This window comes from Hyaena hyaena, unplaced genomic scaffold (genome assembly GCF_003009895.1).
Source record: "Hyaena hyaena isolate Hyena2069 unplaced genomic scaffold, ASM300989v1 scaffold_1970, whole genome shotgun sequence".
NCBI classification, from domain to species: Eukaryota; Metazoa; Chordata; class Mammalia; order Carnivora; family Hyaenidae; genus Hyaena; species Hyaena hyaena.
The window spans coordinates 32179-104267 of NW_024082604.1; the positions used below are offsets into that span (position 1 = coordinate 32179).

Sequence of the window (72089 nt, forward strand, 5' to 3'; positions counted from 1 at the left end):
AATCTTCCTGTTTGTCAAGGAGCAACAGTAACAATAATATTTTCTTGGTTAAAAAAATGGGAGAAAAGAAGTCGTATTTCTTTATGATTAGTTTATGCCTTATTTAGATCCCCATCCAAGGATATAAAAGCTCCAAAGTCTCAAGCAGGTTTTTAATAAGACAATCTTATTTTTAAGGCATTCCATAGTACATAGAGGACAGAGTTAGCATAAAACATCCATCTAAGGGAATTGAGACTTTTGGAAAAAGTTATCAGAACTGAATTTGCCCACATGGTAATATGGCACCTGCCATGGAGGACATTGACAATAAATACTGTGCCGTGTTGAATTACTAAGTTTGGCTCTGATTCTGTCTACCCTTCCTTCATACCTTCCTCTCCATCTCTTCACATCTTGCCTGTCCTTCAATGGACTGCTAATGTCTCCTCTGAGCACTTCAGTGACTAAACCCTTTGAACAGGGTCATTTGTTCATGTAGGAAATATTTGTTCAGGGCTTAGTATTAAACTCTGTCTTTTACAAATCCAGACGCATTCCATCCTAGAGTGTAGGTGTTTTCTCATTGTTTCTTGCATGTCGCCACGGTATACTTTCTCCATGGAGAGAGGGCATGTTTATCTGGAACTCTGAAACTTCACAGTAGGGTTCATTATCCCAGCTTATAGTTTTAATCCTGTCCCAGATCCCAGGGCCACTTGTGCTCTGGGAAAAACTAGAAAGAGGCAAATTCCCACTGGCTTCCAAGGAATCAACAGTGTTCGGATTTCAGTATCTTTTCCATTCACTGACTCACTGAGTCTCTACCGTGTTCCAGACAGAAGAATAGGGCTGGACATACAGAAAGTGAAGACAGATAGACACATTTCTCAACTAGAAATGTTTAACTAGGTAGACAGAGAAGTAAAGACATGATTTAATATAATGTGGGAGGCGCTGGGATAGCAAAGGGGTAGTGTCTAATCTCCATGGTACTATGAGATTCAGAAATTGAGTCTGCTTAGAAAGTATTCATTGTTTTACTTCTGAACCCTAACATAGCTGGGTCTTCATGCTGTCAGATACCATTGAATCTCCCTGACAGTCAAGATCCATACCAACTCTGTCTCTTGTTCCTCTCTTTTCTGCTTCTTCCACCTTCAACTTGTTTTATCAGTTTGGATCAAAAACTTGGTTTTCTATTAGCTAATGCTTCCTGTGCTCAATTTAAATTTTCCCAAGTAGAATGATCTTGTGACTCACGCTCATGTTCCAATGTGCCTGTCAATTTCATGGCCCATGTCTGCTGGGTCTTTAATTTTTTAAAATCCATCAAGTTTCCAGGGATCATCCTATTGCTGCATGAGCCTGTAGTATGCCTTTGGCACTGGTGTGTATTAAATACAATATTTTTTGATATCTATTATTTTACAAACTGGAAAGATGACCAGAATTTGAATCCTATGCTGCCTATCTCCTTTTGCAATCCATCTTATATTGGATAAGATGTATAAAAAAGAACACTTAAGGCAATCATATATTATTACTAGCTGGGATATTGGCCTCCAAACTCAAGTCAAACTTTTATCCTTTTGCACCAAGTAGGCCCTCGAGGACATCATTTGCTTCTTAACTAAACTAAATGTAGGCCTAGGGGTTTACTGAATGCTCTAGTCCAAAGGAACCCCCATTCCTTGTTTCCATTTGATGTCAAAAAGGTGAGAGTAACCTAATGTAGGAGATACCACTGGATTCACTGTAGCTCACTGATGTCATGATGAAGAAGAAAACTGTAGGAAAAAACCCATAATGCACAAAGAATCCAATGAAAGGAAAATGTGCTCCTCTCTGAATCTGTTCATATCTTCACATTAAAATGTTTACTTGAATATAGTTGTTTGGGACACTTAAAGATTAATTTGTTAATGTATAAGAGATTCTTTCTCCTGTACAAGAAGGCTGTGTGAGTAGGTGAGGAGGGAGGGATCAGTAGATGGAGGGGTAGGGAAGAGAGAGTAAAGAAACACTGTGTGCTAGCCAAATACACATAACATTTCCCTCAAAGTTCACACTTTGTACTGGCAGGACCATTGATGTTTTCTGTACATAATGTGACACCTCAGTTTCTAATATAAAACCAAGAACAGGGCAACAGTCAGGACAACCTTTAATAACCAACACATGGTAAATACCTAAAATCTACCCTCAGAAGGTATCTTCAATATTAATTTAAATAATTTCTCCCAAAGTCAGAAAATACTACCTTTTATCCATCATTCCATTGTTTTACTTTGGGAAGGCTGTGAAATATATTAGAAAGCTTCAAACCAAAATAGTGCAAAATATTTTGATACTGAAAAGAGCAAATCTTAGTTATCTGAACAACATTCATGACTGGAGTTTTGAAAAAATATTGGTTTAAAATTTTAAAAGATTGTACTGTATACATGTTGCCTTGTTTAATTCTATTATCATAGCAATAAATATCTTTCAGAGCATGCATGGATCCCTAATTTCTTAGCCCCTGGCTCATGGGGAAGAATGCAGCTGAAGCCAATACTACGCAGGTCAGGAGATGAGGCACAAATTGGCATGGCCTAGGCATTGAGAGCTTGTACTTGGGCCCAAAACCTGGCTCACTACATTTTTGGGTAAATTACCTTAGCCTGCTTGGTCAGATTTCCTTGTGTGTAAAAACATAGTAATGATTATAGTATATAATTCATGGGGTATTATAAAATTAAGTGGAATAATATACCCAAAGTATTTAGAGCAGTGCTTGGCACATTGGTAGTACTTAATAAATATTAGCATTTTTATTGGATTAGCTCCTGACGAGCCAGCAGCATCCATTGCAGTGCTCCAAGATGTGTCATTATTTCAGGCTTGATTTAGGCCAATATCCATATCTGAGGGTGTCCAGGCCTGCCTGCTGGGGCACATAGCAGGAGGTTACAGGCAGAGGCCATAATGACAATCAGGTGGATGGCAGCACTGTGGTTCCAGATGGTCCTTTGGCAGAGGGTCACATCCATGGCTGGAAATAGAGGTGATGGGGTCCAAACCCCAGGGGATGGTAATGAAATTCTGAATAGGAATCCAAGTGAATACAATGGTATTTAGGTGAATATTGAGGCTTGGTAAACAAACAGATGTCCCAGGTTCACTCCCCAAACACCAAGTACAGGGCCATTGGCAATTGAGGACAATCACACTCCCCATTGTGACTTCATGATGATAATATAACAATCTCAATTTGGGGGGCCAAGATTGGCCCCAAAAATGGATTGGACTAGAACTGCAGTTTAAAGTATCTGCAGGTGAGTGATTTGGGGAAAAGCCATTTTAGAACATACAGTGGTATTTCAAATATTGTCTTACGTCTTTCTTGGTTTAAAAATGCCAAGGTTGATATTCAGGATACTGCCCTCAAAGCATGAAATTTATAAGTAATGGAGCCATGCAAGAATCTTCCTCTGCTACTTCAGGATGGTAAACGCTTCTCCTTTTAGTAGTGGTTTCCCCACAACTATGGTTTTCCGTATATTGAATATTCTAGTTGAAATGTAAAGTGGATGATGTATAGGGCTACTTGTACCTAGCCAAGATTGCCGCACAATAGTGCTCCATCAATGATTATTGATTAATTTATAGATTACTTTAGTATAGTCTAATTACCTCATATAACTGTGTCCACTTGTGCATGTAATAATTATTGCTTGAAGAGAACCGTGATATTTAAAATTTTTAATGTAAAGATTAGGTTGTAGTTGTAGGGTAATAGAAGCAAAGTATACTTGTAATGAAAACATTATCCAATCCCTTTCTTTAAATTCTTTGATTTAGTCCATATTTTATGGATTTAAATGTGTAAATTATTCTGTATGTCTCATTAAATTTTGATGGCATTATAGAGAAAAAACAGTCATATATTTACCTTTCTAGTAGGGAACATAATGTATTAAATCCCAAAGTAGGTAAAACAGGCACGTGTTTAAGATTGTTTCTGATAAATTAATGTGCAATAGATCCATCGCAGATGGTTATAATGGACAAGGTTCTTGTTGCAGACAACACAATTCACTCTAGTTTAGGTAGAAAGAAATAGACTCTAAACTGACCTCCCAAAATCACACTTGAAGCACTCTACCTCTGTCAAGAGCAGGTAGTTTCTGAATCAGAAGCTAGAGTCAATGCCACCCCTTCCCCATCAACTCTGCTTTGATGCACCCCAGCAAAATAGATTCTCTGTACACTTCTACTTCCCTCACATAATTTAATTAAAAATCAGGTTTATAAAGAAGCACCTGATTGGTACAAAACCTAAAAATATTTCACTCCAGCTTCATCAAATCCAGAAAATACAGCCTTATGTATTTTTTACTATAATTGTGTACTGGAAAGTAAGAATTTGCACTACATGGAAACAAACTATTGAGTGGTATTTTGAATATTCTCAAATGTTGAATAGCTACTTTAGATGTCAAGGAAATACATAAACATTAGGAATGTTTTATCATTATGTTTTATTTTATGCTTAACAGAACAGCCTCTAAAAGTCCATTTCCGTCCTTATCATGCATTGGACTACATAGAATGTATGTATCTAAAACCTGTATGGGAATTTTTGATGAAAGAAAACAAACTATCACAATGTTCTGTTATCAAATGTCTCCAACAGTGCCTTGAAAGAATCAGAAATCTGTGCCCTGAGAGAATCAGAAATCTGGATGAGACTCATCTACTTCTGAAACCATGTGGGGTCTGATTATGTAACCATTACATAATTCACAAACTCAACATCAGAATCTTGGTTTGGAGTATAGACAAGAGAGTGTGGTAAACTGAAAAGAACATATATATGCCAAGTCTTTTCTTATCGTTAGTGTTGAAAATATTTCCATATGTAGATACAAAGCCATGTGGAAACTCTTTGGTAATTTTATTAATCTATCATTTGCAAATTATTCACACAATGTGATACAATATAACTGCAATGCAATAAAGAAAATGGGGCTTAAACATTTTTTTTTATGTTTATTCATTTTTGAGAGACAGAGAGAGAGCACGTGCAAGCAGGGGTGGGGCAGAGAGAGAGAGACAGACAGACAGAATGTGAAGCAGGCTCCAGGCTCTGAGCTGTCAGCACAGAGCCCAACATGGGGCTTGAACTCACAGACTGTGAGCCCAAGTTAGATGCTTAACTGACTGAGTCACCCAGTTGCCCAAGAAAATGGAGCTTTAAAACATGATGTTAATAAAAATTTAATATCTGTAGCTTGACTAGTCAATTCTTACTTATTGCAGCCACACCTCAAATACTATGTTTAGATTGGTGCCCATATTTTAGACAAAATTATTGAAATCAGTGTTTCTCAGATAAGATGTCCAGGATGTGGAGGCAGACTGGGGGATTGTGACATGATAATAATAATAATGCGATAAAAGTAAAACAAGAGTGAGGTCAAGGAAATGTAAGTAGTGAAGCTAAAATGTGGGTTATGTGATGACAACAATATGTAGTAAATAGGAGCAAATCTGGTTTTCTGTATTATATCAATCAATGTGAAATGAAGAATAAAACCATGTTACTTAGAAAATTCATGATGTTAGATGCAGTAGAGCTGATGGAAGTCTACCATCAAAGAGGCTTGGCAGCATCATAGTGGTTGATCAGGAAAGATCTAATATTAAAGGATGAGGTCTCCACACTATTAGCCAAATATGGGATTTCCAAGACTCCAGATGTGGTAGCCATCTGTGTGACTTCTTCATTGGCAGCAAGTAGAAAAGTCCTCAGGCCTCTGGGAGGGTGGATATGAATTAGGATAAAATGTAGAAGGGGGTCCTTCCTAAAGGCTGGATCTGTCTGGAATGGAAGAAGGGGGGTAAACAGCAACGAGAGACACAGAGATCATTACTACTCCTCTGCATGCTACCCGCCCTCTCTTTTCTTTCTTTATATTCTTTCTAACACAAATCCAAAGATTCTAAAACAAAGACTATAGGAACACTCTAAGAAAATGCCACATCTATCTGGACAATATCTCTCACTTACCTGCCTTCATAGAGAAAGGGCTATAAGGAAGAGGAATCCTGATTCAAGCTCTCTAAATGAATACCCTACCTTTTCCCTTTATATATCCTACCCCATTTCTTTTGGCAAACATAGGGAGCTGTTATTTTCTCTTTGCTCACAGATTCGTGTCTTTTCCACTTATCCAAATCCCACCCAGCCTTCTTGACTCAGCTCACCTTTCAGCAATTCTACTCTTTTTTTTTTTTTTTATCTAGTTCACATGCTTGAGCTCTACCTCTCTGACAAATTCTTAGAGCATTTAAAGTCTGTAGCTTACAATTCAGTACTTAATATATCATCTATTCTTTGTTGTTGTTTCTTATATCTTAATCCTCTTACTCTGCTTAACAAAATTGCAAATGATACAAAGCTGTTTGAGATAGCTAATCACAGAAAATACAATTTACAAAAGGCAGAAGTAATGGGTGCAAGACACCAAGCTAAAATTTGATAGAAACAAATGAAAAGTCTGACCTTGGCCAATGACAATAGTATGTCATGAACTGCAAAGCATGATTAATTCCATTCTGTGCATTTTAGGTCCATTAAAAAATAATAAAGTGATAAAATTCTGTACATAGGAGTGAAAATGGATTTGCATGTATAGAACAGTAGTAACATATTACAAATTGTTTCTATATCGGAACTAGGTCTTTCATTTATTTGTTTATTTCTACACATTCATTAAGCATGTATGATGACCTGAGATGTGCCACACATTAAGCGCAGGGGAGGGGGGGAGAAAAATGAGCTGCCTTTCTTCTCAAGGATCTCACACATTGCTATGCAAACTGAAGACTGGTCTTCACTATGGGGAGCAAAAACTAAAGTCATGTTCAAAATTGCGGGAAAAGCAAAAGCTCAATATTAGTGATCAATAGGCAAATTATAGTGGATAAGGGGTCCGTGGAAACTGAAACAGTCTCTAGGAAGCACAATGTCTGGAAAGAACAAAGAAGAAGGTGATCCCATGGTCCTCATGCAGGTTGACCAGAAGAGGGATGCTGTTAGCTTCTCAATAACACATATCATGAAAAGAATTAGGGGATTACGGTGTACTGTGAAGGCAGCCACATAAAATTTAAAGATATGGGAAATGAGTCTTGTAATTACAAATGACAAAAGAACAAAGAAATAAAGAAGAGATAAAGATGATTATATTTAGATATTTGAAGGACCCGTGTAGGGCAAAGGGTTAGACTTGCTCTGAAAACACATATAGGGCAAAATGGGATGAATGACAGAGTGATAGAGAGGCAGATTTTGGCTAAATAACAAAGAGAGTGTTCTAACGGTAAACGCTGTCAAAAGTGAAAACATGCCGCCTTGGGAAGGAGAGTCCTCAAGTAAATGATCCACTGTCCAGTTGAAATTTTTATTGCATCATGCTTAACGTTCTTTCCATATCTAATAATGATGAAGATTTTGATTATATTTACAATGAAATATTTACTTCCATACTACTTATTGAGAATCTATTATCTTCTAGGCATCATATTAGGTATCATATATTTAGCTAGGGTATTTCCTGATTGCTGAAACAAGACACTTGCATAACTGATGGAAAGATAGCAAAAGGCCAAGTTAAAGGATATGGGGAAGGCAACTTAAAGTAGGCACATACTCCCAGAGGAGTTATGGGCTTTCTAGAAACCCTGAAGTTCCCTATCAGGACACCAAGCTGCTGTTGCTCCCACTGCAGTAAGTGAGAAATCAATCAGACATAAGAAAGTTCTCTTATTCTAGAAGGTTTTTTAAGTTCTATCCTCTACTCCTTGGCTGTTGTAGAAACTCTATAAGGGTAAACCGGGCCATCAAGTGCAATGGAGTGGGGCGAAACAATCCTACAGTTTGCTACGTGAGAGTGTGTATCAAAGGATGATTGCCCTAGAACGGGCTGCTCTAAGCCAACCTTGGCTTTGGGATTAGCAATGTCACAGGGAAAGTGGACTGGAGGTCCTGATGGAATGGACAGTCTGCGACTAGATTCCAGCTCCTGCAAAATCTCAAATTCTCAGAGGGCTTTTTAAAATCTTTCAAGTATAGATACTTATGAAAACAGACCAAATACCAAAAATGGCTAATTTTCCAAATCTGTTGGGAATCAGATTCTGTATTTACATACACAGAAAAATTATCATAATTACATATACCTACGTTTTATTTAATGAAAACGTGTTGATTTGTAACTATTTCTTACATTCCTCCCTACATGGGCTACATGGCATGGAAGGTGGTGCCCCTTTCTTATCCATTTTTGCAATGGACAGCATTGGTACCCAGAGCATTGCAGACTGCTGCTGTGTTCCTATCATACTGTGCAAAAGGTTCAGTATAATGGAATTGCAAAGTGGCAAAGGAGAAGTGCTACTTTCAGGGGCCCAGGAATCCCAGAAATAGTAAGAGAATGTTGGCCCCTGTATGAATACTATGAAACAGAAAAGTAACAAGATGACCAATCTTCATTACTGCTACAACATACCAGGATGCAGGAACCTGGAGCTACCAATGTAAGACCTGATTTCAAACTGATTCTGGATTATCTGTGATAGAATTAAACTTACACCAATAGCCAAAGTGTCTGTAGCTACAATAGTTACAGGAGATAATGCAATTGTATCGTCAAAGAGCTGAAGTTTACCCCAAAAATGCCATAGACAAATCCTAAAGTAAGCTAACAGAATGGGGAAAAAAAGTAATTGAAAAACAAATAAACAGCAGAATAATATCTGTTGGGTAGAAGTTTACTAAATACACGTTGTGGCTGAAAAAAAAAATTTGGCCAGCTTTGAATGCAAGTATCATAGAATCAATTTCTTAGGTATAACATTAAGTCTGAGTTCCTGGTGAAAGTAAATGAGTGTGACAATTTACTTACTGAGAATGTGAATGGTCAACTTTAAAAGTTTGACATTATGGAACCAGAACAATCATTTCTCGTCCTACTGGCTACTAACAGCTTCTCCAGTCACACTTACACACAAAAAGTGAAGTTTACTTACAGCAGACATGTGATAACATCACTAAAATATTTACACATACCAGAAAGTAATTCAGGGGCAAAAAATCAGTAACATTTCTTGAAGGACTTTTTCTTTGAAGCTTGGGCATGTCTCAAAAATCTTTCAACTTCAGATATTGAAAATCCTCTCTAAAAATCATTTCAGAGATGCTTAAAATTCTGGCCTCCATAGTCTCAAAGGGGGATAAGGAATAATCTTGTGAAAGTGTACCTTTAAAGAATGCTATTTTGAAGTTGGATGAGGGAGAAAAACATTCGTTTGAGCTATTTTGTTCCCCTTCCACTCTTTCTTCTAGTCTTTATACTCTATATTCTCCACCATGTCGAGATCAGGAATGACTTATCATGGATATTGTTGCACATGATTTTGCAGTTTTTCCTGCTCATGACATTTAGAGGTGACAAAGTTGAAAATCTGCTTTTAATTCATCCTTACAGGATATCAAGTCTTCTCAAATAGGACTTTTTTTCTTTAAAGATTCTTGGCCTAAGCTGAATTAAATAACTAAAAATTAAATATAGCTCTTTATGCTTCTAAAGATTAGCATTGTGATATAATCTAATTTCTATTATCCTGCTTTTTATTAGCATTTAAATTTTTATAAACATTTGCTGGCTCAAAACGGATATTATGTTCTTGTTAATGTTATCTATCTAATGCACTCTCTTATTCATAATAACTACTAATATTGTTTAACTATTTGAAAGTTCTTAATAATTTTTGTACTCCAAATTAACAGCTTTCAAAATCAACATTAATTATTTTAATAATTTTATTATTGTAATAAATAAATATGCTTATACTTCAACTGCCTAAAGAAGCCTAGCTCATGGAGGTTTCATTCCAAGTTGTATCAAGAAATCTTGCCTAGATCTGAAAATGGATCTTAATGAATATTCAGATGTTAACAATTGATTCAAGGACCACACCTTGTTCATATCTGTGATACCATTGAGCTGATTAGAGATGATGGAAATGTGTGTGATGGCACTGCCATTGAGCAGGCAGGTGACCAAGGTGCTAGAAAGAGTTATTTTGTTACTTTGTCTTTCAAAGTCTGAGGCTTAGGCTGAAACTAAGCATCATATTGTCTCTGAATACTGAAGGCAAAGTTAAACTTTAGGGTATCCCTGTTTAAAAAAACAATTCCTAGATAAATTTATGAAGAAGAAAAAAATAGAAAAATGATCTAAGTCTGTAAATAATCCCTAACGTGGAAGCTTGAATCATCCGTAAACCTGTAACAAGTTGTTTAACCCTGTCAGTAATTGGGTGATGAAGATTTAGGCAGCAATGAGCTGCCATTTCACATTCATCAGGCTGGGGGGAAAATAACAGTGAATATCAAACATTGGTGAGAATACATATAAATGAACAGCCACAAACAATTTGCTAATACATGGTAAATGTAAAGTTTCATATACCTCACAATGAGCAAGCTCGTTTTTCGTGTATATCATAGAGAAACATTTGCACATGTACCCCAGAGATACCTATGAGAGCTGTGTTGTATCCAATAAGGAAATGCTATACAGTAACTTAAAAGAATCAGTGGGATCTACTTCTATCAAATATAAAAAGAAAATAAAAGCAAGCTAGAGAATGGCAATTGAAACAATACAATACTTAGGTCATATTTTAAAATATGCCACACATGTCTTTTGTGGCTATAGTCACATAAACATATAAAAAAAATTCTTGTGCAGGTGACATAACAATTTGAAGATGGTGATTACCTCAGAGAAGAGAGCCAAATATAGTTATTCTAGTTTATTACTCATAAAATAGGTCTGAAAAATAAAATCTCTGGAAAGCAAATAATAGTATTGTCCATTTTTTTTACAGATGGGAAAAACTAAGGGGCAGAGAAACAAAGTAGCAGCCCCAAGATTGCACAAGTAATTAGGGGTATAGCAGAGAGCTGAATGAAAGCTACCTGGCTCCAGTGTCTAGGCTGTTAATTAATACATTGCGCTGTGCTGAATTGTCAAATGTTTCAGTAGAAACTGAATCTCCCCGCCACCCCCCATACTTTCATTACTTGGCAAGGAGGCTATATGAACCCACTTCTAGCTGATTCAAAACACCTCAACTAATAGTATCTTCATGGTCCCAGAAATTTAACGGAGGAGAGATATCCAAATATTTAGCTCAAATGAAGGAAGATACTCTTGCAAAGGACTTAACAATTTATTGTCTGCCAGAGAGTCTAAGGATCTTCCATACAACCCAGTCAACCCCTGAGATTTGGTTGCTCTGGTGATCAGTGTTTCTGTGGAGGGATCCCAGCCTGGCACTTCTCAGAACATCCAGCTGACTTGTATTCTGAGAAAAATCAGTTAAGAGGTTGGGAAAATGGGAAAAAAGTATTATAATTTTGTGATTTAAAATTTAACAATCAGCATTAAGGCCTTACTAATATTATCTAAGGAATCTGCTAATGTCAATTCGTAACCGGAACCAGAACCAGAGATACACACTAGCAGGATAATGTGGTCATCTCTGAGAGTCAGGACAGGAGCACACAGGAGAGCAGTGGTCACAACAGAATCAATCTTCTTTCTTGTAGCTAGCACTGTTTTACAGGTATGAGTTTGTGGCCCTCTCTGCTATAAACAATGAGTCATTCTTGCAAATAAAATATATATGAATAAATTTACATGTATCCTATGTATTATAGAACTACTATAACTGATATTCCAAGATATAAATTTGAGAAGCAAAGTAAATCCTTAAATTGACAATGTTAACAGGTGAGTTTGTATGCATCCTTAATGATGCTAGGACATCCATATGTTATGTTATTAAATGCCCAATGATGTGAGCTACTATTTGAATATTTGCTATAAGCTACAGTTCTCTGTAAAACGTACCCAATGCATTTATCATTGAAAAAGGAAATGAGCTTGGGGTACATAGCACAATGGCCCCCAAAGACGCTTGCATCCTAAGTGCAGAACGTGTGAATATGTTACCTTCTGTGACAAACTGGATCTAGCATGTGATTAAGTTACAGATCTTGAGAAGGGAGGATTAACCTGAATTATACAAATGGGCTAAATTTAATAGGAGTCTTTAAATGTTGGAAGAGTGAGGCAGAAGGTCAGAGAGGAAGAGATCTGAAAATGCTGCCTGTGCTGCTCACCTTGAAGATGATAAAAAGGACCACTAACCAAAGAATGCAGGTGGCCTCTAGAAGCTAAGAAAGGCTAAGGAAAACATGGTCCCCCTAGAGCTTCCAGAGAGAATGCAGCCCTACTGACACCTTAACTTTAGCCTGGTGACACTTTTGACCTACAAACTGTAAGATAATAAACTTGTGTTGCCTTAAGCCAGTCATTTTGTGGGAAACCAATATAGAGTTTATATGAAACAATCTGAAGATGTTTTTGAATTCACTTTTAATAGTTCAACCATAGTGTCAATAATAAAAGGGAAAATTTCTACATCTGCAACATTTGTCACATGCAAAGATCAAGAATATGGAACAGGGAAGTTTCCATGTTTTCATAATTTTAAGAGTAGCTTTTAAGTATTTGTGGTGTTCTTCAATATTTTAAATTATTTTATTTGACCTTTATTTGGTGTAAATAGTTGCTTCTTTTATTTATTTCTATTATCAAATGACTATCAGGTAGGTAACATTATATGTGTTACTAAAATATATACTTTTTTCACTGGTTCAAATATTACAAAACTGTGCATTGATTACTATATATTTTCCTTTTTTAGTAAAACATTCTCTAAAGCTGTATATAACTCTGTCATGGAAAAATGATTACTTGGTTATTATTATTGTGGCTCACTATAATTTTTAAATATGTAAATAGCTATAAAATATAGAATGTCTTATGATTTCAAGAATTCTGGAGGATTCCTAGGAATTTTGATTTACTGTTCTTGATTCCTGAACATAAATAAGTATTTAGAATTTGACAGGACTAGGTAACAGTGTGCATCTCTTAGAGATTACAAAACTAGTAACTCCTTTCTTGAGTCTATACATTCAAAGCTATGTCCTCTAAAGAAAATACAGTCTATCAGACTTGTAGGTAGTATCTTCCAATCAGGCCTGGCAGAAAATAAATTTGAATGCTATAAATAACAAAGATGAATTGCTGGAAAACCATGATAAACTAATGATTATAATCATACTAATTCTATTGCCACAGTATAAGAACAGTGGTTGAAATGCTTCACATTCATGGTACTATTTGGTAGAATTCAGAATAATTGGAATAGATCTAAGGAGACCTAACCTAATTGAATAGCTCTATCTCTGAGACAGATGACACTATACTATCATTTGAGTGTCCCCATGTTATTTATGCATGGGAAAGCACAGACTTGGAGTGGCTAAGTTACTTTGACACCAATTCCCCCATTCCTACTTTATCTGATACTCAGCCATTCACAAAAGTCATCACCTAATGAGATGTGTACATAGTCTTTGAATTAAACATTTCTAGGACTGGAATTGTTCATTGTATTCTGTTTTATTTCGAAGAAGTGAATGTAATGTAAACCAATTACTGGCAGACTAAAACCTTGAAGGAATGACTTTTCATAACATGATTTTCATTTTTTTTTGTGGATATACAATCAGCGATCATACATTTGGGCATACATTTCAGAGACTTTCAGGAAAATGACAAACTAGACAAACCTCATGGCTTGACACCTCCTTTGCCAGGGGACGAGGTGATGCCTTTCATGTTGCAATGAAATGTATATTGGGCATGAGTGTTCTCCGAAGCTGAGGCAAGTTTGAGGATCTCTGGGAACGGTTTCATAATTCCATCTCAAACACAGAAAATAAACTTCTACTCCAATGTCCTAATTAAGACTTCTGAGATTGAGATAGCAAAGGAAGATGCAGAATCCATTCTCTTTATTCAGGCATTCTGACAGAGAACTGTAATGAAACATCTGTTGTGTAGTATGTTTAAAACAAAATCACAACCACAACAAACAAGCTTTTCCTATACTACCTGAGACAGAGCCTCCCTTTGTGGGCCTTGACTAGATTGACACCCCCCAATTGCTCTATATTCTCCTGGCTGTAAGTTGATGGCCTCTATCCTTTCTCTTTCACTTTGAAGACCTTCCATAGTCTAACTGCTTACTCCCCCAACTCTCTTTTGGTTTCTCAAAAAAAAAAAAAAAAAAAAAAAGAATGAATGAATGAATGAATGAATAAGTGTAATACCAATTAGACAAATAATATGTATATTAATTATAATAATTAAACTTGAATCAAGTAATATTTAAACGGAAAGAATTTTTAATGATTATCTGTTTCACCTACATTCATTTTCAGACTCCAAAAATAAGATCAAAATGCTTTTGGTATTACTGCATATTTTAATCCAAAGTCCTTTGTACTTAACAGTAAATATCATGTTTCTTCCATTTTTCTTTATTTTGATATATTTCAGGATGTCAAAAAGCCAACATGGGCTTCCATCCACATTGCTAACTACCACATTTTATTTGAAGCCATAATCAATCTGTAGAGGGAAAACAAAACGAAAAACAAACAACCCTTCGGGTAGATCTTTAATTGCATATGAAATCGACAATATGAGGCTTTTGTGAAGTTGTAATGGTTCAGTTTGTTACAAATCATCAAAAATGGAGACACATTTCATGAAGTGTATTTAATTGCAATAATAAATTATTATTATACCTCTTCTGAGGTTGTCAATAGCGATTATTTTCAAATCTTTGTATATATTTAAGTTACTGCATTCTCTTGTGCCAAAGTTCATTCTTTATTTTCTTCCAAACTTCATTTGTCAATTACATAAAAGTTTGTGCACCAGTACCTCCATCCATTGTTAACCAGTGCAATGCATTTCTTCTTTATAGTATTTGTCAGCCTTGTGATAATACAATTATATGTGTACCTATTTCTTTAGTGTGCCTCTGCATAAGTTTTATGCAGGCAGAGTGTGGTCTGAAATTGTTCATTTATTTTTGAATAATTAATGCAATATGATGGAACTGAATCATAGGCATATGAGCTAAATTTTTTCCTCAATGGAAAGCCCTTTGATCTCCCTCACAGTCATAGATTTGGGAGATATTTTAGGACTAATTTCAGACTCTATTGCATGAATCTGTTGCATTAATGGAAGCAATGATATTCATCATGAATTTATTGAGCAGTGATTACATGCGAGATTTGGGGTTTCAAAGAGTTCTGACATTTTCTCAATTTAACCATAAATTTGAAAGATGCAACATAAAGCATATTTGAAGAATGTTATGGGTTGAATTTTGTTTCCCAAACAGATAAATTATAAACCTAACCCCTAGTACCTATGAATGTGACTATGCTTAGAAATAGGGTCTTTGCAACTGTAATCAAGTTCAGATGAGGTCAGACTAGATTAGGATAGACCCTCCTCCAATGTGACTGGTTTCTTTATAAGAGGAGGAGAGACACAGACACAGACACATATAAAAGAGAATGCTGTATGAAGACAGAGGCAGAGATTGGAGTTAAGACATTCAGAAGACAAGAGACACCAAGGATTAACTGCAACCATCAGAAGCAAAGAGAGAAGCAGGGAAAAAATTCTCTCTCAGCCCTTCCAGTGGGAACCAACCCTGCTGTAACCTTGTTTATAGACTTCTAGCCTCCCAGATATGTGAGAAAATAAATTTCTGTTTTGTAAGCCGCCAAGTTGTGGTACCTTGCTACAGCAACTCTAGGAAACGAATACAAAGAGTTGCTGAGATGAGGAGGAATTTAAACTTGAGCAATAGACAGATGGGAATTTGCATTCCAGCTCTTCAATTCAATGACTGAGTGGCTGGGCAAGTTACCTAACCGCCGTTAATTAGTTTCTTCATTTGCAAGGTGAGGACTGTTAAACATATTCTAAAACTTGTTATAAAGATTAAGGATAAATTTAAAATATTTAATGCGGTGTGTATTATTATATGCTAATGTAATAATATATATTCAATACATTGTTATCATTCTTACTCATCGCCAGAAGTGAGTAACTATTCCTAACTTCTGCATTGCTTAAGATGAGAGGCACAGTGGGTATTATTTCACTTTTAGTTTATACCGCCCAGTGTGCACATTTCAGACACTCAAAAATACTTTTTTGACTGACGTAATGGTTTTGAAAGCAATTGAAAAGGTGAATAGCAGATGTCTAAGCTGTCTCTTTTTCTTTAATGAGGGAAAGGGATTGATCTGTCAGTATCAGTTTGCTTGAAATTCACAAAAATATGCAGTCCTTTAAGAAGAGAATAGAAGGGTTTCAACTGAGACTTGACCAGTAAGCATATGATACAGAAGGCACCTTGTGAAAAGCAATGTGCCCCATTCTCACTGGCCATTCAGGAAAGCAAGCAATGATTGTTCTTTGAAGCACCAGGATCTGTCCATGGCCATTCAGCCCTGTCACTCTGAAAATTAGAAAGTTGAATGAAACTGAACATTTGTTAGTAGTGTTTGTTCATTAGTTCATTTCCTTCTTTGTAAATACGATGTTTAATATTCATCAGGAGGATTCCTGGCCCATCTTGATTGATCACCTGTAAACTACTGGAGACAATTCCTGTTGGTGAATGAGAAACATAAACTCGTTTATCTTTATATCATATCTGTTGCAAATTAAAGTAAAAATGTAGAGTTTGCACACTAAAATGGTTCTACTGTGGAGCAATGTGGCTATAAAACAGCATGCTAACAAGCATGACATGATGAATGTAATGCAATAAACTGCCATGATTTCCATTTTTCCCCCCAGCAGATCAGAGAACTCACACCTATTGAGGATACAATAACAATACTCCAGGGAGCCCAGCAAACCACCTTGAGGGCAGCAATCCTCAGCCTGCCCAGAGTAGATGTTCAGCCACGCCAAGATGAGAGACACTTAGCCTCACATCATTGCCACACATCTCCTCCCACTACATGTGAATGCACATGCTGACAACCACAAAATGTGCAATATTGGTAGAGGGTGGGAACAATGTTAGAACAAGGAGTGCCCTGAAGTAACATTTTGCAAGAGGCAATTTCTTTAGCCTTCGCAAAAACAAAGAGCCAATCCCCATTCTTACCTTTCAAGGCACTGTTATAATAAAGAACAGGGGAGTCATTATTTGGAGATATTTTATGTTTGAAAAGAGTTCCCAACACAAATCAGAAATAATTTAATAAACTCTTTTTTGGATTCTATCTATATACTGTAAGAACTTGTGACTTGGGGAAAGTGAAAGGCAGGGGGTAAATCCACTTCCAAAGTACTTCACTATACTATGGATTTTTTTAATAATGTAGATCAAGTTCCAAGTTTCTGTGTACCTAACAATATTGAAGTCTATCGTTCACGCTATGGCATACATGTCCATATTTCCCACTTCCCAAGACCTCTTACAGTCTAAACTCTCCATATCATAGTTCTCCTTCATCTCTAAAATGTTTACCTCTCTGACAATTGTTTTCATTTTCCTAGAACATTAAAAGTATTTTTTAAGTTGGATAATACAACATTAGCCATTCATTTAATTTTGTTTTTACCATTGACCTTATGTTACAGTTTTGTCAAAGAAGGAAGGAAGGAAGGAAGGAAGGAAGGAAGGAAGGAAGGAAGGAAGGAAGGAAGGAAGGAAGGAAGGAAAAAAGGAAAGAAGGAAAGAAGAGGAGGAGATGGAGAAAGAACGGGAGGGAGGAAAAAAAGAAAGCTTTTTATCAACAGACACCAGTCTCATTGTCTAGTAGATTCCCAAGAATTACTTTAACAAATCAAGGGCAACCACAACTTACTGGCAAACCAAATAAATATTCTGTTAATTTTATTTGTCAGCTAAGTTGTGTGAGAGTTATCAAGAAATCATGTCAAAAATGGTGTGATCTGCATGCTCTCCCATCTAGCTAAGATAGAGTAATTGCAACTAGGTTTCCCTTTCCACCTGAGGCAACTTAAATATATAGAAAGTATATGAAACAATGTTTCTCAAGATGCTGAGCATTAACTTGTGGCGGAGAGCATGTTAAGAGTATATATAAGAATAAAGAGACATGAGCCCTTTGACTGCCCCCTGCCTCCTGCTGGGAGAGAATTTTCAAGCTGCAGCACAGGCAGTGGGACTTGGGGAGCTGAGTGAACTTCTTGAGTGCAGGAAATGAGCCAGAAGTCCCGGAAATCTAGGTGGCTAAAGTTTGCAGGGCAAATTATTTGAGGGGTGAGAACTACACAGTGAGGCAATTCTGGGGCTCTGCAGAGGAAACCACCACCAGAGTGTTCAGCTGGATGCCTATCAACACACGAATGTGAAGAAACTGCCCAAAGCTGGGAAAAACTACTCCAAAGGATTAGAGGGAACAACACATAGAGTTCATACAGGCTGGTCATAGTTTGTACTCAACAGTCAGTGAAATTCCTTATAATAATTTGCCAGGCATCAGGTAGAGAAGGGCTTTGCCTCTGTAGTAAATAAAAATGAACTCTAGACCAAATGACTTTGTCTTACCAAACAAAACTTTATAGAAAGAGTTGCAAGGATCAAAATGTTTCCAAGTGACTTAACTAAATCCTAGAACAATACTCAGTAATATTTATAGGAATATAGGACACAAAAATATTCAGCACCCACCTAGTTAAAGTCTACACTGTCTGGTGATGAGGTTTTGGGGTGATGGTGTGGGGTCCGGAGTCAACAATCAAGAAAGAATTCTTGAAGAAGTCTCTGATGCAAAAAGGTGGTTTTATTAAAGTACAGGGACAGGACTGGTGGGCAGAAAGAGCTGCCCGGGTCCATGAGGAGAGACTGGTTATATACTATGGAGTTGGAGGAGGTAAAGTCCAGAGGAAGTTTCCAAGGAGATTTTCATATGCTAAAGAAGACTCACTGGATCCTGGAGGCCTAGCTATTGTCAAGATAAGGTCATTCTTCCCTCCGGCAAAGCATTAACATTAACACAGTAGGGAGTTCCTAGAAAAATGTTTACTCTGCTTGCCTCAAGTATTGGTCAATGGTCTGCACTTTATAAGGAAATTTAATTTTATCTGTCATTTCTTTATGCCTTTGTCTCCCGTGTCATCTAGTATATGACCAAGCAAGGAAATCTGACCCAGAAATTACACAAATGCTGGAAGCAGTAGAACAGGACACTAAAACAGTTACAATTGTATCTCATATGTTTAAGGGGCAGGATGAAATACACAGCATGTTAAACAGACACGAAAGATACAGACACAATCTACCAGGATCTTGTAGAAATGCAAATTACAAAATCCACTAGGAAAAATATATTAAATGATGTTAATGGCAGATTAAACACTGCAGAAGATAGTTTAAACTCATTGCAATAGAAACTTTCCAAAATGAAATAATGAAACCGAAAGAGAGACAACCATGAGAAAAAAGAAGTGGGGAATAAGTGAGCTACAATTAGAATCCCTTAAGGAGTCAAAAAGAAACAAATACTTGGAGAAATAATGGTCATATATATTCCAAATCTGATAAAACCAAAAACCCACAATCCAAGAGTTTCAACAAACCCCAAATCCCCCAAATTGAAGAAAACTAGCAAGTCACATCATAACCACATTGCTCAAAACCATTAATTAAGAGAAAAGTCTTAGAAGTAGCTGAAAAGGGGGATGGGGATGATTTGAACAAGAGAACCATGAAAACAGTGAACTTCATTTTGGAACCAATGCAAAAGAGAAGACAGAAGAATAACATCTTTAAAATATTAAAAGCAAAAAGACTCAATCTAGAAATCTTTACCTGGTGAAAACACCCTTCATAAATGACAGCGAAATAGACTTTTGCAGTTATACAAAGCTGAGAGAACTCATCACCAGCATACCTGTACTACAATAAACATTAAAGGAAGCCTCATATACAGAAGAAAAATCTAGCGCTGCACAAAGAAAAAAACATACAGAAGACTAGAAATTATAATTCATTGGATACATAGAAATACTTCTTATTGTTTGCATCTCCTTAAATATGTTGGACTCTGTTAAGGCAAGAATACCAATAATATGCTATAGAATAAAAGCATACATAAAAGTCATACATATGACAAAACTAATTTAAAGTCCACAAGATAGATATGAGATTATATAATTGAAATAGTTTAAAGATGTTTATTTATTTATTTTGAGAGAGAGTGAGAAAGCATGAGCAGGGAAGCGACAGAGAGAGAGGGGAGGAAAGAATCCCAAGCAGGCTCTGTACTATCAGCTCGGAGTCTGATGTGGGGCTCGATCCTACAAACCATGAGATCATGACCTGAGCCAAAATCAATTGAGTTGGACCCTCAACCAATTGAGCCACCCAGGCACCCCATGAAATATTTTTGTCATATGCTATAATATCACTAGAAGGAAGAGTATTTTAAGGTAAGCGATCTTAAACTGAACAACCACTAAAGTAACAGAATTATAGTTAATAAGACACAAAAGACATAAAATAGAATCATAAACAAACTTTCACTTATTGCAGACAACTGCAGAAAAAGAGGAAAAGTGGACAAAAACCAGATAGGCCGGGTGAAAATAGATAGCAAAATAGTAAAGCTATACCCAACCATATCAATAATCTCGTAAATAGAAATAGTCTGAACATCCCAATTAAAAGAGACTGATAGCCCGACTAACAAGCTACACAAAACTATATGCCACCTACAAGAGACCTAGTGTAACTATAATGACACAAACATGTTAGAAGTAAAAGGATGGATGGACATGCACCAGGTTAAAGGTAGTCATTATCTAATATAAAGAGAGTTATTTCATAATAAAGGAGTCAACCAATTAAGAGAAAACAGCAAATATAAACATTTACACAGTTAATTAAAAGTTTCAAAATCTAGAAAGCAAAGACTGATACAATAACAAAAGGAAATAGATACATCTTTGCAAAGACCTGTATACAAATGTTCACAGCAGTTTGAGTTTTCATAGCCAAGAGCCAGGAATAGCCCAAATGTTCATTTGGTAAATAAACAAATTGTGATACGTCCATACAGTGGGCAACTATAAATTAATAAAGAGAATAAACTATCATGACATGCAGAAACATGAGTGAATCTCAAAATAATTATTCTGAGTGAAAGAAACCAGACAAGAAAGAGGACCTTCTGTATGTGTCCATTTAATTAAGATTCTGGAAAATTCCAACCAATCTATAGCCACAGAAAACAGAGAGGTAGCCATTTAGGTGTTGAGGGGATGGGGTGGAGAAATGAAGGAGAAATGAAGACTGGCAGATGGGAGAGAATACAAAGAGACATCAGGAAACTTTAAAGTGATGCATACGTTTCTCATCTCGATTGTGGTGATGGTTTCATAGATGTACACATATGTTTAAAAGAATCAACAGTTTAAATATATATACTGTCTGTCATATGTCAATTAAATACTGTGATTGAAATTCACTGTTGATGTGGCTAAAATTACTTGCCGTAATGGCTATACTTATGGTCTCTGTTGACATGACCTAAAAATAATATGAACATGTGTAGCCATCTTTGCGTGGTTTCTGTTTCCCTTCAGTCTTATAATTGTCTTTGAGTGAATGTTTTTTCTTCACTTACTCTAAAATAGAAATAACTCTCCTATTTTATTAGTTTTTTTAAAAAGTGTTTAACGTTTATTTACTTTTGAGAGAGCGCACGAGTGGGAGAGGGCCAGAAAGAGGGAGACAGAGGATCCCAAGCAGGCTCCGCACAGTGAGCACAGAGCCCGACGTCGGGCTCGAACTCACAAACCATGAGATCATGACCTGACCCGAAATTGAGAGTGGGGCACTTAACTGCCTAAGCCACCCAGGTGCCCTATTTATTTTAAAATTATTTTAAATAAGATGAATGTTCTAGGGCTGCAGTATCCAAAATAATAGCCACCAGCCACTTTTGGCTATTTACATTTAGATCAAAGTTTTAAGAAAATTTAAAAGTTTGTCCTCAGTCACATCAGTCACATTTTAAATACTTAATGACCAGTTGTGGCTGGTGGTGACCACCTTGAACAGTGCAGCTATGTAACACTTCTAAATCTCAACAAGTTATATTGTATAGTAGGTGCACACAATTAAAAGTATAAGAAATAGGGCTGGTAGAGCTCTGCTTTGAGACTGAATAGGTCTTGTGAAAGTCAGTTTATCCAAGCTACCTGTTTTTCTTCATTAGTCAGTTAGTAGAATTGACCTTTTGTAATATGCCTTTCCATGCCCCACATCTAGGACTGATTCTATGGGGACACTCTGTGTCATTGGGAAAATATCTCTGGGTGGGACACCAACATGTGTCTCTCACATATCATGTGAACACATACCACTTCTTTCATATAGCTTCTATTTAACATCTGTGGGGTTGATGGGTAAATAACTTCACTGTACCTTCCTTGCCCATCTATCTAAATCAGTACCCATCTTTGAGGTAGAATATTTTGAAGAGCAGAGACAATGTGACTGGATAAATGACAATTAAGACAAATACATGCTAAGAGTTAGTGAGGCATTGTATCATCTTCTTCTTCAAGTTTACTCTCTCTTTTTGGAATGATCTTCTCCACTAGGCTCTCCCACTACCACTCCCTTACTTTCTTCCTTACCAACCTGACTATCACCAAGGCGATTCCTATTCAGCTTCAGTACCCAGCTCAATTATCATCTCCTGCAATTTATAAGAGGAGTTTACTGATGTTCTAGACTAATTTAGGTTCACTCTATTACTCCTTTTTTTTTTTTTTTAAACAATCATCACACTTCTGGTTAAATAATGTGTACTTAACCATCTTACATATGTTATTAGGTTGAAGAGGGCAATGACATCATTTTTCTTGAAACTCTTTACCCTTGAAACCTGGCCCAGTACCTGGTACATAGTGAATATGCAATGCGCATATAATATATTTGTGTTGACTACCTGAAAATCTTTTGAACTTCTATTTCACTGAGTATGTTGAAACACTCCTAAAGAGAACGAGTGGGGTAGAAAGTCATCATAATAAGCTTCTACATATTTTTTGAGATTTAACATATCCCTTCTGACATTGAGTCATTCTATCTTCTGGATTCTCATGACCCATTGTCAATATCTCTATCAGAGCACTTACTGCCCTGTATTGTAAACTGTTTGGCTGATGTCCATCAATGTGGGCTTCTCAAAGGTTACCAATCATATCATTTTTTTTTGCAATCCCTTAGTTATGATGTGTAAAGTACACTAGAATCTCAATAAATGTTAGTTCATAACATTCATGAAATATGATGTGACTTGCCATTTCGAGTTTGAAAAGAAAAGCTCAGGAGAATTCACAAAATCTCTGTGGTGCACTCGACTTCAGAGTCTAACCAAAGAGCTTGATTTCAGAAGCATACCAAAGCACAAAAGCTCAGTTTTTAACACAGTTTTGAAGGTTGGTCGAAGGTGCCACACATAGGTCAATTTCAGAAATTTATGCTATTAAATTAAGCATCCAAAAAGGAATTTATGTGTCCCAGGGAACATAAAAAGCCATGAGTTAAACATGGATTCTTCATGAACAGTCATTTCATTTCAAAGAGTTTTCAAGGGAAAGTTAAACTTTTGCCCTTGGTACAATAGTTTATTTTTTGATGTCATAATCTCTTCAGTTTTATTTTTAAACACTCTAAGTCATGTTACTAATTTGAAACTTAATCATATGATTTTTTTTGTTCATTCATCTAGAGGTGAAGTATTGAATGTGAACATCACAGTGCAAAGATCTTTTATTAAATAAAGTTATTTCAAAACAGCTTGATTAACTAGATAAGCCTCAAGGGCTTGAATGATGGGGTAAAATTTGGATTGATAATCTTGATATGTTTCAGGAACATTTCTTAATTACAAAATATATTTGACACATTTTTGTACTGTCTTACATTAGAACTGATGTCATAGTCTTAAGTGTATAAACCTGATCTTCCAAATTATTTGTAAACTCTTCATTTGTTTTTCAAGTTTATTTATCTATTTTGAGAGACAGAGAGCATGAGCACAGAAGGAGCAGAGAGAGGAAGAGAGAGAGAGAATCCCAAGCAGGGAACCAACTCATGAACAGTGAGATCACGAACTAAGCTTAAATCAAGAGTTGGACGTTTAACAGACTGAGCCACCCAGGTGCCCCTGTAAACTTTTAAAATGCCAGCCCCATGCCATCTCTTCTCTAATACTTCTTACAGTACCTAACAGAGGCAGAGCATAGAGGAGGCATTTAGTCAATTTTTTTAAAACAGTATAAAGCACCTACCTTCCATCCATATCAGGGTTTATTAGGACTGGACTTTCCCTAGAGCCTAAATTGTATCTTTGAATGTCTCAACCATGAGAGGTTGATACTCCAGAAAGATAGAGTGTTTGGGGCAGTCCTGTGTTTTGAGACCCTTGGCAAATTTTGATCCCAGAAGAGATTCTGCATTTTTGTCCACCAAACCAAATATTTGACCATCTCCTCTAATAATTCACTAAATAATTTGATACCACCAAGTTCAAATGTTAGCAACCCATTTATCTACTTGTTAAATATTTTTGGAGTGCCTATCATGTGTCAGGCATTATGGGGGAACTGGGCGTTCAAGTAAGAAATCTATATCAGCAGCCAAAGGAAAGTGATAATTAGCAGGAAGCTGGGAAGTGGTATTAAGACAAATAAAGGGATAATTCTAATTTCTTAGAGTTTTTGTGAGGACTAAATGAGATAATTATATAAAAATTACCACAGTGACTAGCACATTATATGTATTTCACATCTGGTACCAACCATTACCATGAACTAATTGGGCCAGTCTGGAAAATCATTTTTCGTTCTACATATTTGTGACTCAGTATCACAGATTGGTATGTAGCTGGAGAGAGTTTTCCCCAGAGTTCAGCTTGCATTTTTATCTTTATTTTTACCTCTCTCGGGATAAAAATACCTTCTCTGCTCAGTTAAGCCCATTTGCTAGATTCTGAATCATTATGCAATCTCACATCCAACACTTATCCTTAAGGAAACAAATAGGATTCACATAAGCAATGTTTCCACTTAAAACCTTTTCTCCACTTAACCATTTTCAAAACTTGTGTGTGGAAGGAATGGATAGTGCTGGGGGATCAGTGAAGATTGATTGTAGAAGTGACTATAAGTAGGTGAGGTCAGTCTTGGGGAACTGCGTGTCAAAAACCATTGGGCACTATTAACCATCCAAAGCTACAGAGTTCTTGATGCATGCCAGGAAAGACTTGCATGTGTCTGCTAGTCTGGAAAGAACATGGATTGCATTCTGTTCTTCCCTGTGAGTGTAAGTCCTTAAAAAAAAAAAAAAAGAACTTTCTGATTAACCATACATTAAGTGGATTGCCTACTCAGTAGATGTCCAGAGCTTCCTATGACATAGTAAAGAATAAGGAATGGTGGAACATTTGAGCTTTGGCTCTGACATTACATTAGCTGAGTTACCTTGAACAAGTTGTTCATCTTGTATGAATCTCTGTTCCTTGAGATATCAGCAGGTACCTTCCCTCACCTTCCCTCCCCTTTCTACAGAAACACCTCTTTACCCATTGACTTAAGCCATGTAGTCATCTAGAAAAGGAACATAGACCAGTATTCTCAGCCTTTAAATATGCACTGAGATTTATATACCGTTAAATCTCACTTAAAACATAAGTCATTGCCTTAAAATTTGAAGGGCACTGTACTTTTATTAGTAGCTTTTCTGTTTCATGCATCAAGATGCTATAGTCAGGCTGGCTTCAGTTTTATAGGCATTGGCCTATAAAGTATGATTTAAAGACAGACCTTGGCCAACACAATATTGAAGAACAACAAAATTGAAGGACTGACATTATGTGGCATCAAACATTCAAGACACTAAATTGGTGAAATATTTGCAAAAGATAGGGCACCTGGGTGGCTCAGTCAGTTAAGCGTCCCATTCTTAATGGGACATGATCTCGCAGTTTGTGAGTTTGAGTCCGGCATTGAGCTCTGCACTGACATGTGGAGCCTGCTTAGGATTCTCTCCCTCTCTCTCTCTTTCTCTCTTTCTCTGCCTCTCCTGTCCACTTTGACTCTCTCTCTCTCTCTCAAAATAAATAAATAAACTTAAAAAAATATTTGCATAAGACATATCTGATAAAGGATAATATGTATTACCCACCATAAACATATATTGGATAACACATACAAAAACTCTAAAAACTCAATAATAAGAAAACAAACAACTCTATTAAAAATTGGACAGACATTAACAGACATTTTACCAAAGAAGATATACAATTGGCAAATGAGGATATAAAAAGGTGGTCCACATCATTTATCACCGGGAAAATGGAAATGAAATCAACAATGACATACCACTACACCTGTTAGAATGGTAAAAATTAAGAACATTGACAACACTAAATGCTGGCAAGGATGTGATGCAGCAGGAACTCTCAGTTCTCGCTGTTGGGAATGCGAAATGTTACAACCACTTTGCAAGATGGTCTGGCAGCTTCATACAGAACTAAGTATACTCTTACTACATGCTACTAGCAATCATGCTTCTTAGTATTTACCCTCCCAAAGTTGAAAACTTATGTTCACATTAAGCTTTCACACAGATGTTTATAGCAGCTTTAGTCATAACAGCTGAAAGTTGGAGGCCACCAAGATGTCCTTCAGTAAGCAATGGATAAATAAAAATAAGCTAGGACACATTCAGACAATGGAATATTATTCAGTGCTAAAAGGAAATGAGCTACCAGCCATGAAAAAGCACAGAGAGATTTCAGGTGCATATTGCTAAGTAATAGAAGGCAATCTGAAAAGGCTACATACGGTGTGAATCCAACTATATGACATTCTGGAAAAGGCAAAATTTAAAATGTAAAAGGAAAAAGTAAAAAAGATCAACGTTTGACAGGGGTTGGCAGAGAGGGAGAAGTGAATAAAGAGGATGTGGAGGAATTTTAGGGCCGTGAAATTATCCTACGTGATACTATAATGGTGGATACATATTATTACACATTTATCCCAAACCAGAGAATGTACAACACCAAGATGAACCTTAATGGAAACCATGGTCTTTGGGTGATAATGATGTGTCAATGTATCAATTGTAACAAACACACCACTCTGGTGAGTGCTGTTGATAGTGGGAGAGGCTATGCATGTGTGGGGGTGGGAAGTATATGGGAGACTCTGTATCTTTCTGCTCAATATTACTGTGAACCTACAGCTGCTCTAAAGAAAAAACTAAGAATATTTAAAACAAACAGACAAAGACAAACACCTTGGAGCATAGGGCTCATCAGGCCTGTCGTTGCTGTATGGCTTTACTATAGGGCTTAGCCCTTCCCGCCAAGAACTTCATAATAAAATGCTGTCAAGAATGGTAACACATTAAGATTCATATCAAGCATTAACTTTTATTATAATCTGTGCAAATGTGGATTTCCTTGAGTCAATAAGAAGAACAGATGAGGATAAGAGGTTCTGTTCTTGAGAGGATGCCTGGGCTGAGCACTATAGTTAGAGTGGCACTGTATTAGTCAGGGTTTTCCAGAAAAACAGAATCAAGAAGATTTATTCATTATTTATGGAATTGGCTTACCTAACTGTAGAGGCCTGCTGAGTCTAAAATCTGATGGGGGAGGCTATCTGGCTGAACATTCAAGAAAAGTTGCAATTTGAGTCCCAAGGCAGTCTGCTGTAGCACCAGGAAGAGTCAGTGTTGCAGACGAAGTCCAAAAGTACTCTGTTACAGAATTTCCTCCTGGTAAGGGTTGATCTGGCCTTCAGCTGATTGGATGAGACCCACCTACATTACATTATGGAGGGCAATCTGCTTTACTCAAAGTCCATGGATTTAAATATAAATCTAATATAAAAGTACCCTCAGAGAAACATCGAGAATAATATTTGGCCACATATCCGGGCCCTGTCATCCAACTTGACACATATGATTAGCCATCATAACAGATTGCAATTACAGAATTTGGTGAAATCATCAATAATGGAATTGCCAAGAGATAGCAAGGGCAATATATACTGTATGGTTTTGTTAAATGCTGGGGATATTCATGGAAATGGGGTCTCTAAAAGAACAGAGAAAGAAAATGAAATATTTTTTTTTTAGCTAAGTATTATGTGGAACCTATTTCTCTTGAGAGAGGTGATACCAGTGTCATCAGAAATAAAGCATTTTTTAATAGTTGAATATGAAATTTCAGCATGCATGACCAGACATGGCTACTTCCTTCCTTCTCTTCTTATTCGTGTTCTTAGAAATAAATACATAGAGAGCTAATAAGGCAATAGGCAGATGAAAGTCATTAAGACAATAAATAAAATAGGTTAAACAACGTCTTCCTTTAACCCTTTGCATTTTTTAAGTGTGACATATTTATCTGTATTTCTCCCAGACCTTTATATTGCTACTCTTTTGTATCATTCATGTCTCAGTTTAAATGTCATTTTTCAGAGGCATCTTTTTGCTCCCCAGTAAAAAAGTATACATGATGCTCTTTTGTTTACATCAGAGCAAATATCACTGATTCCTACAATGTATTCCACAATCTCACCCATAGCAATGTAAGCTCCACCATGCATGTAGCTCTTGTGTATCTACTTCGCTGACATATGTTCAGGCTCTGGAATAGTATCTGGAACATAGCAAACATACAATATTCAGTGAAAGCATAGGAATTTGAGCCTGGGGTCTAGTGATATCTTTTCAGGCCACTTCGTGTAAAGATTTATTCTCCAAATCTGTCAATAAATTTAGAAACAACTTTGTAGAAAAATGAAAAGTTGTGCCTTTGAAAAAATTATTTCCAGACAGTCAACTGCAGATGACACAGCATCAATTCATGAACATAAAAGCTGAAATAGCACTAATTCTCAAATTGTCTCTTGGGGGTGAGATAATAGCAGTCCAGAAAGGCTAAGTAACTTTCTATAGGTTGGTTTGATGTAAAGAAAACTGTACAATTCAGAGCAATTAACAATAAAAAGAGCTATCCTACTAATACAGCTAAAGCATTAGTTTATTTTTGAGAGAGAAAGAGAGAGGAAGACAGAGAGAGCAACAGTAGGGGAGGGGCAGAAAGAGAGAGAGGGAGCCACAGAATCCGAAATAGGTTCCAGGCTCTGAGCTGTCAGCACAGAGCCCAACGTGGGGCTTGGATTCACAAGCCGTGAGATCGTGACCTGAGCTGAAGTCAGAAGCTTAACCAACTGAGCCACCCAGGAGCCCCCTAAGACATTATTAGAAAAGCTTTTTCAAATCAGGTTCTGCAGAACTTTATCTCATTCCCAGATTCCCCATGCAGTATCAAAACCAAGTTCTGAGAACAAGAAGGTAAAAATATGCTTACAATGCCTCTTTGATTTAAATCTGCTATACCTTTGGCCTTCCTTTTTTTAAGTAGTGTCTACTAAACCACATGTATAATAATACACAATTTATTGTGTGGAAGCCCTTGATAACTGGCCTCCATTTTCCCAACTCATAGATAGTTTACCCATAAAGAAAAGATATTATCACTTGACTTTGTTAGGTAGGGGAATCAAATGAAATTGCAAGTGAAAGATTTTTAGAATTATGAAGCCTTTTGAAAATAATATAGTGTTTGGGAAAGGCAACACTACAAATCCAAAGAAAATATTACAAAATAGAGGCCAGAGTCAGGATTTGGTTGGCCTTCAATATGACTGAAACACAAAACCCTGAAACATGAGGAGAAAATCTCAAAAAGATTCCAATTCTTTAGGTTATTTTGGAATGTTCTGCATTGATAGAGGATACAATCCCCATTTAAGGAAAATCCAGTCCAGTTTCACTCAGGGTAGCCAAGCTCCTTTTACAGTCTGCATATTTCAGGAGACAAATGGAGAAACTGTTTTTTGTTTTTGTTTTTGTTTTTGTTTGTTTTTGCCCTGAGGAAGGCCATAACAATTTTCATGTATTAAATTCCCCAAAGAATTTCAAATTTTAATAGCCACTCATATGGGAATAAGGTTTTGAAATTACTTAATATGAAGGATATTTGGCTAATAGAGTATTCAACTTTAAGAAGGCTTAGGGAGTTTTTGATGATTTTCTGCAAATACATAGAAGGGTGATTAGATTTATTCTAAATGTACCTCATGGTTAGACAGCAGTCAGAAGTAGGAACAATACCTGGACAATATAATAATTTGAGTGTAATGTAATAAAGAAAATTTTTATAAATGGAGATGTATTTAAATGTCTCAATATTTTAGTTGTTCATCCCTAGAAAGTTTAAAATAGAAAAAATACAAATATTATCAATATTGCAGCAGATCAATCCCCAGGTGAGTAGTTGAGCCAAATAAACTCTAGGGTTCTTTCTTAAGTTGAGGTTTGAAAAGTTCAAAAGAGATTTTTCTACACTCAAGACGACTCTTAAAAAAAAAAAAAAAAGATGACTCTTGGAGCTAGACACCAGCTCCATGATTTGTATATAGAGATGGTTTTGGAGCTTTTCAAATTCCATCCCAACCAGTCTTAACATTTCCATTAGTTATTAAAAAAAGAAAGAAAGAGAAGAAAAGAAAAGAAAAAAAGAACTTGCCTGACTTGGGGCACCTTGGTGTCTCACTCAGTTAAGCATCCAACTTCGGATCAGGTCATGATCTTGCATCATGACCTGAGTTTGAGCATCAGGCTCGCTGCTGTCAGCATGGAACCTGCCTCAGATCCTCTGTCCTCCCTCCTCTGTCCCTCCCCAGCTTGTGATCTCTCTCAAATAAACCTTAAAAAAAAAAAAACCCTGCTTGAATTAATTGCCATATGTATAACCTATCCTTCTGATTTGATCAATACACCCAGAAGTGATCATTTATCACCTCCAAAGACACCTTATTCCATTATTGGATTATTGCAGTTGTCAGACATTGTTTTTCTTCCTCTTATGAATTCCGACAAATGAGTCCACCTCCTTCAGTCTCAGTTTTCTCATCTATAAATGAGATGCTTACGTTATAGTTTCTGAGTGTCCAAAGTGGGTCTCCTCACCATCAAAGACTGGCCAACTATTTAAAGAAAACTGCCATAGGTCATTCAGACATCTGTTTAGGAATCCCTCTCAATGTCAGTGTAACATCTCTTTAGGTAGGTTATAATCAAGTATTGTTTTTAACCAAAACTATGTTACCCAGTTTGATTATGCGTTTTATTGACTAAACTTGGCTCTGAATTACTTTTAGCTATTTCCCAAAATTAGATCCATCTGCAAGAGATGAAGATTTACCACTATCGAGGTCTTTAAAAAGTGCTACAGGCTTTGAAGAAAGTTTCAAAACAAGAGTCCAAACAGCCTCTGAGCTAAAGTAGCATCATTAAAATAATTGTATAATAGCTCAAGGGACAATAATCATTTGAAGGTGTAAGTTCTGATTTGATTAAAAAAATAGTGACATAGCATATTTCATTCACAAAAATATTAAGTAACAATATGAAGTGGCATGTAAGAAAGATGGAACATAATAAGCCTTACAATAAGCCTCTGGTCCACAGAGGGAGAATGATTACTGTATACTGAGTAGTCAAAGAAGGTTAAGTTGAAAAGATAAAATTTATTCTACTTTGAAGAGTAGGCAGATTATTAGCATCTATTATTATCTGTATAAAAATATATATTTTACTTTATCAGAAAGAATTAACTGGTGATACTAATCAGCTTTCACTCAGAAAGGAGTTGAAATCTGAGAGACTAAAGGGAAAGACAATTAAACTTTGCTTTGGCAGAGGTCTGCAAGGGCCAACATCAGGAGTCACAGTGACCATGGAAGTGGGTAGAAAGGATGGTGCTCACTCTCTCCACCTCCCTGGAAGCATGTTCAGTTCTTTTGCCTACAAAGGCCAGCATTTTCCTAAAGTAGAATCTTACCTACCACTAACCAACATTTCCACATTGATGCCCATAAGCATCAATAAGAAACCAAAGCAGAGTCTACCTAGTTTGTCTACCATAAATAATTATTTGGTTCTTCATCCCTATTTACCTGCCCAAATTTACAGCTTTTGTTTTGTTTTGTTTTTCCCTAGAAAGATGCTACAGAAAGGATTCCCAATTCTGCCTTTAAAAGCAGAATGGTTATAAAGTTACAAAATGTGACAAACAGAAGAACGGCTGTTAAGTGACAAGATTATCAGGACATTAAAAAATATAGAAACGGGGGGGGGGGTGCCTGGGTGGCTCAGTCAGTTAAGTGTCCAACTCTTCATTTCTGCTCAGGTCGTGGTCTCACGGTTCCTGAGTTTGAGCCCCACATTGGGCTTTTTGTTGACAGCATGGAGCCTGCTTGGGATTTTCCTTCTACCCCCCCTTCCCCTCCCCTGCTCATGCTCTCTCTCTTTCAAAATAAATAAATAAAACTTAAAAATATATATATATAGAGAGAGAGATAGAGACTAGAGATGATGAAAATGCTCTTTCCTCACTGAGAAGTGTCACTCAAGTGAAATCTACTTGCTCTTTCTCTGTTTCAAAGAGAGCAGGAATGGGGAATGTCAGTAAACCATGTGTCACATGCATGCAAATCTTTAAGTGTTCTAAAGGTCATTTGCAACCCACATGGCTTGGCATTTGCCTTCCAGAACACTAAAAGGAATAATTTAATTAACTCTTCCAAAGAAACATAATCAGACTTAATTGGAATTTATGCCGATCAAAATATTTGAGTCTAGGACCTGGATAACTGGAGAAGAAATGATACAAAAAATATTTGATAGCTGGTGTCAGTAAATTAAGGTTGAGAAGCACTTGAAAAGGAAATCAGAATTTAGCGTACAAGAGCTTGCACTTCATAAGAATTCAGTGCAGCACTTTGGTAATTTTCTTCTTGGCCCCCTTTCCCAAATTCTTAATCTCTGGAAAATATATCAAAATGAGTCAATAGCAAAGCTTGCCTCTGAAACAGGAGACTTGACAACAAATGCCACCCAACTGTCATTGTTTAAGCTTATGAGCAATTGAATCTCATTATTTCAGCCAAATTACGTTTTACTGCAGTGAGAAGCCAAAAAAATATTTTAAACTGTTTTTTTCTGCACTTCAGATTTCAGTGATATGGACAAACACTGAGGTCTCAAGAGAGCAAGAATGTCCTTTTTAGCCAAGAAGGATCATCCCAGGAATGGTAACCAGATGTTTTGTTGACCTAAAACATGGAAGAAAATAGCATTTTCGTTGGATTTTTATCAACCAGTTTTACAGAAGAAAAATAAACAGTAGATATTTCTAAAAGTTATGTGTATTTGGCAGAAAAACACAAGGGATGTTATACCTTTTAGAAAATGTGTCTTGGAATCATTATAATAATAAAACCACTATAAATCAAGTGAGGTAATGCGGTAAGTTATTTGCATCAATTATCTTGTTTAAATTATCATGTTAAAAATATTGTGAGGTGTTTCCACAGATAAGAAAACTGAGTCTCAAAAAGATAAATAACGTGCTGAGGTTACCCAGCTAGTGAAGAGTTACACTGCCTTTATCATAAGTTGCAATATAATTCACACTTGCTTGGGGCAAAAAATGAATGTATTATTTCATGAATGTGAGCAGTCCAATGGCAGATATACCCTCAGTATGACAAAGATGTCACCGGAATTCAGTTTGTTTTCTCCATCCCTTGATCATTTTTCTATTCTGTGGTCTTCATTCTCAGGCAATATTCCTACATGATAGCAAAGAAAGTCACTAACATCCTAGGCTATATCTGTGGAGATAGACATTACATACTCTCAGAGATGCAAAGAAATAAAAGTATGCTGCATGTATAACTACTCTAGTTTTCAGAAGTTGCCATTAATGCTAAAGGTGGGCACTTCCTCCCACCCTACACACACCTATTAAACATGATACAGTCTCTAGTCAGTGATATCACAAGAGTGTTGTATGGCGACAGATGGTAGCTACACTTGTGGTGAGCATAGCATAATGTATAGGGATGTTAAATCACTATGTTGTACACCTGAAACTAATGTTCACATTGTGTGTCAACTATATTCAATAAAAAAACAAAACAAAACACAGTCTCTGCCACTTTACACTAGTCTATTTTAGAGCATTTCAAGATGTTTTAGAAAACATGCAATCAAATTTGAGATTCAAACATTTCTCTCAACTCAGAAATTGGCCCTTCTATTTTCTCTTACCCTAAATGTGACTGGTTATAGGGAAAGCTCATGAAGCCTTACCGAGAGTGGTGGTGATCTGCACACTATCTTCACAGGCCTTGGCATGTCCCTTGTTTGCTTGACCAAGGCTCTTGGCTCTCTCAATTCCCAAGGCTGTTGGCTGTCTCACTCACCGTAGTTTACTCCGCATTATGCAGAGGCTGGGGGTGTAAACACGTGCAGTCCGGGGTCAGCTCCATGTTTACCAGTGATGCTCTTCCATTGTGCTACTTCTTGTGCCATCCTATTCCAGCGTTGGTTCTAAGCACTGTGTGAATCAGACTCTTCCACCAACTCTAAATAGGACACAGGATATAAGCCTTCCCTGTTTTGGATTTTCCCCTCAAATTTCATATTTTTATTTTTTAATTTTAATTTAATTTTATTTTTATAATGTTCATTTTTGAGAGAGAGTGGGAAGGGCAGAGAAGGACAGAGAGAATCCCAAGCAGGCTCCACAGCATCAGTGTGGAGCTTGATGTGGGGCTCTCACTAGCCTGCTTGCAAAGTGGAGATCATGACCTGAGAGGAAATCGGGAGTCAGATGCTTAACTGGCTGAGCCACCCAGGCACCCCTCCCCTTTCTTTCTCTGATGAATTTCTTATATGTCATACCCTCTCCTTTCCAGGGGAACAGTATGTGTAAATGCAGCAAAGAAAGTAATCACATTAGGAAGAAAGGAACACCATTAACACTGTAGATTAATGTAAGAGTGAAAATTCCTCTCTCTTGAAGGCTTTAGTAAAATCATGAGCATGACTCATGGTGATCCCATGTAGGTTCTATGCCCGTTCTAAACCCATCATTATGGAAAGGAAATGGAACACCTTAATTGGCCAAGCCTGAGTTAAATGTTAATGTTAAAAAGGTAGTAGGGATGAGATACAGAGTGAGTTAGTTTCAACCAAACTGAATAGAATATCAGAAAAGAGAGTTTGGAAAGAAAGAAGAGATTTAGAATAAGTTATGCATAGTTATACTTAGTGTGCATTATGGATACAGTGGAATGACTAATTTTACAATTAATTTACATTAATTTCCTTCTACATACTTGGAAAACCCAAGGTATAGAAACATATAAACCAAGATACCTTTCTCTCTCTCTCTCTTTCATCCATCTATCTCTTTATTTATCCCAGCAACTTGGCCTCTACTATCCTAAGGAAATATAATCCTCAGTCTAAAAGCAAAGCCCCCCCCCAAAAAAAAAAAGATAATCCACTACTTCTGAGTATCCAAGGTCTCAGGTTCTAATGATTGGCTATTTAAGCAATTTTCAAAAACAGATTTCACTCTATGAGGTGTTTTTTTTTTTTAACTTATATATTAACTTTTCAGCCTAATTCCCAGGTAAGTTATCCCCTCCACATCATATACCTCCAACATATGCATACATAAGAGACTACTCTTTTGTGTTCAAAGCCTCATAAGCAAGAAATGAGTTAAAACATCTTTCCTAGCCGGGCTTCTGGGTGGCTCAGCCTATTAAGCTTTCCACTTCTTCTCAGGTGATGAATCTGAGTTCAGTTGGTGGGTTCAAGTCTCACATTGAGCTCTGCAATGATAGCGTAGAACCTCTTCACATCCTATGTCTCCCTCTCTCTCTGCCCGTCATGTGGGCATTCTCTCTCTCTCAAAAACAAATTAACACCAAAAAAAAAAAAAAAAAGAAGAAGAAGAAAAAAGAAACAAACAAAAACATCTACCCTAGTGACATTCTACCCTGAATTTTGGCAATAGCTTCAAATTATGCTTTTCATTTTGCTTTATTTTTGCACTTAAAATCTGTATTCTGCGGTACGTCATGAACACAAATGTCTTTTACTCAAGTATATGCAGTCACTCTACTGTCCTCAAGATGGAAGCCAAAGTCCTGGGTTGAGGACTTTGGACCTTTCACCATTTGAACCTAACATACAGAGGTGTCTGGGTGGCTCAGTTGGCTGGGTGTCCAACTTTGGCTCAGGTCATGATCTCATCATTCATGGGTTCAAGCCCCACATCGGGCTCTGTGCTGACAGCTAGCTCAGAGCCTGGAGCCTGCTTCAGATTCTGTGTCTTCTTCTTTCTCTGACCCTCCCCTGCTCACTCTCTCTCAGAAATAAATAAAAATATTTTTAAAAAATTTTGAACCTAACATACATTTTGTATGGATTAAAAAAAAAAAAAAAGCAAAAGCCTAACAGCCCCATACATCAATAGTTTTAAAAATGTAGGAATCCCCACATTTGTGGATTTTGCTAAAAATTGAGAATCCTAGGCTTCACCAGATCCAGATACTGATTCAAGAGGCTTCGTATATGGCCATCAAATCTATATTTTAAATGAACAGTTTTGTTAGTCAAGCTGGATTAGTTTCCATTGCAGTAACAAGCAAACCTCCAATCAAGGTTGATATTCTACTTGACAAAATGTACCGCATAGGTCAGTTAGACACTCTTCTCCAGGACCAACACGGAAATGTTACCATTCACTTCACCTGGGGAAGAGAATGTGTTGAACTTCTTACTAGCCATTAAAACTTCCACCCAGAGTGTTTTTATTTTATTAGACAAAACAAGTTTTGTGGCAATTTCTAAACTCAAAGTGATTGGGAACTATTTGGTGAAAGGTATTTATGCAGCTATTCTGAGGACTTCATTTGAAGACACAGGTACCCTATTATTTATTCCAAACTAGCCTGTTTATTAAGTTTCAAAATCCGCCTTCAGTTCTCCCTAGTACATTTGAATACCCATCTCATCCTGAATCTGTCTTCCGTTTCTAGGTGCACAAGAACTTCCAACTATACGTTTATTTTCTGCAACTAAGAAGTCAAAAGACATTTCATGCTCAATAATTTATTTGCTTTTATTGTATTTTTAATGCTCAACTTGTACAAAATCATTAATATATCTATACCATAAAATATAATCTTATTTTTAAGAAAAAAATCTTTCAAGTGCCCTCCTCCATGCCCTTGAAAGATTTTTTCATATGGAAACCAACTTGACAATAAACTATTAACAAAAAAGATAAAGAAAAAAATCTTTCAGCAATCAATTCAGGGCAAGACGGATATCAAGAAAATTAGCCTTATCTGCTCAGCAGAATCCAACTATAAATAGATTATTTTATAAAAATCTCTTTATAAATCAGTTGTTTGAAAATCTTTTATATTTCTCCATTGAGACAATATTATAATGATTAAGATTTCTGAGAGAATATTCCAATGCCTATTTAACTCATTAGGCTATATGCTCAAAATGAAACACTGTAAAATAAAATTGTATAATATAAATTAGAACACAATGCCAGTAATTCAATAGAACAAAAAATGATGAAATATTGTCTATATTTTAAGCTAATACTGAGACAAGCCTTTTTAAAGGGGGAATGAAAAGGTAGGTAGAAATTTTACAGATATTTTGAAAGGGACTTAGGAATATTTTCAAGGGTTTATATGTTATTGGCAGTGGTTCTTGATTATTCCTAATTGCCATTTCAAATTTTATGATGTTCTTGCCTTAAAACAGGTATGTCACTAACCACACTTCAAAATTTCAAACAATGATTGTCCCATTGTTTGAATCATGATCGCAACAATGAAGGTGAGAATAAAAAAGTTAACGAAGAAGAAAGTAAAGAGTGAGAAAATACACTGTATTAGCTGGGAAAGAGTTTTAACAAAGGAGTTAACAATAAAATGCAAGTGGATGTGTTCTGTCATGAAACATTATCTGAGGGGGAATACCTCAGCTGTTATTTGTAAATTAAAGCAGAGAAAAGAAGCATGATCCATTTGATAGAAGGATAAAGTTGGTTGTGGTATAGACACATTGGAGTCAGACACCTTAGAGCAGGATACGAGGGAAGAGTAGAATTACTTGCTTGACGTTTAAAGTAATGAGTCTGAGTGGGACTTGAGTTTGTACGATGACATACTGGGTGAGAAGGAGACAGAGGAATGAGAAGAAGGTGCATAAAAGAGCTTTTCTTTCATATTTAAGGATGACACAGGTAAGTGTCATCTCCTCAGCCTCCTGAAGTTGAGGCAGGGGTTCCCACAGCCCTACATCCTGTTAATGAGCCTAGTGCAAAATCTATATCTGCTTTTCATTTCTCTATTAGTGAGGTTTGACAGCCTTCTGTGTGGTTAAGTTAGCTTTATGGCTCCACCTCCCTAACCCTCCTATTTTATCCAAATCCCATTTCTAGGAGCAATCCTGGGGATTTCCCCTGAGGAGATTACAAATGAGATTGGGACTAGGACTATTAACAACCAAAACCAGGGAAAAACTGGATTTGCAACAATCCCTGGGGGGCAGTGACTTCGATCAATGAATCAAATGTGTATTGAGTGCTGACTTCTGGATCAGATGCTATGCTGTGAAATTTCACATTTGTGATTTCTATTTAACATTTAATCAGTTTTTGGTGATTATATCCTCAGCAACCATATACAGGTGCTGGAGGGCTAACTGGCATAGAGTCAGGTTCAAGTCAGAGAAGGCAGAAACCAGAGCGAGATCATGGCAGTTGGGGACCATTGGAGGGGTTAAGCCTGAGGGCAAACTCTGAGATCTGAAAGTGTACCTTTTGAGTCCCCGTCTTTTCCCACTCCTCCTACCTAGGACACCCCTCAGGGAACCGTTGCGTATCAAAACCGGCTCCTAGAGCCTTCATCACACTGACGTGTGAGTGAAACCTCCTTCGGTGCCAACAATCTAAGAACGCCAAGCAATTTCATTTGAATGAGAGCCTTGGGATAAATAAATCCACTCGTTTACGTATTATTCGGTCCTGTATTGAACACCTTCTACATGCCAAGCGCTAAGGTAACCTTTCTTTATATTTGCCAATAGAAGGTATGAATGGAACACTGGAATTTCAGATATTAGGTAAGTAATGTAAGTTGGAAGGATGGAGATAGCAAGGCCTCAGTCTCCTCTGAAATTAGATCACAATGCTCTATTTCACCAATTTCCTTTTATCTTGATTACACGTCCAGGAACACTGACATTCTAAGAACAAAATGGACAAGTCCAGTGGACCAAAATAAGTTGGCTATACCTGAAATGATGGGAGAAACAGCACAAACATCAACCCTGGAGAAGGTAAGTGCAGAGACACACAAAGTCTTGAGGGGTCTGTAAAGCCATATAGTCAAGCACATGAAGGAAGAACACATCCACATAGATTAAGAGTAAATCTAAGCTTTGAAACTACAAGAGAATGCCAACTGGAAAACACACCATGAAATGCAGTGTAATGCAAGGGTAAAAAATTCAAAACATTTGTTTGTATTTTTAAAAAAGCATTCTCTCTCTCTCTCTCTCTCCCTCTGGAAGATAATCACATAACACTTTAAACAGCACAATATATCTTGGGATTATTACCCCAGTACTTTCTTGGAGCATAGAGGTGTGTGTCTATTTTCCTCTGTGATAGGGCAGTGAGGTGTAAGAGCCTCAATATCCACGTGTTCCTATATGTCAGCTCAGGGTCAGAATGGGAAGGGCATTCATCAGGTCTTCTTTGCCCAGAAATATCTCCTATCTTCTCTTGCACTAAATTATACTCAAAGGCATTCATTCTTTTCCTATATCACTATCCACCACTGTCACTTCCTTTGGAAACACAGATATTTCGAGGAGCAGCAGCAAGCTGCTAGAAGTTAGTTCAAGGTTGTGATTTAGGTTATCAGAGAGCCATCCTCGCACATGCCAAGCTCACAGCTTTACTATAAGCAAGGGAGTCAGGAAAGACCAGGCTTGACTGAGGCTCTGCTGTGAGGTCACTGTGCTCCCACTGGGTTTGTGTGTGGGTTAGGCTAATATTTGATGACAGCAGGTAGATCACTAGTTCAGCAGTTCTCACAGTGTGGCCTCTAGACCAGCAGCCTCAGAATTTGGTAGAAATGCAAATTCTCAATCCCCATCTCATGGAGGCTGAATGAGGAACCCTGGGATTGGGGCCCAACAATATGTGCTTCAACAAGCCCTCTAGGTGATTCTAATTCATGTTCAAGTTTCAGAAACGCTGACCTTCCAGGCAATTCCACTGCATGCATACCCTATGTTGTGGATTCAGGTAATCACCTAAGAGTGAATGAGTTTCTGATGCTTTCCTGAAATCAGATTTTGATGTCATGGAGAAAGGGCTACAGTAAAAGCCTCCAGAGCCAGGAGACAGCAGTGGTAGCTGGTCGTGTGTAATGAGACAAAGGGCAAATGTGGATGGTGTGAAAGAAATTCTAGAAACTAAAGAACAGAAAAGGATGAGACTGTAGGAAGACACACGCATTACCGTTTTTTTTTTTCCCAGCTTAGTTCTAGCTTAACTTCAGTCTTTGCCATGATAGAACTTTACACTGGTGACTACTGGGTCACAGACCTGGATTAGGGTTGCACTGGGGACCATTTTATCCTGGGATTTTATTTTTCTGTCTGTAAAGGCAGTAGCAGTAGGTTAAGCTGTCTCCCCATTTGTGAGCTTTCTTCCACCCCAACTGGTGTTTCCCTTTCTTTTTGTAATGAATTCTGATGTACTTACATCTTCCCAGGGATTAGGCCTGGCAGCGACAGCCAACAATAAAGTGAGTATGAGGTCACACAACAATATATGGGGAAAAATGAACTACGATTAAGCTGGCATAATTGCATACAAGCAACACCCTCCAAAGTACCAAACAATAAATCTTTGGCTCAAAGTAATGAGGGATCAGGAGATGAGAACATCGGAACAGCTCACTCGAGCAGGCTTAAAACTCACAGTGGAAGTAAAATACACAATAAATTATTACCACGGAGTCCTAGGCTCAAGAAAGCAGACTGACCCCCAAAATGTAACACCTGGAGTTTCTAAGGTACATCATTTTTGCCAAGCACTTAATTTCCTCCTAGCTTCTTGTGAGATGACAACAAGCTTGCATCTTAAAAATTTTTTAATGTTTTATTTATTTTTGATTTATAGAGCGAGACAAAGTGTGAGTGGTGGAGGAGCAGAGAGAGGGAGACACAGAATCCAAAGCAGGCTCCAGGCTCGGAGCTGTCAGCACAAAGCCCAACGTGGAGCTTGAACTCACAAACTGCAAAACCATGACTTGAGCCAAAGGCTCAGCAGACTGAGCCACCAGGTGCCCTCACACCTGAATCTTTATTACTGGAGCCAGTGTTCAATTACCAGGAGAAGGGCCTTACCAAAAACAACCCAAACATATACCTACTCAGCACAACATTCAAATTAAGTCACAATTCGTTCTGTGCATTAGTATTTTCATCCCAACCACAAACTGAGTGGTATACTTTGCTTCAAATGAATTTTTAAAATCTCCAGTCCCTCCAGAGTAGAAGAAGGTGTCTGTTTAAGTATGTTTTCTCACTGAAAGTCATCTAGAAAACCGACCTACTCCCAGAAAGGAGATGCAACTGTGAGGGGCTTGGAGGTCCATGCTAAAATGAAGATGGTTACCACTTTTTATCTCCTCCTGGTGGAGGAGCAAAGAAGCCATTACATTACAAAATATGGAAAAAGATCAGAGAGATGGCAGCTTACTGTTACTTTAGAAATTAGTTGCCTATTTAGGACTCTAGAGTATAGGATGAAACTTCTCTGGTTTAGTATATTTGTTCCTATATTATTCATATCATAAAAAACTTCATAATTAGGACATTAGTGAACTAACAACTCAATCACTCAGAAAATATGAGTTTTTAGTAGGTTCTTAAATATAGCCTAGTCATTACCCAAGTGGGTCACAGTTCTTTCCTTTTCCCAAAGAATGTATATTCACTCTATTGTAGGGGTGGGTTGGGTCAAGACTAAGATAACCTGACAAATCATAGGCTAGTTAAGTGCCTACACTTTTTGGTATGAGCTATGGATGGTCAAAATAAAAGGAAGGCATATAGAGAAATTACCACAGAACAGAGAAGCTGAAAATACTAAAATTGAGCTTCACTTGAAATTAAACTCTGCAGGGAAGCAAAAATCCTTTATTCTCTCCTCTTCCTTGTACTTTCCCTGCAAAGTTGCAACAGTGGGCTCCAAGGTTTCAGGCCAGTTCAAGGCCCTCTGGAGCATAATCTCACCAGGGACTTTTTATTTTATTTTATTTTATTTTTTTCTCATATTAGCTTTTTATAGGACACACAGGAAATCATCTAATGTTTAGTTCTTATCAAAAAAGTGGGTAAAAAAAGCACCAGACTAGTTGAAATCTTAAGAAATTGTGACTTTTGAAAAATATCCTAAGTGAGGAAAAAGATGAGACAGAGAGGAAAGCACAGAGAAACAGAGATGGAGAGACAGAAAGGCTGTAAATCAAAGAAAGGGAGAGGAGAAAAAAAAGCAGAAGAGAAGAAAAATTTAGGCTACTTGGAATATTTCATTTGTGTAAATGAGTTCTTATGTGTTAGGAGCATATTCTGTGTGTTTGTGAGTGTGTATGTGTGTGTGTGTGTGTGTGTGTGTACTGCAAGTGCTCTAGTTGATCTCTCACCTTATGTACAATTGGCTTTACAGCTGTAATTAACCAGTTGTATTTGAGAACTGGTGAAAACCAGTGTGAAAACCTTTTCTACTCACTATAACAGGAAGGGCAGGGTCATATGGTCTTTTGGCTTCACTATGGTGACAAAGACAATTCTGAACACTTTGCCTGTGCTTGGCACCTGCTAACCTATTGACTTGAATATACAGTGTCTATCTAAGCTCTCCTTTGCTTATACAACGCAAAGTGAGGGTTTTTTTTGTTTGTTTGTTTGTTTGTTTGTTTTTGTTTTTTTTGTTTTTTGAGGCCAGAAGCCATAGACTTGAAAGGTAAAGCCAGAGACAAATGAGGCTGAAGCTGTAAGGACAAAGGAAACTAGGGGACCCTTGCTTACCTCAGATCTCGAGCAGGTATGTGTTAGAAATGTTTCTGGTTACTAATTAAATACATTTCATTTACTTTTACATCTTTTTTGCTTAACTAAGGAGAAAATGTGCATTATTTATAGGAACTAAACATAATGAAAACACAAAAAAAGAAAAGGAACCATTTTGATTCAAATTTTGGCAAATATCCAACTTGCAATAACTTGAAGATTTAATATTATTACATGCACACACACACAAAAATAAAACCTAACGCTCATCCAAGCATATTTCAATCAAAATTCTCTCTGGGAACCTTCCTACTGACAATACAATTTCGTGCAAAATAAACAATAAGATGCAAAAACTACAGTAAGCAGTTTAGGAAATTACATATCAAATATCTTCTTAAGAGCCTGGGGGTCTTACTGAGCAGAAATTTTGCCTAACATGTCTCATTGCATATGCAGATTTAAATAATTCACTTGTTTAAGAAATCTCCTATTCTCTATTTACTCAAGCACTTCAGAGATGGGCTGTTGCCAGCAGTCATGCCAAGAGTCAAAGGAAAAAGAAGGTTATTTTTCTAGTTTTGAAGGAAGCAATACGAAAATAAGTAGCAAGCCTAGGATTTTACAGTAAAGTCAGGTAACAATAGTATCTTCAGTCAAAATCTGTTCTCCATAGCTGTGATCAGAAACCTGGATCATTCATACAGGTATACATACACTTACACTAAAAAACAGGGCGGGTATCGTTGGCTATGTAGCCAACTGGTCTCTTATCTCTCCTAATATACAGGTGGGGATCTCAGGGAGAGATGTTGTCCAAGGTCATAAGACCAGTGAGTATAAGCACCGGAATGAAACAATAGAACTTCCAAAGGTTGGTTCCTCTTTTCACTACTCAAAGATATCACCAAGGCATCCTGCATTTATGAATAATTCTACATAAGATCTTAAGTGTGTGTTTATGTATGTATGTACTTTCCTAGACTTCCAAGCTATTTAGACTTTGATTAAACTGAATATATCTCTAGGTCTCTCATGCACTCACAGATTTTCTCTGATGATTTAGCCAATAATAGAATAATAAAATAAAAAGACAACAATGATAAAGTAACCAGGTCTCCTCCAAAGGAGGAAATTAACAAAATCAATGTGTACAATACACATTGTACTGGAGTAGCTCTTGAAAGGTTTTTAGTCTGAAAGTCCAAATAGAAATGGCCTGATTACAAAAGTTCTTAAATTTTAAAAACATGGATTTTTATTTCAGTCTAACTTTTTAAATGTTTGTTTATTTTTGAGAGAGAGAGAGAGAGAGCGAGAGCACATGAGCAGGGAAGAGACAAAGAGAGAGGGAGACAGAGAATCTGAAGCAGGCTCTGCACTGGCAGAACAGGGTCCAATGTGGGGCTTGAACCCACCAATGTGAGATCATGACCTAAACTGAAGTCAGATGCTTAACTGACTGAGCGCCCAGGCACCCCGTTCAGCCTAATGTTTAAAAGAATATTTCAAGTAACCATGTACTGGAGGGGATATAAAAACACTGCTTTCACCACCTCTTTTTCAAATAAAAATGGTCCACAGAGTGCAAAGCAATTGTTGAAAATGAAAGCGCACAATAGGTGTGGGCTTAGCTGGGTGTGTTATTGTAATTTTCAGACCTTGTTTCCACACTTTCAGTTTTTCTCTGTCAAACTCTCATAAGTATTTGAAGACATTAACTTTCTTTAGAAACAAAAACAAAAACACTGCCTAGGACAGTGGAAAATCCGAAGTGGAAGGTATTGTCCTGTCTCTGGTAGAGTTCACACACTTGCTGGGATGAGGACCTTTTTAAATGAAATGTTAATATCCAGTTTAAGCTGTATCTCACTGAAGGGATTTGGAACCGGTCTCCCCGAAACGTGCCGCTTTGGCATGTGGACTATTTTGAATAGAAGACAACTGAGACCCTGCAGGCTCAAGGGCAACTTTTGCCCCTCCTTTAACTATCTAAAGAATCTAAACTGAGGACCTTTCCCAGAATAAGAGCTATCATCAGAGATAAATTTTATCTCTTAGTGACCCATCTATATGGCAGGGCAAATATCTAATTATCAAACACTTGCTCTTCTTCTTATTGCCCTGAGAATTGGCCTGCATTGGATTGCCTTCCTCCCCTTTAAAGCCCCAGACCACTATCCTGCTCCTTAGCTCAGCTTCAACTGAACCCACTTATCTCTGGGTCTCACATTTTCTATGGGGCTCCTGTATATATGTAATTAAATTTGTTTTTCTCCTGTTAATATGTCTTATGTCAATTTAATTAACTGAGCAGTCAAAAGAACCTAGAAGGGTAGGGAACCCATTTGTCCTCCACTACACCAATGAGTTGATGTTATTTTACACAAGGCAAAGAAACATGACATTTGAGAGGATTCTCCTCAGTTACTTGAGAAAAAGGCTTTTTATTTTCATATTTACAGATGACTTGTGGACCTTTATCACTTAGCCCTATAATTCTAAAGATCCATAATATAATTACTAACCAGGGGTATAATCTTTCCTCTCTGGTAGTTGATGTTGGAGGAGTCCTGGAAATGGGGACATGTCTGGTATTCAGCCCTTTAGGAAATGCCTAAGAGCTGGATCAAAGGATCAGTTGGAGCCTGGCTCTTACGTGCCTCAATTTCACAGAATACCTCAATTTCACAGAATACCTCAATTTCACAGAATACCTCTTCGTACTTTATAGTCTTTTACTATCTCTCATTGCACTTAGTATAGAATTGCAAATTCCTATTGATTGATTAAACCAATTCAGACTGGTTCACTTGCAGATGGCCCAAAGGGAAAAACACAAAAACAAACAAAACAGAAAAAAAGTCCAAGTCCTTTCACTTCCCAAGCCTTTGGGCGCTTTGTACTACAGAGAACAATGCTCTTCTCAGTTACTCGGTTTCTTTTTTCAAGAGTCCATATAGGTTGTTATTGTTTTTAACCCCACACGACAGGAGAATATAAAACAGGCAGTTGTTCGTAGCAATTTTCAGTTTCAGACTGAGATCTTGATGCCTTTCTCCGTGAGTTATTAATCACAGGATAATGGGCCAAATCTCACACACACACTACCTTTTGATGAATATAACTAATTTCAGTTTCAAGAAAGGACACAGCCAACTCTCATTTCTTTAGAACCTCATGAACTGCGCACACACCCAATAACTTGGACTTGGAGAAGGACCCAGGGGGGATTTGGGAGGACAGGAACTGAAACTACTATGTGACTTACACATGCACGAATTCTGATGGACTCTGTTCAACGGGAAAAGGCAACTTCATTTAAAATTCATGTCATGCAGAAAAGGAAAATATCAGTTTGGGGTAAAAAACTGTGACCATGTTTTTACCCATGGTAATATTAATTTCTCAATTTCCAAGCAATCAGAAACATAGAAAATGTATCTAAGTTGGCTACATGGTTCATTGAGTCGTGGACTATGACTCTGTCATACCCATGTTTTGGAAAATGATTGTTATTCTTGGCATCAAATTCAATGTTTGGAGGACTGTTACTATGGAGCTGTTCCTTGATGATCCATTTTAGTGTTATTATCTGCAAATATCTTATACAAAGTAATTATATACTCACTATTTACTTTATATCATCTCTTGGGATTATGAGATTCATCCCTCTATTTCCTAATGATCAAAGGGATTTCTCCATATACTTTATTAATTTTCAAACTTTATTTTAGTCTTATAATAACTGAGGGGAAGATTTTATTTTTCAAGTGATATATTTCATTATTACATGGATATCCTCTAATTTCAAATACTCAGTTTTCATGACTGAATAGAATTTTGAATGTCTATTCTTAAATCTCTGTTTGATAAATGGTTTTTCAAGTGTGTTTCTAGATCCTTTTCCAGAGTCAAGGCTAAAAAGAGGAAGGAAGGGGGAATAAGTCCCTTCCTCCTAATTTAATCAGGGCACTCCTACTTTGACTTTCACACATTGGGCTACATATTTGAAAATGAAAATTATGTAACCACCAGTCAAGACTACAGAATTTTAGCTCTTTCATTAAATAACATATTTATTATACATTTATGTCATTTATATGTAAGGAAATAATGTAATTTAAATAATTAACCCTTTCTCTCTGAGTCTTTCCCTTTCTAAAAGCATACCCTGAAAAGTGTCCCTGTTTTTGTTCCCAACAGCTTGTTTTACAAGCCTTTTTGTAGTAATGCAATCATTTATTTCCTCTCCTCCACATGATAACATGAGTTTGTTGAGGGCAAAGATTTTCACACTTTTCTCTGTATATAGAATATCCAGCACTAAAGAAGCACATAATAGGTGCGTAAATCAAGGTGCCAATTGAATTTGCTCTAATCTGAGCAGAAAACCTAAAGAACTGTTGTAAAATTCACTCAAAATAAGTAATCACGTGGGAGAAATACTTCCCCAATCACAGGGAGACTGTATACTCCCTCTACAAAAGACTGTGTGAAAGACAATAATCATATCTTTGAAATGGTAACCCTCCATTGAGGGTTAAGTAATTGAATCACTTAAAGACTCAATAATCTGAGAATGAATTGATTCTCTCCTTCATTCTTTCATCAGATGTTCATTACAAACCACCTATGAACATAGAGCTGTGCTAGGAACCAAGATGAATATGTGCTGTATGTTCCTGAGGTTCTCAGAATATAAATAAGGAAGTAAGGAGATAAGACCTACATAGAGACAGAATTAAAAATTGTAGCTCAAGGCAGGATATAGATGGCCAATTAGTTCTAAGGAGAAAATTGTACTCCAGGAAGATTCAGAGGAAGATAGAATAGCTGGGAACAGGGCTTTGATTATGAAATGGGGCGGAAGGGGGCCTTTGCAAACGACTGAAAGAGGATAACATGTCTGTGGGCATGTGTCTAAATGGAAGGCAGTGATAAAAGAAGAGACTGGAAGGATGTTTGCGGTGGGAGGGGGCGGATTGGAGATGTAGAGGGCAGCAGCTCCTAATGAGCAAGAGACTATCAAAACAATCCAAATAGCTTGCCAGGAGCAAAGGTTCAGGTTCGATTGCTTAGAATTATTATAGTCCACTATTATACTAGGCTTTGCCTGTATTACCACTTCCTCCAAATATACTCACTGAAAAAAACAAGACAAAATGAAACAATGTACATAGCGAATTCCCTGTACCTCTCCAAACAATGACAAAGAAAACATGAGCACTATGCTCCTGCAGTAAAAATAAAACAGGAAAGAAAATGTAAGAAAAGCATATGCAAGTCATTAAATATTGATATAGGTGAACAGAGGAGGATATAAAAACTATCCTTTTTTGTTTGTTTTTTGTTTTGGTCTGATTCTTACCTGCCCAACCTAGAAGGAAAGAAATTGGACCTTTAAGGTTCTAAGTGATTCTAAGTCACTATGACCCAAAAGTTGTGGATCTTACTCCAGACCTTTTGGTAGTAATATACAAATTTTTCTGACATCTCATCTTGTGAGAGCCAAAAATTTAGCCTCAGGGGCTAAACTGAGATTTGGGGTAGGTTCATTTTGTAAGGGAGGAATCTTAGAACCAGAGAGGAACTTTCTTTGGTTTGGAGATCTGATATCCTCTTATCTGAATCCATGAGCACTGGTGCTGATTCATTTGTTCTAATCCAAATGACCAGTTACAGCGTTCTGGACTCCTTTATGCATCACTGTTAGTCTGGAAACACAGACCAATTTAGGAACTAGGTCCTGGAGTGTATGCCTGTGAAGAGAGAACCGTGGCATTTGGGAACTCAGGAAGTCTTTTGGCTCCAGCTGTAGGAATTTTCAGGCTTCTTCCCTCTGCTCATTCTTATTTGGGGGGATTTCTATCTGCAGACTGGAACTCCAATGAGCCCCCATCAGGAGAGAGTTAGGAAAACATACATCCTTCAAAGGGCTGTCTCACTCTCCACCCCTAATCTCTGCCTTGATAAATTTCCTCAGCCTGTTTGAAGAAAAAACAAAATAGAACAAAACAAAGGAGGAACCTACAATTTCTTTCTTTTTTACTAATTTAATTTGAATACTAAAGCAAACCCTTTCCTATAGATTTAATGTATTTCCTCTCCTTTTATTATCCCTTGATATTTATAAGCGGTGGTATCTGAATGGGATGAGAAGGGAAAGAAAATAAAAGTAGCACATTTGGCACTTGGATGTTTCCATCATCTTTCTTCCCCATCTAAAAAAAAGATATCAGCTGATTATTCAAACTTAGATATAAATGTTTAAAGTGTTAATGAGTCAGAGATTTTGCATTTTAAATACAGAGATCAAATCCTTAAAGAATAGAAGTTTCCATGGGGCTTTATGAACATCACTGGATTTGTGCTCCGCTGTTTCTGAAGCAGACTGAGTGGGCAATCTGCTTGTCTTTCAGATGGAAAAAGTAATGCTTCCAAAACTGAGTCAGGCCAGGAACATGCATCCAGAGCAGAGAGGATTTGCCTATTTACCACCCTGAGAGGTTCACTGGAGAGGCAGAGGGCTGGGTCTGCTTCTCATGAAGGCATGTTTTTATTTTTTTGATGGACACTTGCCTATTAGTGGTTGAAAAAAATATGAAGAATCCAAAACTTTCAGAGCAAACATAAAAAAGGAAGGCTTAAATAGGATAGAATTTAGGAAATCTCACCTTTTAAAATTCTTCTTCCAAATCTAAATCTACTCCTTTTTCTTTTTCCTCCTTAGATTTCCTCCCCCTCTTTTCTCTTTCTTCAGTTATGCTCTTTTTTTTTTTTTAAACTTCTTTCTTTTTATCTTACAGTCTATCTCTTTTGGGGGTGTGCTATATAATACAGCAACCAAATCTCTGGAAAACAAACCAACCATCCTGATTTGTGTTTGTGACAGTGCTGATTCCATGGTGTAAATACTCCCACTGTGGCTTATTTGATTTGGGTTTATCTGAGCAGACTCCAGACCCAACTATTTCCCTCCATTTCTCTCTTTGTCTGTCTCTATCTTTGTCTCTCCTTCTCTATGTCTGTCTCTCTCTCTCTCTCTGTCTCTCTCTGTCTCTCTGTCTCTCTGTCTCTCTCTCTCTCTCTCTCTCTCACACACACACACACACACACACACACACACACACATAAAAAGCTACCCTTCAGAGGGATAAAGAACTTATGAACAGAGAAGAAAACCCTGAAACCAAAAAATATATTCAAGAATTCTTCCTCTTATTGAAGTGTCATTTTGGTCTCCTGGTATTTGAAGTTTGGGGCCAGCAATGTTCTACCTCTTTTTCTGTAGAGTTGGGGAGAAAATTCAGATCTCAGCTGGGTTCTCACATTTTTTTCCTTCTAAGAAAAAATGAGCCCTAGGGAAGAGGAGAAATCTGAAGAGTTTATGTGTGTGTTTTCATTAGTTGCTTTGAGATTCAGAACTTTTGTTCTATTGCCACTTTAAAAAATATTTTTTTCTCTTTAAGTCAGCAGGGAACTGGAGATGATGAGCCCAGGACTTGGTTTCAGCCCTGGGGCACAACATCATAAGATTTAAATAATGTCTTATAGGTTTTCATACCTTTTTTTCCCAGGGAGTTCTAAGCATGTTGAAATGTGCAAGTTTTGCTCTCAGTATTCATTTCCCACTGGCTTTCTTTCCTTTCAACATTTCCTCTTCTGAAAGCCTTTTCTCTTTCTTTCCTTTTCTTTTTTTTCATTCCCTTTCCTCTTTCTAATTCCTTTTTTTCTCTATATCTTCTTTACTATCACCCTTTCCCTTTGCTTTTCTGCAGTCCTCTTTCTAACTTTGCTTTCACCTCTGACTTCACTGTTTTAAAAATCTTTACCCAGACTTCTCTTACATAACAGTATCATGCAGTAATTCCTTATTGCAATTACACGGAAACATTTTGGAGCGAAGAAAAGGTCATTACCATAAATCTTGAGAATAGCGCAAATAGGAGCTGAAGCTAAGGAACGGGGCGGGGGGGGGCATTCATTCAAAACTTTAAACATACACTGGGGTCAAAGTCCACATAAGTGTGGTTGTCATTAAGGCTGCTTGCCACATGGTTCTCATGGTTCTGCTTCTCCCTGGCACTTGACAATATTGTGTTGCTCTTTCCCTTTAAGTTGGGCGCGACCATGGAAAAGCTTTGGCAGGTAAAATATGAGCTGTGGTGATATTACGTCAAGACAAATGTTCCAGGAGCTGATGCCAGGACAGTTTACAATGTTCAGAGTGGTGGAGGCCCAGTCAACATGGGTCCCAGAATGAAGATAAAGCAGGACAAACCTCCAGAAGACTTTGCAGTAGAAATGTAAAGTGAACAAGAAATAAAATTTGTTTGAAGACTCTGAGATTTGGAGGTTGTTGCACATACATACATGAGATAGCCTATTCTGAAGAGTACAGTAACCAAGAGAAGAAACATAAAATAAGCTATTGGCTTTCAGAGATAAGAGTGTAGAGGCTCAAAAGAAAATGAAAAATGAGGTTAAATTATTGTCACTTCAAGGAAGATTTCCCCAAGAGTACGAAAGATGGCTGAAACTAATCCTATATTTTGGATGAATGCAGAAAGTGCTAATTCCTGTTGTCCATGTACATGACATATTTAAGGTCCAACAAATACTTCAGAGCATTTGCAAATGTGGCTGCAGCTAGCCAAGAGGAAAATGTGCCTTGTCAAAAGTGTTTTCATCCAAGATCTGAAAATCACTGCTAGATCCAGCGCAAGGCCCATGCCAACATAAGATGTAGTGAGCCCATTACTTTCTTATGGTATGAGATGGGCAATATTCTTTCACCATTTTTACACTGTATTCATTAAAAAATTACTGGATAACTGTTTGAGACTAAAGTAGACTTCAGAGTTTTAGTTTTATTATAGTTAATGAAATATGGTGGGAAGAGTATCAAATAGGAAAGAAGCAAAACTGAGCACCTGCTCAAAGTCTGCCACTAAATAAATAATTTAGGTAAACAAACCTGAGCTTCAATTCTTCTTATTTGTAGAATGGGGGATGGTCTCTAAGACTGTATCCAGATTGAATACCCCTTGATTGCATGTATAGAAGCCACAGTTTATAAGAAATACTAATAATTGGGGGAGCCTGGGTGGCTCAGTCGGTTAAGTGTCCAACTTTGGCTCAGGTCATGATCTCACGGTTCGTGGGTTCGAGCCCCACGTCCGGCTCTGTGCTGATGGCTAGCTCAGAGCCTGAAGACTGTTTCAGATTCTGTGCCTCCCTCTCTCTCTGACTCTCCCCTGTTCATGCTGTCTCTCTCTCTTTCTCTCTCTCAGAAATAAATAAAACATTAAAAATTAAAAACAAAGAAATCCTAATAATTGATCCTCGAAATGACTGTGCTTTGCTGGAAGAAGACAGTCCTGTACTATTCCATCAGAGGCAGTCAGGCACTGTGAGAGAGATGTGATTTTACCTGATTTGCAAGCTAACAAGTAAGCCTGCCATACCTTTATAGATACAGGGAGAAGACATGTCACTCCTGAGTCAGAGACAAAAGATTTTATTGTTCACAGAAATAGCAGCAATGAAAATATCAACAACTCTTGTGATGGCTCCTTAAGACTCAATTCCCAAAGGGTGATGTAAAGAGGACTAGTGACCTCCATACATGGAGTGGGTCACATTTTTGGAGGAAAACCCTTAGCTTATAGAAGCCAAGTCTTTTACAATGGACACTAAGCAAGTCTGCCCTTAGCCCCAGTGGGAGACATTATCTTTATATCCTGGGCAGGAAGCATGACTGCCCTTTGCTTTGGAGAGAAACACTACCTCTGTCTTCCAAGGCAATAAGAAGACTTCTTTGTTTTGGAGGGAGATACCAGCTCTGTCTTCCAAAATAGTTCACTATACAGATATCCTTGAAAAGATAATCCAGAACAGAGGCACTCAGTGTGTTTGTTCATTACACATGCAGAAATATGTGAGACCCATAGAGAAAATAAGTCCCCACTAAATAGGTTCCCCTTATTTTTATCTCATCTTGGCTTTTGGAAAATCTTTACATCGGAAGGTCACTCCAACAACCGCTTTGAATAATCTGACAGAGGCTGGGGCCATATCAGCTCAGTTCATGTCATACAGCATTTCCTTCAAGAATACAGCAGGATCCTAAGCAGGACAATGGTGTCAATCTATAGAATTTGACCATGAACCATATCTCCAAGTTCTTGTTCCCAACCAGTTAAACGCGGATCAGGTCATTAAGAAAGCCAGGTGGCCTTATTCTTAAGTGTCTGTATCAACTTTTCTATTTGGCCCAGCATGTTAATGTGGGTACATCAGATTTTATTAGTGATGCACAGATGCCACTCTGATGTGTAAGGAAAAATTGTACGCCAATTCTCTTATCCATAGTAATGGCCAACAAGTTGACTCTGACCTGAATGTCTCCTAGGACCAAGGAGGTGTCATTGATCACTTCAAGTAAAGTGAGGGACAAATTTTGCATCTCCTTTTCTTTTCTTTTTTTTTTTTTTTTTTTGCATCTCCTTTTATTTTCTAAAAAATTTTAATGTTTATTTTGAGAGAGAGAGAGAAAGAGATAGAGAGAGAGAGAGAGAACAAGCAGGGGAGGCCCAGATTGAGAGGGAGACACAGATCTGAAGCAGGCTCTAGGCTCCAAGCTGTTAGCCCAGAGCCCAATGCAGGGCTCAAACCCATCAGCCATGAGATCATGACTTGAGTCAAAGTTGGATGCTCAATCAGCTGAGCCACCAAGGTACCCCTGTACCTCCTTTTCTAATTAGATGATTCACATCACATATATATAACGCCCAGCAGATGCACATAAGTACCAAGATAGGAGATAGTTATCTCTCCATTTCACAGCCAAATATGAAAGATTTCAAAATTATATCTGATTATAAAATTGCTAGAACAATGTCAAACTAGAAAATTATAAACGATATATTTTATTTACTGTTTAAATGTTATAATTTAAAGTTTCCTGCTGCTGAGGCTACTAAGTAAAAGTCTTACTCCTACGTTACTCCTAGGTTATTAAAAAAAGAGTAATTCTCTCTGTCTCTCAAAAATAAAATAAACATTACAATTTTGAAAAAAATAAATAAATACATTCCTCCTGGTTGCATACCAGTGTGTCTGAAATTTCCACCATTAGATACAAATTTGTTTATATCTAAATCTAAGATACATATGCATGTATATAATTTGCTTATATCTATATCTGTATAAGGGAGAGAATCTTGCTTAAAACAAATATTCTTAAGAAAAGAAATGGTCTCACGTTATTATCCACACATGTTGCAATTAATGTGAGATCTTTTCCACTGTGACAACACCTATTTCAAGAAAACTTCTATGAAATGAGGCCCACAACAGGTCAGTTTTGGGGTGGTGATGACACTGAAGAAAGGCATGGGGTGGGGAGGAGGACAGTGGAGGTTACAGGTTAAGGACACAAAGTCACCAAGACACCCACAGAGGAAGGGAGGGGAGGTAGGAAGATACTGTAGAGACCAGATGTGTCAACATCTCAGTTTTGTCTAATAATGCTTTTTCAAGATATAAGAAGTTGCTAAATGGCTGAAGTCTGGAAGCCCAGCTTTTTCTGTGATGGAATGTATATATATATAATATATATAACATGCTGGCTCCTTTTATTTCAGAACAATGTTGACCCATGTCCATGTCCAGTGAGATCCATCCACACCCCATCTTACTGACTCATTTAGCTTCAAAGAAAGGTTCACAGAGCAATTCAAAATAGCAAAATTCAAGGTGCACAAAGTAACAGAGAATTGGGAAATATCATGTAAGGCTTCTGACACTCTAAAAAATTTAAAGCAAACCAAACAACAAACAAAAAAGAGTAAAGAAAAAGAAAAAAAACTGTTTGGAAATCATTTTTGTGGGGAGTCTGAGTGCAAGACCTCTGCACTAGGTGCCCAGGAAGAGAAAAACATAACCTTTTGTCTCTCAGAATGATAGATGGATGATCATGAAATTGTCAAACCTGGAAATGGTTTTCCCACCACTGCCTGAATACCTGGCTGATGCACCTCACATCCATAGCCCGGATTTCATGTCTCAGAAGCGAAAGGGAGGAATTCGGGCCTCAGCTGTCAGCCTGTGTTGAGACCATGCAGCAAAGGCTGTTCATATGGACAGGTTTTCACTGGGATTATGCCTAACTGAAGCGTTAGTCACTCACCCTTTGTGGCTTATCTGCTTTAATTTGTTTATCTTGTTTGGTCATTAGTTTTGTCTAGATTTTATATTCATTATTCTGTATCGTATCTCTGACATTTCAGTTTAGGAGGTGATTGTTTACCATATACATTGATTCTCCCAGGCCCTCAAATATTCCACAATCGATGCTAACAAGATAGTAACTACGAATAGTCATTATTTGGCTATTTTGGGACACTCTCTCCATCTCATTTTAATGCGTTCTTATGTTTCCAGTCTCCTGGGGACTCTCACATATTCCTTTTGAACCTTTACTCTTTAATGCTACCCAGACAGAGCCTTTGTACCTCTTTGGAATGAATAAATACAGACTATCTCAGGTGATTTAAATCTCTGTCTCATGTGCCTTTAAAAATGCACACTTTGCTTTTATCAATCCAATATTTTGCACTTTCAAGAGAAAACACTGCAACTGGCATAGGTTCCCTTATCAACCTGTATTATAGATGAGGGGAACAACTAAGGACAGGCTTGTCTTCTAGGTTCCTAACAAGTCACAGACACAGCGAGAATATATTATGGATGTTGTAGATCATTTGTCTGTCCTGTTTGCTATTGTACTTTTTGTTGCTAGTTTATCTATTTACTGCACCTGGAGTTTCCATGTGGCCTTTAATTGGGACTGAGTAGGAAACAGTTACTCCTGGGGCCTAGTATACATGCACAATAATGGGTTTCCTGGGAGTTGGCTAAGCCTAGTGCAACCAACACCCAGGTCCTAAGGGAGAGCCGATAGGAACAACTGCCCCTTTTACATTCCTTGTGTTTCACTTGACAACTTTTTTTTTTCCATAGTGGAATTGTCACTGGTGTAGCTGTCATTGCGTGTGGTTAGAGAAATCTGGGATATTGAAATACATTCCATATATTGGCAAAACTGATATTTAGAGCATCCTGTGTCTTCATGCTGCAACTTTCATATAATGATATATGATGTGATATGATATGATATGATATGATACGATACAATATGATGATATGGTATGATATGCCATAACTTGGTATGAATACAGATAAGCCAGCTCTAGACGGCTATGGTTTCATGACCAGACCTAAAACAGGTTCTGCACCATGCTATTCGAAAAAGATCTTACCTATTTATGTCAAACTGCTGAGACAGCCTAGCAAAACAATAAATGCAAAATGTGGCTGACTTCTGCAGGACTGTGGGAGCAGTCAAGCACCTCTGGCTGCCAGCCAGACCAACCAACATAAGGTCTATTACATTGTGCTTCACTGCACTCTGCCCCGAGATTTGCTTTGGAAGAGACATAAGATGGAAAAAGAAGAGGCCAGAGCAAATCTTTCTCCTCAGCATCACATGTAGCCCATACAATGGTGGTTGAATTCTGAGCACAAATGTGACCCCCTATCCATAGCTGAGCTGTGATCTGCAATATTCTGTTATCATCTCTTCCCCAACACCCAAAATACAAAAATACTTTCAAGGAGATGATAAACCCCAAAGTAGAATACAATGCAGTGTATTAGGAGTCCAGATTAACTCAGTTAGATGTCTAGTCCAGGGAACAAAATATTCAACCTTTAAATAAATACACAATAAAAATAGCACACTCTTACTATAGGGTTACTGGACTGTAGCAGTAAATGAACTGAATAAAATTTTATGGCTTCTTAACATGCTGAGGTTTTCGCAGTGTCTTCCATCTTGTAGCTTAACAACATTTTGCAGTCTGCTATCAGTGAAACTAATAGTGCAGATGAAAATTTTATGAAAAATGGGAATCTACATTGGTTTTATATTATGTCAGTGAAATGAATAAAGATCATATTTTGGCATTAACAGCTAATGGTGAGAAAAGAAGTGGGGGCCGGTTACTCCTGTTTTGGCCCTGGAATTGATGTTTTTTAAAGAGTCGGCTGTAATTATGATATTTGAATGTCATTATCATTAAACTGATGAATTATTTAGAAAGAAGGTGAACAAGGCAAAGAGTTCCTCGGTGTGTTCATGCATTTTAGTTGTATTTTGCCAGCTGAGGTGCTCCTTTCAGAGGGCGGTATTAATCACACGGATGATGCAGATACGTTACATTATTATTTCTCTTAGCAAGGTCAAAGTTTTCTACTACAGAGCATGTGGGGTATAAGAATAGAGGAAAAGGGAAAGAGGAATTGCTAAATAATCACTTATATTGCAAATGTTGATAGGAAATAGTCCCCATTCTTTGAAATGGATTGTATTATAACTTCCATGAGTTGTTGTAATGACCTCCTTATCAACTTTCTGGCCTCCCACCTTGAGTGGCTTCAAGAAAGCTTTTTGATAAGAAGGAAACATAATTTGAAAAAAAAAAGATTATTACAATCTGGATGAGACACATATTCAGTTTAGGATACAAGCAACTTTGCCTGCAAACATTTTTCTCGAAGCAAATGGCAAATTAATAAAGGACAACCTTTATTTTCTCATTTTCTCTCTTCCACTTCCTTTCTAGGAAATAACCTTTACATGTTTTCAGTGGTTCTGTTTCTTAGGAGTCTGAGAAATAAACTTTTCTCTGGATTTATTTTAAAAATTATGTTTCGGTGCACCTGTGTGGCTCAGTTGGTTGAATGTTCAACTTCTGCTCAGGTCATGATCTCGCAGTTCCAGAGTTCGAGTTCTACATGGGGTGCATTGCTGTCAGCCTGTCAGTGCAGATACCACTTTAGATCCTCTGGCCTTTACTCTCTGCCCCTCCCCTGATTACGCTTTCCCAAAGATAAATAAATATTTAAAAAAAATAATAGAAAGATAAATAAAAAACTGTTTCATTTACCTGGCTTTAATTGGTATGTTGTTGAAGCATCTGGGTGGCTCAGCTGGTTAAGCATCTGACTGTTGATTTTGGCTCAGGTCATGATTTCATGGCTGGTGAGATACAGCCCCGAATTGGGCTCAGTGCTGACAGCTTGAAGCCTGGAGCCTGCTTCAGATTCTGTCTCTGTCTCTCTCCCTATCCCCTGCTTGTGCTCAGTCTTTGGCTCCCTCTCAAAACTAAAATAAAACATAAATAAATAAAGATAAATTAAAAACAAAATTGGTATGTCTCTGCCTTCAAAAAGAGACTTGCAATGTTAAGTCCTTCATGTCAACGGTTGATTCTTATTGAGTGTTAAGGTGCATAATCTTGTGTAGGCATATAAGACAAAACATCAAATTTTTTACTTTTGGACGCTATAATTAACATCATACCATATTTTAACTATATCCTACAAAATGCAAGCAGTTTTTTGTGTTCTAGAGATTTTTTTCATTTTCATACCTTATAATATGAATACTTTTATCCTATAGAGCATTCTAAGTGCTCTTTTTTGGTCATAGATATTTTTGCTTTTCTGAAGAACTTCAGAATTCCATGATCCCAGTGATGTTACTTCTCCCATCTGTCCTTACTTTTGTGATTTTTTTTTTACCCCCTCAGCTGGGGGCTGATACTGTTTTCATTGGGGATTCTCTGTTTATTCACCTCCGAAAGTTGCATACTTAGAGTGGACTTTGGGGACATGACTTTAGGTAACACTCTAAAGGGTAATTTTCTTCCATGTTTTCTCTGTTCAGCTTAATCCATCCAGGAAAGGTCCAAGAATATCTGTTCTTGGCCCAACATCTGTTTAGTATAAAGAATATACATTTGAATAGACTATCTTTTCTACTCTAGATTAGAGAAAAATGGAAACGGATCTATGGAGATAAGGAAAACTCAATATACAAGTAAATTTTCAATCAATACAATAAGATTAAAACAGGGAAATGCAAGCTAAAACCACAATGAGGTTTCACCTCATACCTGTTATAATGGCTATTATTAAACACACACACACACACACACACACACACACACACACACACACACACAAAACCCAACAGAAAAAACAGGTGTTGTCAAGACACAGGATAAAAGAACCCTTTGTGCACTGTTGGTGGGAATGTAAATTGGTGCGTCCTTTATGAAAAGCAGTATGGAATTTCCTTAAAAAATTAAAAATAGATTTACCACATGATCCAGCATACCGCTTCTGGGGGTATTTGTTTGAAGATAATGAAAACCCTAATTCAAAAAGATATCTGTACCCTCATATTCATTGCAGCATTATTTACAATAACTAAGACATAGAAACACCCTAAATTTTCATTGATAAATGAATGGATAAAGAAATCGTAGTACAAATATAAAATGGAATATTATTCAGCCATAAAAGTACCTTGCCATTTATAACAACATGAATGGACCTAGAGGGCATTAGGCTAAGTATGAAGTAAGTCAGACAGAAAATGACAAATACTGTATAACTTCATAAGTGGAATCTAAAAAAACAAACAAAATCAAAATGAAACAAAACAAAACAAACAAACAAACAAAAAAAAAACCCCAAACTTATGGATGTAGAGTACAGACTGCTGGTTGTCTGGGGTGGAGGTGAAGTGGTGAAGTGGGTGAAGAGGGTCAAAAGGTACAAATATTCAGTAACAATGTGAATCAGTCATGTGGATGTAATGTAGGAAATGGTGACTATAGTTAATAATACTGTATTGCATATTTGAAAGTAACTATGAGAATAGATCTTAAAAGTTCTCAATATAAGAAGAAATGTTGTAAGTGTGCATGGTTGGCTCAGATAGTTGAGCGTCCAACTCTTGATTTTGGCTCAGGTCATGATCTCAGGGTTGTGAGACTGAGCCCTGCATAGGGCTCCATACTAAGTGTGGAGTCTGCTTGAGATTCTCTCTCTCTCTCTCTCAATTAAAAAATAAAAATAAAGAAAAAATAAAGAAAAGAAAAAAGTTTTGTAACTATGTATAATGATGGATGTTAATGAAACTTACTTACAGTAAGTTTAGTTAACATCTTGTAAATGACCAAATATATATATAAATATCAAATTACTTCATGGTACACCTGATACTAGCATAATGTTATGTTAATTAGACCTTAATAAAAAACAAAGAAAACAAACAATTGTTTTCTTACACTAATCTTAATGTGGATTTGTGTTTCTTCTTATATTTTTATCTAAAATATTTATGGCAAAGAAACTTACCTAAGTTAATGTAAGGAAATAATCTACAATAATACTTCTTTTACTGTTAAGAGAATTTCATTATTTTTGTTTGTTTGTTTATGTTTATTTATTTATTTTGAAATAGAGCACCAGTGCAAGGAGGGGCAGATAGAGAGGAGGGAGAGAATCCCAAGCAGTCTCTGCATTATCAGTGCAAAGCTAGACATGGGGCTCCATTCTAGAAACTGCAAAATCACGACCTGAGCTGAAATCAAGAGTCAGATGCTCAACCAATTGAGCCACCCAGGGACCCCATAAGAATTTCTTGATTTTTAAAAAGTTTTTGTTGTAGCAAGCTACTCTCTTTTATCTGTTTAACCAAGTTCTTTTTTTCTCCAGTGCTTTATATACTTTACGTGTTCCCATATACACAGTTCAACACAAACACACATAAATGCACACATACAGTCTCATCACAGGTGAATATCAAAGAGAAACCAGTCAATTCATGAATTTGTTCAGTGTTATTTACATTGGATGAATGAGATCGTATTTTCGCCAATAGTATTTACATTTCATACTGTTTAATTTATAATAAAGAGTAAGGATCAGCCACATATTTCATTCACAGGTGAATCTTTAAGCATGGGAGCTTACACAAATTAACAAATGATTAGCCTCATCTAAAGAGTAAAAGCTGAATATTAAGAAAGTGATAATATTTTGTTCTTTGCTACTGAACATGAATTCCTGTAAGATCTTTAACTCTTACCTGTCTCTTTTCTTTCTTGATTTTTTATTAATAAATGGTGTTTAGGAATTTTATAAGGAACCGCAGAAGTGACCTAAGGCTAGTTCTACCTGACCTTTTCAATAAAAGCACAAACACATACTATAACCTGAATATTATGTGCATGAGATGCTAAGCATTTAGTGCTTAAGAACCACATATGTATATACTCACACTATGTTTACATTCCTCTGGAAAGTTAACTTTATGTAGTCAATACTCATCTTGAGGGACTCAAAAAGCTTGCCAGGAAATAATCCATAATATTTTGATTCCACTGAAATGGTTTGAGCTTATTTGTTTGCTATTCTTGCTTACTTGTTTGTTATTTTTATTCAGTTCTACTTTGAGGGATCAAATCACACTACTTTTTTCCTTTTTCAAGTTGTAAGAATTGACTGTTTTAATTTGAGAAGGATAAAGGATGGTCCAAAATTTTTATTTACTTTTCACACCACTAGATATGGAGTAGGAAGGATGAAAACAGAGATCAGTTCTTTCCTTCTGGAGCATTTCAGAATCAGAGCTAGAAAAAGTATTTCTTTGGGATTTCATCAATCAATATTTACAAGAGTTCCATGAAATGGTTAGAACTGAGATGCCATGCTGAACAAGTCAAATGTGGCTGAAATTCACCCAGAGACGAATGTTGCAGGTATTAAATTATCCATGGGCTCCAGTCAAGCAATTCAATACTCAATCTGCTCAAAGCCCAAGGAAATAAAAATCACATAAGGAATTCCAGTTTGAAGGAATATTTTCTTTTTAATTTCTGACGTACAATGGCAGGCCATCTGACATCATGTCACATCAGCTTAACTCCCTGGCTGCAACAGACCTGTTGTGCTGTATCAGTGAGGGAAACGTACAAAGAGATTCTTGTCCTCAATCAGATTTCCCTGGTATCAGTCTGGACAGCAAGCAGTCAATCCCAATTGAGCGGGCAGATGGAGACAGAGCAGATTAATAAGTGGATCCTCTTTATCTGAAGAGCTGGCAGGCATCATGGTTCGCCAGGCACCTGAGTTATATTTTTAAATAGGTCAGCACATCGAGCGTTTACAAAGGGGAAATGGAGTTAGCTGGAAGATTGCCACCAGTGGGGAACACAATGTGGGAGGTAGAGCTCAAGGTGCACTTTGATGGAGTCTGAGGATTTGGGACAGTGGAGGATGGAAAATAAAGAGTAGCTCTCCCTGTTTTACCACCTTGTTTAAAAAAAAAAAAATGGATGTACTATGGAAAGCACATAACACATATCTGGGTAATGTCTCTGAGCCTGGTTAGGTATTTTTGTTTTAAAAGCTTCCAACAACATCATCACTGCCACTCTACAATTATCATCAGTGGGGTTTTGTTTGTTTGTTTTGTACCTTGCACAGTAGGGTCCCCTGGGAGCTACACAGGAAGAGGAAAAATTGGACCTTCAAACCAAGCAGGGAAACATGATCTATTAGGTTCAACTATGAAAAAATAACATGTGTGTGTGAGTGTGTGTGTGTGTGTGTGTATGAGAGAGAGAGAGAGAGAGAATAATTAAACTGCCTTGAGGGTGCCTGGGTGGCTCAGTAGGTAAAGTATCCAACTTTGGCTCAAGTCATAATATTGCGGTTTGTGAGTTTGAGCCCCCCATCAGGCTCTGTGCTGACAGCTCAGAGCCTGGAGCCTGCTTCTGATTCTATGTCTCCCTGATTCTATGTCTCCCTTTCAAAAATAAATAAACATTTTTGAAAAATTGCTTGGAAATTAGGCCCCAAAGGAGATATAACTGTGTTTGGAACAGAGGCAACATATAAGCCAACCTATAAGTAACACATCTATAATGATCTCTAAGATTTCCAAATAACGTTTTGAAAATCATAGTCAACAATGTGATCAATAGCTTACATTTTGAATACTAGCCTGTCTCAACCAGGAAGTTTCAGCCCCTTAAAGAATCAGAGAACCCTTCTACCACATTTTCTAAGGCATGGATTCCTAGGGATGGAGTTATAGGGATGTCTGAGTTCAAGTCTTAGCAACAACAGCAAAAAGGTAACCCACTTAAAACATCCTATTTCCTCCAAGTCTTAACCCTGACTTACCAAAGAATTCCAAGGAAGATAAGCAAGGGTTCACTATGTAGGTAATAGTTATGTATGAACAAATAATGAATAATTGAAAAATAAACAAATTTCCAACTTTTGAGAATTTTGCAATCTGTATTTCACTCCTTTCTCTCTCTTGGTGGTAGGGGAGGTTTTGGGATGGTGCCACATTACCCAGATTGAACAAGGCAAGATGGAGTGATTCACGCTCACAGGGTTTGCCTCAACACTTGATTTGACAGCTGGAAGTCAGACTCCATTTGCTTGTGTTGTTTCCAAGGGTAGATAAAAAAGACATTTGAAAAGAATAATTTGGGACCTCTAGGGAGAATAGCGTATTGATTGAGATGAAGTGTGCAAGGCTAAAGGAGCAAATTTCTCCTAAAATGAGACTCAGGAAAATTAAGTAGCAAGAAAGCATTGAAGTAACAATAAATGCTTAATTTGGAAAGGTTTTTTAAAGTCTCCCAGAGTTCTTGAATTCTCTCATCTCAGTGCCTTAGGTTTAGTCAGTGATTAAATGATTATCTGATATGACAGTACAATGTGGTGGGAATTTCCTCTATAACTTCTGTGTGGAAGCAACCATTTTCTTCCCTTGAATAATAGAGGAATAAGTATTGGTAATATATATCTAAGGTAGATTGGGATGTAAAAGTAAATGATAGAATTCTAAATTTCTTTCAAGTCATTTGAAAAACAAAGAAGTAGAAACCAAAGAAGTAGAAATAGTCTCAAAATGACAGCCAAGGCAGTCCTCAAACAGAAAGGGAAAGGGACCACTGGAAGACTACAGTGGCTATGGGGCAGGCATCTTGGGTCAGGGAGACATGACAGAGCTGGAGTGAGCAAAAGGCCTGGGGATGAGCTTGACAAATTGGTTCTAGATCTTTAAGTGTTGCTCATCTTTCTTTGTTGCTTTGTCTTCCTTCAATTCTCCTCCTGCCCATTAAGAAACCTTTCAGGTGTTTTTGGTTATCACCTACCTCTCCTCTCACACGCCATTTCAGAAGCACAGCTGTAAAAATGTAGCCAAATGGGTCTTCCAAGGGAACAAAAACTGATCAATCCTTAGGGGACAGCCATACCCAAAAATCAATAAAAGATCCTTTATATCTCTGGAAAAAAACTTTCCCCTTTGATTTCTGGTGTAACACAAGTAAAGATATTAGCAAAGAAATATAGCCAGATAGCTTTTAACAGAATATGATAAAAAATATAATACAATCCAGAAGTAAAAGTAGATTGCTAATATTGTAACACAACACCCATCATTTCTTGCATTCTCAACAGTTGAATTTAGTCCAGTGTATCAAACATAGAGTCAGCCCTATAAGAGGCATAGAAAGATGAGTAAGACATTCCTACCAACATTTGAAATTTTATATGGGAGGAAAATATTCATCTATAATAATGATGATGATATAAGCATTATTGTATTCATTTAAGACATGGTCTAAGGAAGAAAAGAAGTGTATATTTTAAAAAATTCTTGTACTAGATGAATAATAGTTTTCATATTACAACATGCACCTTAAATATGTTAATCATGAGATTTACATTGTGGGCCTATGCCACAATTTTCTTAGATATTTTCCTTTTTGTTGAATATAAAGATCTTTCCAATATTTTCATATTATAAATACCATTGCAATAAACAATTTTAATATATTATTTTCTCTTGTATTGTCTTTACACTCTTTTTACATGAAGTAATTGGTATGTTAAAAGATAAATAAGAAGATATTAATGTTTTTTTTCTTATGGAGAAACAAGTATAGATCCTTTAAAATTCATTTGGCACTTTTTGGTTCCTTTGAAAACACACCTCACCCTTGTAAGAACTGGCTGGTTGCTCATAAAGGAAACAGGGGAGAATATTCTGGGACAGCTTTGACAGAGTCCCAACATCACTTAATTAGATTCATTTTGTGTGTTTGGATACCCACAACTCTTGTACTTGACATGGTTTTGTTAGTTTTCTCTTTTTGTTTTGTCTCTTATCCTTTCCAAGTTCTAGCTTTTTTTGGCTTTACTATTTGATGTCAATGCTTTCCCACTAGTGGTGTACTAATGTCTCCCACTAAAAAATACTCAAACCTTCCTCTGATATTCTATGCATGGTAAATAGTAAAACGCCTTTCAGCTTAGTCCAAACCTTCTTCCCTCCCTCTCATAGCCAGCTACTCATAAAGGCAAGATCATGGATAAATCCAACAGCTAAAGGACCTGAGTCTGGCTTTACAGTTAGCATTCAGGCTGCCTTATTCACAGGAAATACGTGATTGGCACATGAGAGTTCAGTACATACATAATAAACCTGAGAAAACTTTCTAAGGGAATTTCTACACCTACCATTTTGGCTCAGCTGAAGGTGATACATTGTCACTTTCCAGAAAAGGTCTTCAAATTGCACTTATGTTTCAATATTCCCTTCTCCATCCATTTACTTGGTCCTCTTGTCATCCTCAGAGAGTGAGCACAGTGACTGTACGAGTGGAAACCTCTATCAAATGGATTATCTTTCTGCTGAAAAGTCTTGTTACTCTTTATCAATTATGTGTATATAATTATAAACATATAAAGAAGTCATATATGTATCATTCTTGCTGGCTTTAAGAGACAATAATATAGGGGCGTCTGGGTGGCTTAGTCGGTTAAGCGTCCGACTTTCGCTTAGGTCATGATCTCGCAGTTGGTGGGTTCGAGCCCCGCGTCGGGCTCTGTGCTGACTGCCAGCTCAGAGTCTGGAGCCTGTTTCAGTCTGTGACTCCCTCTCTCTCTGACCCTCCCCTGTTCATGCTGTCTCTCTCTCTCTCTCTCTCCTAGAAAAAAAAAAAAAATTAAAAAAAAAAAGAGACAATAATATAAATAATAAAATCACCCAGAAAAACTAACTGGTTTCCTTCTCATCCTCTTAAAACCACTTTTCAATATACTTTATTCAACAATGATGGCTCCCTCCTTTCTCTTAATCTACAGATCTCATTATCATAATACTCAGGTCATTTTGTGTATATATGTATATATAGGTGTATATTAAATGTATTAAATATATATAATATATTAACATTAAATACATAATTATTAATATAATAATATAATATAACATGCATTAGGCACATATTTTTTCTTCTTAAAATTTTATTTATTTAGAAACATTTTTTTTATAGTTTATTTATTTTCGAGACAGAGAGAGACAGAGCATGAGCAGGGGAGGAGCAGCGAGAGAGGAAGACACAGAATCTGAAACAGGCTCCAGGCTCTAAGCTGCCAGGACAGAACCCGATGTGAGGCTCAAACCCACCAACCATGAGATCATGACCTGAGTCGTAGTCGGACACTTAACTGACTGAGCCACCAAGGCGCCTTTCTTCTTAAAATTTTATAAGCTCCTGAGACATAGATTGTGACTTGTATTTTCCTTGTATTTCCCCTCAGTTATTAGAATAGTACTAAATACAATAAATATCATTGGATTAATAATATTAATAATTGTGAATAATATTAATATTAACATTAATACTATCAATATTAATGGATTGTTTGTTAAATGTTAGATATATTACCAAGGTGGACTTTAGTCTATTAACACAAATGGCATTTGAATTGCATTTTCTACTTATAGATTCCCTAATTATGTTACTTTCATTCACAACCCATTGGATGACCACCAAAAAGAAGATGATGTGTTCACAGGAGGTAGTGTTAAAATTAGAGATGCCAAAGAAGGTTGTCTTAAGGAATAAGAAAGACTTATAGTGTGATTAAAATCAGCTCCCTGGTACCCAAATAAGAATAAACCAAAGTTTGAAAACAAGTCTAAGGCCTTTCCTGTATTATATTTTAATCAGTTTCTGTGGCACCCTCTCCTTCTTAATAACTACCGGTCTTCACCTTTTTCCCAGAAGCCCCTCATTATTTTTCTTTTGTTTTCTCTTGATAAATGATTTAATTTTTCCCCAACTTGGTTGGCAGAATGGCCAACATTAAATGTTCATTTGTTTAAACTAACAGAGTGTGGTCAGTTGATTCCCAAGGGAGGAGAGGAAGCCAAACAGGTCTAAAATGGCATCATTTAAGAACACTATCAATTCATTATCTTTTTCATAAAGTTCACATATGCACGCATTAATCATCATGGCATGGCACTGGGCAGGAAGTTCTTACCTAAGCAAGTTCTACTCTACAATATATCTTTAGTGTTTAATGGCCTTTTGCAGCTTTGATTTTATTGTGTGCTCACTCATCTGTTGTTTTATGAGCTAGTCTGTGTCTTTGTGATGAACTGATTAAGCAACTGGTTTTGAAGTTAAATTCATAGGCAAGTCAACACTCCATCCATATCCATCTAAGAATTTTGGCCATTAGGACCTCATTGCTTCTAAAATATACAGTGTTGATGGGGGAGGGGAGAGAAATCTTCTCAAAGGACTTAAGACTGCTTAATAAATTAAACAGTTGAAGAATTAGATGATGAATAAAAAAAAGAGAATATTAAGGAAATATCCTGGTGGCCATCTTCACATACTCAAAGGGCGATGTATATTAAAAAATAAATAAAGTCGCTATGTACTGCTCCAAAGAACAAACAACAGTCCTATGAAAAAAGAATAAAGATCAACATAAGAAAAAACTTTGTTAGCATGCAACATTGAAACAAATTAACTGAGGAAAAGTTGAGATTTTAACCAATGAAATGATTACCCAAAAATCGGTAAAGTTTTGACAAGGTATTGAAGTGAATCATGCTGTGAGATGGGACATGGTACCCTTCCTAGTTAAGAGTCCATGATGTCCATTATTTGACATTTAACAGTCTTACCACTTACTAGCCAGTCTCATGTAATAATCCATTTATTTGTTTTCTCCCTCTTTGTCTTTTTTCCTCTCTTTCTTTCTTTCCTTTCTTTATTTCTTCTTTATTTTTATTTTAGAGAGAGAGCGAGCAAGCATGAGTGTGGGAAAGGAGCAGAGGGAAGGAGAGAAAGAATGTTAAACAAGCTCTATGCTCAGCATAAAGCCCCACACTGGGGTTAGTCCCACAATGATGGGATCATGACCTGAGATGAAGTCAAGAGTTGAATGCTTAACTGACTGAGCCACCCAGGTATCACTGTCTCCTCCTTTTTTTCTATTTGTGTCTGGTAAATTGTTTTTAGCTCAATTTAAGCCTTTTCATTATGGTTATTTATTTTATATAAAAGCATAGTCACAGATTCAAATCTTCCCTTGACATAAACAAAAAATCCAGGCCTAATTTGGTACCGAATCATGTACCAAATCAGGTACCAAATAAAGGGTACCTTTATTTCTTTCTATGTCCAGCTACTTTCCCTGTGTTGTATGACACCACTCTTCAAACTAAGTGGCTCATATTACCAAAATTCAGAACAGTTCACCTTATTTTTTCTTGAATAAGGAAGTAAAAACTGTTTCATTCTTCATTGTAGAAGGAAGCTTATATGCATATCAATGTGTATTAATAAATATTAATAAATGTGTATATATATAAATGTATATTAATAAATAAGGTCCAAGAAAAGAAAAAAATGTCAAGGACATTCCAATTCCAAGTTTAGCTTTAAAGCCCACCTAGAGAAGAAGATTGCAGAATCTCTTCAAAGCCTTTAAATAAAATGTCTTGGCTAAACAAAATCCCCTATTTCCTTAATCTAATTTGGGCTTCTTTGAATATGCAAAATATTTTTTTTCTAATAAAGATTTCTCCTATATTTGTAGATTGTAATTAAATCACCCCTTAGCTTTCACTTCTCTATATTAAATTAGAACTCTATCTCCTCCCCAACAGTTTTGTGCCAGCTCTTTAAAGATTTATGCTGCTTTCTGCTGAATTCTTACTCAAAAGTATGTCTATTCAAAATTGGGCTGAATACTTTACTACAAGCTAAAGCTCATACTGCCCTTCTAAGATTGATGTATATCATCATCTACATTTTGAAAGTTGAGGAAGAAGTTAAAGAGGAATTAGGACTGTCATCATTAATAGATGCTGAATCATGGCTAGGATTAGAAATCAGAGGCTCACACCACAAATAATAGTGAGGTGAACAGCAACTTCATCACTCACCAGTCACCTAACAGGTTGCCCTCCAATATCATCTTTATTTTATAGCACTATATTTCTTACCTCTGGGGATCTTTGTAAAATGGATGGGATGATCAGCTGGGCTGTGATGGATGAAACCATGCTGATTGCTTGTTTTCCAAGATTGAAGACTCTCTGAATGTTAAACCATACCCACTCTATGGTGCACAGACTTTAAGGCGATTCCATGACTCCCACCTCCGGGTGTGTATGCTCTTGTATAATCTTCTCTCCTTGAGTTTGGATGCAATATGTTGACTTTCTTCTAACCAGCTGAATATGCAAAGGTGATGGGATATCACTACTATGATTATATTATGTTATATACACTTTGTCTTGCTAGGGGACTTGCTCATGCTCTCCTACCACCCTAAAGAAACACACTGCTATGTAGTGAACTATCTATGGAGAAAGCTACAAGGCAGGAGGAGCTGGGGAATTGACGATGGCTTCCAAGTGACAACTAGTAAGAAGCTGGAGCTCTCAGTCCTATATAACCACAAGGCAATGGACTCTGCCAACAATAGAGTGAGCTTAGAAGTAGATTTTTCTTCAGCTAAGTTCTCAGATGATAATGCAATCTGGCCAAAAGTTACCTTGATTGCAACTTTGTGAAATGTAAGGAAAAGACTCAGCTAAGCTATGGCCAGACTTCTGAGACACAATGACTGAGTTAATAAGTATGCATTATTTTAAGCTCCTCAATGTGAGGTAATTTTTTACACAGCATCTTTGCAGACAAGAAAAGTGAGGATATTGATTATGATGAAGAAATTTCCCCAAAATCTTTGATAAAGGGCCATAACTCAGAACTGTGAGATGATAAGGATTTTTTGTTTAAGCTTTAACATAATGATATCTCAAATGGAAGAAGATATGACACAAGATTAGACTCAAGGCTAGATTCTGCAGACTTAGAGTTTTAGTCTTGTTCCTTTATACTCTTCAGGAAGACACTCTGGACAGTTACCATAAATGTAGGAAGAAGAGTCAGAAGATGACACAGAAATGTTGATATAATTTTCAGCATTTCAAAGGAGCTATGCATGGTTTTGTAACAAGTCTTAAGGAAACTTTAAATTCTTACCATGTGTATTAACCTACTTTTCAGATAGGTGTTTCCTTAAAACAAGAGAATCAAAACAAGAGTTATTTATACTTCATACATGAGAAAAATAAGAAAGAAACAGAAAGGAAGGAAGGAAAGAAGGAAGGAAGGAAAGGAGGAAAGAAGAAGGAAGGAAGATAAAAGAAGAAAGAAAAGAGGGGGAAGGAGAGAGGGAACAAGGAGAAAGGAAGGAGAAAAAGATTGACACAAGGTAGTAATAACCTTATTCTGAGAATATATAAAATGCATTGTTTTTTAAGTGTATTTTTTACAAATTTCTATAGCAGATTAGTTACTTTAAATGTATGTGAATATAGAATGATTCACATAAAACAAATGTTAAAAAGTAGGAATGCCTTACTTTATGTTATGGATATATTACAGATGTAACTATAAATTGCTTTAAGATACTAAAAAATAATGACACAGAGTTTTGAACACAATATTCATAACTTCTGGATACTTCTCAATTTTCAAGTTTCAGCTTATCATCACTTGCTTGTCGAGCTGGTATTATCAGCCACCCTCTTTGAACACTACATTTTAGATTCAATATCTACAGACCCCCATTTCGTTATAACTCTTATATCTTATAAATTTTATAACTCTAGATGCCCTCCAGACTGGTGCCTGTAATCCTGCTTAATTGGCTATGATTAACTCTGCTCACTTAATACAGAAAATTAGACAATAAGGATCCATTTGTAGACTCTGACAAAGTCAGAGGTCAAAAGTCCTCAAGACCTTCAGGGATAGAATCAAACACTTTTTACAGAGTTAGGTAGTGATTTCTCAGGAAGAGAAGCAGTCAGTCACAGATTCTGTAACTTCTTATTATTCAGATCCCGTGGAAGGCTTACACCCCATGGTCCCCTACTTAGATATTTGATGGCCTTCATGCCAAAATTTTGTTGGATAGCCAAGGTTTCTAATTTTGAGTTTCCTTGCACATTATTAGACCTTAAAGTGCTCTGACTCCTATACTTCTCATCCTTGAACATTCACCAGCAGGAAATCCTTCTTCATATTGAGTATTATTAGGTGATGCTTGCTGTCATGTCTAGTTCTCTAACCATTATAGGAGTCTAGATTTCCACTTAAATGAATCCACTCAAACCAACCTTTTGCTTAGAATGTCCCACTTTTCAACACTTAACTCATGGTCTGTAGGCGCCTGATTAAAAGATGCTGAATTGTAACTTCAAAAGAATCAGCAACTACCTTCCTATTCAACGTTTGGCCCAGTTCTTTCTTTCAGTTTATTCTTTGACTAAATATGGTGATTGAGTCCTTAAAAACATAAGTTTAGAACTTTTAGGATCCATTTGAAAACTCTATAAACCTTCTCAAACATCACAATCAAAGCTATTGTTCTATTCATATTGTGTTTAGGCATCGTTTGCATATAACCAGCAAAAAATAAGGTTTCAATTATTTTATTTCCTATAATAAAAAGTATAGTATTTTGTACGTGGTAAATAATAATACATTATCTATTAAATAAATAAGTACTTGCTGAAATACTTGCTAATCACCAGTTAAAAATCAATGAAAAAATCCAACATCTAGAAGTGGGACAATTTAAAGGAGTTCATTTGTTTTCTATTATTATTACATTGAAAGCATTATTGA

The 72089-nt window shown here is 36.9% G+C and overlaps 2 long non-coding RNA genes across 2 annotated transcripts; one reads left to right on the forward strand and one right to left on the reverse strand.

Moving 5' to 3' along the window:
• Positions 1–3247: 3247 nt before the first annotated feature.
• Positions 3248–5023, forward strand: LOC120227045. Its single transcript, XR_005527157.1, has 3 exons — positions 3248–3299; positions 4524–4577; positions 4661–5023. It is a non-coding gene; the product is annotated as an uncharacterized LOC120227045 (long non-coding RNA).
• Positions 5024–5530: 507 nt separating this feature from the next.
• On the reverse strand, positions 5531–34556 carry LOC120227046. Its single transcript, XR_005527158.1, has 2 exons — positions 34294–34556; positions 5531–5848 (listed from the first exon to the last, which is right to left on the reverse strand). It is a non-coding gene; the product is annotated as an uncharacterized LOC120227046 (long non-coding RNA).
• Positions 34557–72089: the final 37533 nt, after the last annotated feature.